Here is a 72089-nt window from a genome sequence, read left to right as displayed (position 1 = left end):
GCTAGATGGTGTAACTTCCCTTGATGAGTAGATGGTGATGGTGTAGGTTGCAGTAAATGACGAGGACACAGGGTTGCAGTCTCTTTAACTCTTTACTGAAGGCTTCGGCATCCGCAATCCAGAGCACTGCTAACAGGGCTGGCTGAGACCGGCCGGTCCGAAAGCACATCCAGAGTTCCCTTTGCAGGTGGAAATCAGTAGCCTTCCTACTAACGCCTGGGTGTTGTAGTACTTCCCTGCTGAGCACCACGGGATAGTCCTCCCAACTGTCATGTATGTTTCTGTTCTCTCTCTACATCCCCCAGATGCTATGGATAGGACGCACCCGTATGACGGGGTAGGCCTGGAGTTATTTTATAGGGACCCTAGAGACGCCCCTCTCCCACAATTGCCTCCGTTGTCTTCATTAGGTGTAAAGGTGAGACAGCCAACCTAGAGTTACCTGCCCTGCCGTAGTTCAAAGTAATGCGTAGAGCCTATTACTTCCTTGGCGTTCCGGCCGCCGGCTATGCGCCTCAAAAGGATGTTGCCGATCTTGGGGCACGACTCTTCCTGGTTCTATCTCCTTTGTGCTGTGATCTTGTTTCTCACTTCTCCACAATATACTTCGCTTCGTGTCCTTTCTTAGGATGCCGCAGCAATGAGGTGCAGGCGCGGCTCCGTAACGATCTGTCTTGTGCTAGGCCACTGTCAGGATCCCACCCCTGACAGGGACCTCCCTGAGTCTTCCCAAGCAACGCTCTCTCTCACTAGATGTTACCTGGGCAAAACCCAGTCAGCTTCTCTCTAACTTCCTATCTGACTCCCAGTTTTACCAGAGTGTGAGGAGTGGCCTAATACATAGAACCTTTTGCTCCCCCTGGTGGCCGGAGTGTGAAGTGTAGTGTGTGACTGTGATACCAGGTCAGGTGAACTCCTTTAGTGCCATCAGACGTACCATCACTCCCCTTAGCGGCGGAGTGTCAGTACTGCAACGACCAGGACTCTGGGGCGCTGCACAAACCTATTAAGTTAGTTTACTTACCTAAAAGTAAACTAAACTATAATTTAATGATACCACACGCAGTCAGTCTGCAGGTGCAGGAAAGCAACATGGTAGACATATAACTAAGATAATATGTTTACATTCATGTAGGATGAGGTAATGAAAGGGGTTGTACCACAAATTAATATTCATTTTAATCAACAATCTGGAATAATTACCACAATTGGATGTGATAAATTAAATATTCCTGTGCTGAGATAATCTTATAAATGTGCCCTTGCAGTGTACTGTTTAATGGCCGTGTCTGACGTAGAAAACCATCGTTGTCTTCTACATGAGGATTCCTGCTATATCTGTCAGCCATTCCCTGATTTCTGCAGCTGTCATGATATTTTAGACCATTATTGCAGAGTAATAAGCAGATCACATGGAGGATAGACGTGCAGAAGTTAAACAATATTGGAGCACTCGGCCATCATTCTGTTCAGGGAGCAGACACGTTCTGTCTTGGAAGATGAACTTGCTAAACACCATGGGAGTCTGGGACCACACATACTTTTTAAGACGGAGACATATTCAGATGCATAGAGATTCTAAAAATGTCCATCATTATGGAGGGAAAAGGAGGAAGTTTGCAATCCAAAGAACACCATCCCAACAGTGAGGCACTTGGGAGGCAGTCGCCTGTTATGTGGGTGGTTTACTGCAGTAGGGCAAGTGCACTTAAAAAATAGAAGGTATTATGGGGAAGGAAATTTATGTGAACATAATGAAACATCTCAAGTTATCAGTCAAGAAGTTAAAACTTGGGCATAAATGGGTCTTGCAAATGGACATTCTTCCAAAGTTGTGCTAAAATGGTTTAAGGACAACAAGAGAAGGTTATGTAGTGGCCAACACAAAGCCCTGACCTCAGTCCCATAAAAACATTTTGTGCAGAACTGAAAATCTGGTGTGAGTAAGGAGTCCAACAAAGCTAACTCAGACACACCAATTCTGTAAGAAGGAATGGATCACAATCACAGCTGATATTGAAAGAAACTTGTGGAAGGCAACCTGAAACATGTCACCCAAATTAACGTAAGGCAATGCTCCTAAATACTAACCTTGTGCTATGCTCACTTCCAAACCACAGGGAATGTGATGAAAGAAATAAAAACTGAAATAAATCATTCTCTGGTACATTATTAATGTGACAGTTCATATTCTTGAACAACAATTGTGATCTGAACTAACCTGATATGGAACATGAGCAGTAATGTCACAAACGGTGAAATATTGAGATTTAGGAGAACCTCAGAACTGCAAAGTAAGGACAGGACTGTAATGGCGATATTGATTAAATTGATACTTTTGATGAAGAAATCCTTTTGTTGTTCTTCTTTAATCGCGATTTGAGGCTTTCTGCTAATTACATTTCAGTGCACATGGGCCGTTCTGTGCACTTGGTCTTCTCCTCTTTGTCTGTGATTCCTGGCCCTCCACCTGCTTCCGGTCTGCGATTCCCTGGCCCCTCTACCTGTCTCCAGTCTATGATTTCCCAGCCCCTCTGCCTGCCTCTGGGCTGATTCCCTGGCCCCTCCGCCTGCTTCAGTTCTTTGATTCCCCATCTGCCTGCCTCCAGTCTGTGACTCACTGACCCTTCCACCTGTTCTCGTCTGTAATTCCCCGACCCCTCTCCCTGCCTCCGGTCTATAATTCCCCAGACCCTCTGCCTGCCTCCAGTCTGGGATTCCCTGGCCCTTCTGCCTGCTCTTATCTGTGATTCCCCGGCCCCTCTGCTTGCCTCCAGTCTTTGACTCCCCAGCCCCTCTGTCTGCCTCTGGTCTGTGATTCCCCGGCCCCTCTGCTTGCCTCCATTCTGTAATTCCCCAGCCCCTCCGCCTGCCTCCATTCTGTGATTCCCTGACCCCTCCCTCTCCCTGCCCCTGTTCTATAATTCCCCAGACCCTCTGCCTGCCTCCAGTCTGTGATTCCCTAGCCCTTTTGCCTGCTCTGGTCTGTGATTCCCGGCCTCTCCGCCTGCCTCCATTCTATGATTCCCCAGCCCCTCTGCCTGCCTCTGGTTTGTGATTCTCTGGCCCCTCCACCTGCCTTCGGTCTGTAATTCCCAGGCCCCCTGCCTGCCTCCAGTCTGTACTTCCCTGGCCCCACCACCAGCCTCTGGTGTGTGATTCCCCTGTCCCTTTGCTTTCTTCAGGTCTGTGATTTCCCAGCCCCTCTGCCTGCCTCGAATCTGTGAATGACAGGTCAAGCTGAGATTCAAACAGAGGAGGTCGGTCATTCACAGACCAGAGGTAGGCGGAGGGGCTTGGAATCTCAGACCAGGAAGAGAACACCCAGTGCGCAGTCCTGCCCCTGTGCACCGAAATCTAAATAGCAGGAAACATCACATAGTAATTAAAGAACCACAAAGCAGATTTCTTCTCCAAAGGTATCAATGAAATCAGTATTACAGCTCTACTGCGGCCATGTCTTTAGATTACATGAAACAATTGTGCTGACATGTTCTCTTCAATGAATATGGTTAAGGTTTATTTAAACTTATGACTTCAACTTTATGTCAAAATCTATAATATAAAGCTGGGAGCGTCACTCTGTCCGAAGCCTTTATAGACTGCGCAAGCGCAAGCGCCGGCGCAGTCTGGACCCCACAGAGTGACACTCCCAGGAGATCGCGGTATGCGTAAGCACTGGAGGGTGAGTATATTTACCTGTCCTCCGTTCCACCGCTGCACGCGAGCCTCCGTCCTCCACATCCTCTGCCTGAGACGTTCAGTTCAGAGGGCACGATGACACGCTTAATGCGCGCCGCCCTCTGACTGAACAGTCACAGCCAGAGGACAGGACCCGGAAGACAGACCGGCGCGCAGCAGGGGGACAGGTAAATATAGAAAGTGCTGGGGGCCTGAGCTAGCGGCGACTCCGGCGCCTGACCCCCACAGCGCGCCGGTGTCCCCGCCTGCTCAGGCCCCCAGCACAGCCACGCACAGCCACCTGCACTCACCAGAGCCACGCACAGCCGCCCGCACTCACCAGAGCCACGCACAGCCGCCCGCACTCACCAGAGCCACGCACAGCCGCCCGCACTCAGCACAGCCACGCACAGCCGCCCGCACTCAGCACAGCCGCCCGCACTCAGCACAGCCGCCCGCACTCAGCACAGCCGCCCGCACTCAGCACAGCCGCCCGCACTCAGCACAGCCGCCCGCACTCAGCACAGCCGCCCGCACTCAGCACAGCCGCCCGCACTCAGCACAGCCGCACTCGGGCAGTAGAGCCGGAGAGAGAAAGATGGGAGCAACATATGGCAGAATGGAAACAGGAACAGGCAGAATAGGGGTGCGGGATGGGAGCAGCACATGACAGAATGATTGCGCACGATGGGAGCAGCACATGACAGGATGGGGGTGCAGGATGGGAGCACATGACAGGATGGGGCGCAAGATGGGAGCACATGACAGGATGGGAGCAGCACATGACAGAATGGGGGCACACACATGACAGGATGGGGGTGTAGGATGGAGCAGCATATGACAGGATGGGGGCGCAGGATGGGAGCACATGACAGGATGGGGACGAAGGATTGAGCAGCACATGACAGGATGGGGGTGCAGGATGGGAGCAGCACATGACAGGATGGGGGCGCAGGATGGAGCAGCACATGACAGGATGGGGCCACAGGATGGAGCAGAACATGACAGGATGGGGACGCAGGATGGAGCAGCACATGACAGGATGGTGACCATATACCAATATAAATGCTCGCCACCCGGGCGTAGAACGGGTTCAATAGCTAGTAACTTATAATCATGTTAAGCTTAAAGAATTTAGAATAGAATGGGGAAACAATTGATGGGCTCAACAATAATAGGGAAAAATATGTGGCTTAGAGAGAGAGATTTGTGGCTGACGTTGATTGAGATGATTTGTGGTACAAGGATGGACCCAACAAATAAAAATAGTTTAAAGGTATAAGTGGTATAATTCTCAACCTTCATTGTTTAGCTAAGTGGGAGGTTCAGAGGACAGTTTTTTTATTACAATGTGTTGTATAGTGATGCTTCAAAGTTAGTGAACCCATTAGAAATGTCTTTATGTCTGCATAAATTTTATCTAAAACCACATCTGATTTTCACACAGTTCCTAAAAGTAGATAAAGAACTACATCAAAGAAATGTAAAAAAAAAAAAATAATTTCTAATTTTTAATTGAGGAAAAATAATCTAATATCACATGTCTATGAGTTGAAAAATTATGAGAACCTTTAGGACTAGTCAATAATTTGAATGTGAAATTATAGACTACCATTTTCTATCAACATCAATCAGGTGTAAGTTGGTGACATTTTTTATTGAAAGAACAAAGATTCATCAGAATCTAATCTTCTTAAGACATTTGTGAAAGTATATCATGGCAAGAAAAAATGAGAATTCTAAGGATCTAAAAAGAAATTGTCGATGCTCATCAGGCTGGAAAACCATGTCTCAAGAATTTGGACTTCACTATTCTGCATGGCAGACAGGTTGTGCACAAAATGGAGAAAATGAAGACCATTTTTATGTCCCTAGGAGTGTTCGACCAACAAACATCCCTACAAGAGCAAGGTGCGTAATAAATTGTGAGGACAGAAATGAACCATTTTTCACTTCTAAGTGACTAATGGACTATTTTGCATTAGCTTGTTAATGATCATGAATCCACCATGAAGGAGCACATTGAAGAACAATGGTGCGAATAGAAGGATTGCAAGGAGAAAGCCAATGCTCTCCTAAATGATGATTGCTGACAATCTGCAGTTTGTTAAAGCTCACATAGACTAGCCAGAAGGATCTGAAGTGAGCAGTTCATGGGAGAAAATCCACCAATATAATATTTGATGCTGTTTTCTAGGGAGAAATGGGCTACAAGTCCTCCAAACTGATATTTAGGACTAACAATTAACAGAAACGTTTAGATGCAGTTATTGATACACAATAGCTTCCAGGAACGCTGAGCGGAGATGGAAGCGATCCAGCTCTGCAGACCACTTCACTGCATACAAGCAGTCCCTCGCCAGCTTCAAGTCCACGCACACTTCCGCAAAACAAACTTACTTCTCATCTCTCATATCCTCCCGGTCTCACAACCCTAAACAGCTTTTCAACATTTTCAATTCTCTACTACATCCCCACACCTCCTCCCTCCCCTCTCATTTCTGCTGAAGACTTTGCCTATTTCTTTAAACAGAAGATCGTTACCGTCAAAGAAAGCTTCAGCCCACAACGCCCAATGCCCCTCTTAGCTGCTCAACCCTCTTCCACCAAAACCAGCTTCTCCACCATGACAGAAGATCAGCTCTCCATACTCCTGTCAAGATCACCACACCACTTACACACTTGGCCCGCTACCTTCCCACCTCATCCCTAACCTTGCCACGGTCTTCATCCCAACTCTGACACACCCCTTCAACCTCTCACTCACAACAGGTGTCTTTTCCTCACCCATCAAGCATGCCAAGATCACACCCATCCTCAAAAAGCCCTCCCTCGACCCATGCTCTGTGTCTAGCTATCGCCCGATATCTCTTCTCCCTTACGCCTCCAAATTACTGGCACAACACGTCCATCTTGAACCGTCCTCCCACCTCTCCTCCTGCTCCCTTTTTGATCGGTTACAATCTGGCTTCCGACCCCATCACTCAAGTGAAATTGCCTTAACTAAAGTCACCAATGACCTACTAACTGCCATGAGCAAGCAAAACTACTCTGTCCTCCTTCTACTAGACATTTCTTCTGCCTTTGACAATGTGGACCACACCCTTCTGCTACAGATCCTCTCATCTCTTGGCATCACAGACTTGGCCCTATCCTGGATCTCGTCATATCTGACAGACCGAACATTCAGTTTCTCCCTCCCCCACACCAACTCCTCACTTTGCCCCTGTCGTTGTTCCTCAAGGCTCTGTTCTAGGACCCCTAATCTTCTCCATCTACACCTTCGGCCTGGGACAGCTCATAGAATCCTATGGTATGCAGCATCTTCTCTACGCCGATGACACACAGATATACCTATCCGGACCTGACCTCACCTCCTTACTTACCAAAATCCCACACTGTCTGTCTGCTATTTCAGCCTTCTTTTCTGCTCGCTTTCTAAAACTGAACATGGACAAAACAGAATTCATCATCTTTCCCCCATCTCACTCTACCCCTCCACCAGACCTATCCATCAATGTCAATGGCTGCTCACTTTTCTCAGTTCCAAACGCCTGTTGCCTCAGGGTGATCCTCGACTCTGCCCTCTCTTTCAAGCCACATATCCAAGCCCTTGCCTTGTTCTGCCGTCTCAAACTCAAAAATATTTCCCGGATCCGCGCATTCCTTGACCGGGACACCACAAAAATACTAGTGCATGCCCTTATCATCTCCCGCCTTGACTACTGCAACTTCCTACCCTCTGGCCTCCCATCTAGCACTCTGGCACCACTGCAATCCATCCTACACTCTGCTGCCTGACTATTCTACCTGTCCCCCCGCTATTCCCCAGCCTCTATCCTATGCCAAGCCCTTCACTGGCTTTCTATCACCCAGAAACTCCAGTTCAAAACCTTACAATGACATACAAAGCCATCCACAACCTGTCTCCTCCATACATGTGTAACATGGTCTCCTGGTACTTGCCTACACACAACCTCCGATCCTCTCAAGATCTCCTTATCTACTCCCCTCTCATTTCTTCTTCCCATAACTGCATCCAAGACTTTCCCCGTGTTTTCCCCATACTCTGCAACTCTCTACCCCAACACATCAGACTCTCGCCTTACCATAGAAACCTTCAAAAAGAACCTGAAGACTCACCTCTTTCAAACAAGCCTACAGCCTGCAGTGAACCTCAACCTACTGAACCGCCGAACAACCAGCTCTACCCTCTCCTAGTGTATCCTCACCCATCCCCTGCAGACTGAGAGCCCTCGTGGACAGGGTCATCCCTCCAAATGTAACTGTGTGCCTTGTTTTTTGCTTAGGTTTAATGTATTTGTCTATATTTTCCCCCTTTTCACATGTGAATTTATCGGCCCATCTCTACTTTTGACTAATTTATTTTATTTGTCTGTCTTTAGCTACATTTAGGTCTTGTGTGAAAGGCTAATTTACTTTTTGGTCAAATTGATAATGAAATGTGGACAATTCTGAAGTTCATAAACATTCAAGCATCCCTCTATGTAATGCTATACTTTTAGTAGCATACTTGAGTTGTTATCTGTCATTGTATCCTTACATGCTACTAATATTGAGGTGATTATTTACCTAATCATTTTGAATTTCTAAAACCAGGAAATGGTCTGGCATTTTTTATGAAATCAAGAATTCTAGAAAGCTGGTTTTGGATTTCTTGGTTCCTAAAACAGTATATCATTGGATTCAATAAGGGTGTCCCCAAAGTATAAAGTAGAGATAATATCTTATTAATGCTATCTGATTGACCTCCAGAAGGGAATAAATATATGCTAAGCAGTGAACCATAATAGGTCCCAACTACGAGTAGGTGGGAGCTGCAGGTTGAGAAGGTCTTCTTTCTTCCTGTAGATGAATGTATCCCAATGATTGTCCAGAAGATGGAGAAGTAGCTTCCCAGGACAGTTAGAAAGGGCAGTAGGACAATGACATTGGCAAACAAAAATGTTTCTATGATGATGGGTGATACATCTGAGCAAGAAAGATCTAACATCGGAATGAAGTCACAATAGAAGTGGTTGATGGTCATACTACCACAAAAATCTAACATACAAAGCAATGAGACGGTTATCAGCACAAAAAGAAAACCAAGTAACCATGACCATATTCCAAAAAGCAGGCAAAGATTTCTGTTCATGACTGAAGGGTAACGTAGCGGGATGCAGATGGCCAAAAATCGGTCAAAGGACATGACAGTAAGAAGATAACATTCAGTGGCAGTATAAGAAGCAAAAATATAGAACTGAATAAGGCAGCCAGAAAATGAGATGGGGCTTCCACCTTCTAGGGTTATGTGCATCATGTTGGGAATGATATTGGAGGAAAATAGAAAATCACAAAGTGACAAATGGCTCAAAAAGAAGTACATGGGGGACTGCAAAAGATGACTGGTGGACACCATTGTGACAATTAGAAGGTTCCCACTAACAGTCATGATGTAAATGTTCAGTATAAATATGAAGAAAAGGGTCTTGTAGTTGCCAATATTCTGGAAACCAGTGAGAAAGAAATCTGAGGCTATTGTTGAGTTTTTTGGAAACATTATCTGTTGGTAGAAAAAGTGAAAGTGAAATTGAGATTTTTTTTACATTTTTTTACTCTAAATAGTCCAATTCCTAATATTTCTTCCTGCACTGGCATGTATTAACCATGTAATGAAATAGTGTGATACAGCGATGTAGTGTACTAGAGTGATGTAGTGGTAGTGTGGTACAGTGTAGCCATGTAATGTAGTTGTGTAACAGCATAGTGTACTGTAATAGTGTGATATATATGTCTGGCCTGACCTATACTCAAGAAGATGGAACCCAGATTTTCACTGACTACAGACCAATATATAAATGCTGTGGATCTGTAGCAACAAGTATCTCGCTGGAGACTGATGAATTTAATTGTTTGAAACACTTGATCCAAAGGTCCTGGGCATCCAAAGACCAACACTCCATGTAGTGTCCTTTTTTATCCTCTTGCTATGAAGCACTTTCCATAAGATACCATAGAAGAAGCTCATCCGTGTTTCCACCCATAACTGAGTTTTTGCTAACCCCTGTAGTCTACTGAAATAGAAAGTGTGTGTTGCTTCCCTAGGAAATGTAACGTGGATGAGTGACTGTGGATGGAAGGGCTCATCCGTTGGTCTCTCCATATCTCCAAAGTACCTTATTTGTGAAATACCAGAAATACAACATAATGGTCAGAATAATGGAAGGAACAAGATGAAAAGGAAGATCAGCAATCTGATGACTTGATATTATCAAGGTAACAGCAGAGACAACCCTGGTGGACCTATCTAGGCTTGTACAAGGTCGATCTTCCTACAGATCGTTCATCCCTCAAATCGCCATGGCTCGAAACTGAGCCGAAGGCCATTAAAAGAAAAGCAAAGAAAAAAAAGAAGCCCAGTACAGTACAGCTGGCATTATACAACGAATAAACGCTACCCTACATAGAGCTGACTGTACATGTGTTCTATCAAAAAGTACAGCCATCTGGTCTGAATAATTTTCTTTATGGTCTGAGTCCTAATGTTGTAGTCTATGATTAATTAATGAGTCTAGATTCTGAATATATTTAGTGGTAGAGTCCGGGACAGTAAATTATTAATCAATATGATCTAAGACGTTTTAGATTTATTTTGCAACATGAATAAAGTAAGGGCTGTAAAAATGTTTTATTTTACTATAAAGGACGGAGAAGGTCACAGTAGCAAGTTGTCAAGATGTTATAGTAGCAAACTGTACAGTTGTCGAAAGAAGACAACATAGTGGTCTGGGCTGGATGGAGCAAAAATAGACATCAACTCTATAGTCCCATGTAAGCCACTGCAGAACGGTCGCCTCTCCTGAATTATCTGTTATTTTATATCCCGGGATTATTAATCAAAGCAAAATCTGCCACATCGTGTGCTGCTATTAGAGGAGTGATCTTGTATATGGGCTGTGTGGTTTGTGGGTAAAGGCTAATTTATAGTCCTAGTCTAGCAGTTGTAATATAGTAGTTTAGTGCAGCAGTATAACATAGCGGTATGATATACTGTAAAAGTATCATATTGGGGTAACCTCATTCTATCATGGAAGACTTCCCAAGTTGACCATATAGCAAAAATGGCTATTGGATACTGAAAGGGCCCAATTCATTATTTGTGAGGAGAGGGAGGTGGGTGACATTTTTATGTATCGTGGTGTTCATCTTTTCCACCAAATGTTTCAAATTAAACTGATCCATGAATTTTACAAAAAAAATGTTCTTTATTTATATCTTTACCATTTTTGTGACTTTTTAGTATAAAGCTGCATATAACCAAAAAATGTTGAAAAATTTGTGCAAAAAAAATTAAAGCATACATAAAATCACTCCCGGTTTGGGGGGGAAAAGGGAGTTTGCTGAAACATTTAGTAAAATTTTTAAAAGTCAAATTGGTGAATCAGCGAATAACATTTGGAAACTCCAAAGTCCATCAAAGATGACAAACATAAAAAGGCCAACACTTATAAGACAGTCTTTAAAAACGTTTCAAATTCAAAGAATAAGGCGCAAAAGAAAAACATGCACAAAATATGAAAAAAAAACTATAGGAAAAAATGAGCAAATGTAATAATAATAACAACAATATTACTATATTGGGCCCTAATTAATAATAACAATCTTTATTTTTATATAGCACTAACGTGTTCTGCAGCACTTTACAGTTTCGCACACATTATCATTGCTGTCCCCGATGGGGTTCACAATCTAAAATCCCTATTAGTATGTCTTTGGAATGTGGGAGGAAACTGGAGAACCCGGAGGAAACCCACGCAAACACGGAGAGAACATACAAACTCCTTGCAGATGTTGTCCTTGCTTGGATTTGAACCCAGGACCCCAGTGCTGCAAGGCTGCTGTGCTAACCACTGCGCCACCGTGCTGCCCTCATTGTTCTGCCCCTGATCTCTTCTCACTTACTTGCTCTGGTAGACACGGTGGACATGGGTTCGGCACAGCCTTCAAACTCTCATCATGGATGATAGAAAACCTGATTTTATATCTTTAGTATCTAGGTAGAATTAGCACAGACCAAACACTAATCATTTGAAGAAATTCCCTGGTGGTCTAATTACATTTTCGAAATGATGCCAAAGAATTTGGCGCAAACATTCTTAGATTTCCCATTTCTAATATGAAAGTGATGTTTTAAAAGTTAGTAGAAAAATTTAAAACATTTTCAACTTTTTGAATAGGAATTTGCATAGTGTGGGACTAGGATGAGCCTTGAAACGCTAAGTCAGCCATGGTGTATCATTATGGTGCTTGGCCAACAACTTACGACGATCATGGATGATTCCTATATTTAATAACTTGGATTGCATGTCCCCAAACCATTTTACTTTTAAGAAACAACATTACAAGACCAAAAACATGGGTAAGAGTTTTAAAAGTATTTGACAATGTTATCACTTTAACCATGACTGTTAAATTTGAAGAAAAATGGATCCTCCAGCAATGAACAGGGGAGCAGGTACAAAACTTCACATTTATTGATTAAACACTAAATAGTGAATTCCACAAATCCATATGAGACCTGATAAACCAACGCAGTTTAGCGTACAGCTTTAATCATGGTATAGGTAGGCATCTCCTCCTCATCTCTGTCTATCACCCTACCGGCCCTCTCTACAGTGTTACACTGCCCTATATCTCCTCATCTCTGTCTACCACTCTACTGGTCTGCACTACAGTGCTACATTCCTCTACATTTCCTCATCTCTACCTACCAGTCCTCTCTACAGTGTTACACCCCCCTACATTTCCTCCTCATATCTACCTACATGCTAGCGTTCCTCTCTCCAGCATTCCAACCCCTACATCTTCTCCTCATCTCTACGTACCACCCTACCAGTCCTCTCTACAGTGTTACACCCCCCTACATCTCCTCCTCACATCTGTCTACCACCATACCAGTCTTCTCAACAGTGCTACACTACCCTACACCTCCTCCTCATCTCTGTCTACCACATTAGACACATTAATGTCTCGATTAAAGCTGGGAGTTTGCCACCAGACTGCAACAATTACATGGATTTGGGAATGTGTGATTAACTCAAGTTCTCTTTAAACATGTGAATAACAACTTAAACATAGCTGTCACTTGCTCAAAACAAATTGTGACCCCCCCTGATTATGCTGTCCTTTTCTATTTTGTGCTGGGACACTCCATTGCAGAGATGTTCATATTTTTTAATTTTTATGTGCAGTATGTGAACTTTCTGCTTTGCAGTCAAGGTGGGCATTTTGTCAGAGTCTTCTCTGGGGATGTTCACTTTCATTTCTCTCCCAAATGCTGCGATATCAGCTATGGTGTGAGGTTCTCACCACCATTCAAAATACCCTCAGGGGTTAACTAACAAATATAGCCTGGAGGGGTCCCCAAATATTAAATCATAACCTTTAATCAATTATTAAAAAAAAAAATATCACAAACAAAGCAAATAACGTGCTTGTGCAAACCAGTGCTCATTAAAAAATGGTTTGATCTCACCACTGTTGACGGACAAAAGATCCTGGCCTCCTTCCGGAAGTACCTCGCCGAGAAATGGATCCACACAAGAAAGCACTGGTTTGTACGAGCACTTTATTTGGTTTGTTTGTGATATTTGTCCTTTTAATAATTGATTAAAGGTTGTGTTTTAATATTGGGGACCCTGTTGTGAATTGGATTTTTTGGCTCCCTCTTGTGGTCACTAGCGACATGACACTTTGAGTTTCTTTCCTCAGCTTGGTACCTACCTGGCTCGTTAGTCCAGGGGTGTTGCTATTTAAGCTTCCTGGATTTTCAGTCTGGTGCCTGGCATCGTTGTAATCAGTTCCTTTCTGTTTGCTCCTGTCTGCTGGTCCTGGTTCTTGCAAAATAAGCTAAGTCCTGCTTCCTTATTTTTTGGTTATTTGCATTGCTCTTATTTTTGTCCAGCTTGTACTAAATGTGATTCCTGATTTTGCTGGAAGCTCTAGGGGGCTGATATTCTCCCCCCGGGCCGTTAGACGGTTCGGGGGTTCTTGAATATTCAGCGTGGAAATTTTGATAGGGTTTTTGCTGACCGTATAAGTCATCTTCCTATATTCTGCTATTAGTCAGTGGGCCTCTCTTTGCTAAAAACCTAGTTCATTCTTACGTTTGTCTTTTCTTCTTACCTCACCATTATTATTTGTTGGGGCTTGTATCCAACTTTTGGGGTCTTTTCTCTGGAGGCAAGAAAGGTCTATCTTTTCCCTTCTAGGGTTAGTTAGTTCTCCGGCTGGCGCGAGACGTCTAGAACCAACGTAGGTACGTTCCCCGGCTGCTGCTATTTGTGGTGCTAGGATCAGGTATACGGTCAGCCTAGTTACCACTGCCCTATGAGCTGGTTTTTGTGTTTGCAGACTTGGTAATAACTTCTGAGACCCTCTGCCATTGGGGTCATAACAGGACCCCTCCAGGCTGTATTTGTTAGTCTCCCAAATGCTTCCAATCACTGCTTGGCAGCTGATCCAGCAGTTTTTCATTCTCAGGCTTTGACAAGCTATAAGTGGACGTGTCTGGGAGAAAGGGGAAACAGTGCATACCCCAAGATAAGACTATGAAAGAACGTCCAAATGCACTGAAATGAAATGTCACCTAGTGTACCCCAGAATAAGCAAGAGTGAATATCTCTGCAAAGGAAAAGTGATGAGTGCTAGGAATATTAGAAGGTATTTATTTAATTTCTTTGAGCAAGTGACAGGTTCTCTTTAAGGGTGCAATTACAGCAAAGTTGAAAGTATATAGTTTGTGATATTTGAAAAACCTTTAATAGTGTTACTCGGTTGCCAGGAACAATATAGTGCAGCTCTACCCTCTCCTAGTGTATCCTCACTGGAATATCAGAGAAGCAACACCAAGACAGAGAACCCCTGTTAGATTACCTACACTTCATGGGCGTCCCCAATTATGCAGGTATGAGCACCTGTACATGTACAGGTACCCCAGTTTTTGCATCTGTCTTAGTCATGTTTCTCTGGTCTTATATAGTGATTTACACTATGTAGTAACTCAAGTGGCCAGCTTTCAAGGATGTATGAATCTAAAATATCATAGAGTCATCAGACGAGAGGCCATAAACACATAGAAAAGAAAAGCCACAAGGATTTATATCAAACCACCACAGGCAGAGTTTCAGTAAACCTTAATGTTGTACAATGACAAACAGCAAACATATGGAGGCTTAGATCTGTTTGTGAAGTGAATAAACAAACATTTCTCAAGATTGTGTCACTATGAGCATTGTCTGTAACATCTGTAGACTGTAGATGTTTTACAAGAAATGCAGCTATGTAATTGTCTGAATGCATTCGGTGTACAGTGTTTTAATCTGGATTCCAAATCGCCATTTGTATATTCACCATTTGTACATTTCATGCAGCCCAAGTTATGGCTCTCAAGGAGAGAAACTAATATAGTGGACAAAGAAATATTTGTAATGAACTACTGAGCCAAACTAACAGCATTGCTTTATCAAATTTACATGAAGTGTATTGTGTCCAATTTGAGCAACCAGGCAACACAGAAAGGAGCTTTTCAAGTGAGCTCTTTAAGGTACACAAATGTTATGAAGTGTTTGCCAACAAGGATGCGGTTTCACCAATGTGGAGCACCTTTTTTTTAAATATACTATTGCCATCACAGCCCCCCTTGCCCAAAATTCTGTGGCCTATAACAGTACAGAGCATGTTCACTCAGGTCATGTCGTTGGGGATAAGGAAGAGAAATTGCAGGAAACAGAGTTAAGAAGTAGCCCGAAGTAGGGGTGTGGGTCTCTGAGACTTGTAATAGAGTGCATGAGCTGACAAACAATTCCCCAGTGGGGAGTATCTTTTTTAATAAATAAACTAGTGCCATCACAACACCCTTGTCCAAAATTCAGTGGCCTATAACGGTACAGAGCACGTTCACCCTGGTCATCTAGTTGCAGGTAAAGAAGAGACATTGCATGAGACAGAGTTAAGAAGTAGGCCCAATGTAGGAGTGTGGGTCTCTGAGACTTGTAATGGAGTGCCTGGCCTGACAAGCATTTGCTCATAGGCGGTAAATGTTTTAAAAATATTTCATGTGCATCATAGACACCCTTTCCAAAAAATTGACTGTCTGAACACATGAACCCTGGTGATTTGGTGGTGGAAAATGATGAGAGGGGGAGGAAGGCCTCATTAAAACCTAAGCCCAATTTAAAGGAGCGTTCTCCTACATTTGTAATGCCCGTACAATGTCTATGGGCTGACAAACATTTCCCTAAGGGGGATACATTTATTAAAAACATACTATGGGCATCATAGACACCATTGCCAAAAATTTGATTGTCTGTAGCAGCACGGAACACATGAACCCTGGTGATCTAGTGGTGCAAAATGATGAGAGGTGGAGGAAGCCTCATTAAAACCTAAACCCAATTTAAAGGAGGAGCGTTTCTCCTACATTTGTAATGCCCATACAATAAGTGTCTATGGGCTGACAAACATTTCCTCAAGGGGGACACATTTATTAAAAGCATACTAGGGGACACCCTTGCCAAAAAACTGACTGCCTATGGCGGCACAGAAGCCAATAAGCCTGGTGATCTAGTGATGGAGAATGAGGAGACATAAAGGTAAATCATAATGAAATGAAACAAATAAATAAAAAGTGTGAATCCACCGATGAAAGTAAATAACAAAAGGGAGGGGCGAACACAGGTTCATAGATTTGAAGCCTGAGTGTGTCCAATGAGATATGTTTGTCCCTAGTAACAGCTCAGAGACAGGGCTACAAATAAAAATATAATATAAAAGTCTACCTCATTAGAGGACTGTCCAGAGATTGGGAAAATGGAAAATCTAAGAATAAATGGGAATAATAGACTTACATCTCTTTTTATGACATTTCCCCCTGTGTGAGTAACAGTTGTTTTGGTTTCCAACTAGTTACGGGCATAATAGTTACACCGTTGCCAAAAAAAATTTGCGACTTTGGCATCACGGAATCCATTCACTCTGGTGCTCTACTGGTTGTGGCTGATGAGGATAAGGATAAGGAGGAGGATAACAACAAACAGACCAAATCTGGAAGCGTATACCCATGTGTGGTTAAAAGGTGCATGAGAATACACCTCCCCAAAACAGAATGTATTAGAGGTTATGTTTCGCTGTTTTCACTTGGCGGTGTACAGAAGCCTTTCCCAATCCAGCCTTTGTTCATTGTTTGTTGTTAATACCTAGGAGACACGATGGCAACTTGTGGGGGTTGGGGCGTCTCTAGGGTCCCTATAAACAAGCCTCAGGCCATCAGTCATACGGCTTGTCCTATCCATACCATCTGGGGGACAGAGAGGAAGAAATAACATCTAGAACATCTACAAAGGTTTGGAGGACTATCCTGTGGTGCTCAGCAGGGAGGTACTACAACACACAGGCGCTAGAGGAAGGCTACTGATTTCCACCTGGATAAGGGGACTCTGGATTTGCCTTCAGACCGGCCGGACTCTGCCTACCCTGTGGTCTGTACTCTGCACTGTGGATGCTGAAGTCTTCAGTAAAGGTAAAGAGACTGCAACCTTGTGTCCTCATTATTCCCTGCGCCTCACATCATCCACCATCACCATCTACACTCCTGGGAAGCCCTGGGGATACACTTCACCTGTGGGAAGGTATACCATCTTGCTGCCATAACATCACCCCAGCGGACCCCTAAGCAGCGTCAGTCACCCTGACTGAATACCACAGGTGGCGTCACAAACATTTCCCCTTTAAAGACCTTTCCCAAAACCATAAAACTCTTTTATTGGACGTCCCTCAAAGGGCCACGGACCGGGTAGGGCCACCGTGACATCCCCTGAACCGAAGGACCCGGTACCGAGTGCCCCATTGCCCTACTACGTGGGGGCGATCCATATTTATTTGGAGCTAAATTATATCTGATCAGTATGCCTGCAAATCTACAATTTTTCAAACACAAACACTAGGCCTCAGCCTGACCTAACAGACTGTATTCAATTTTGTTTAAGGTTTTGTAGAATTTTTTTAAATGCAAAATAGTGCTGTATATAAGTAGACTAACAGACAGCAAAAACAGTGGGAAACCGGCCTACGATGCCCAAACTTGGATCACTCAGATATACGAGGGCTGTCATGGAAATACCACACTGCCAAATATGTGCCCTGTATTTTTTTTAATGCAAAATAATGCTGAGTATAAGTAGAGTAACAGACAGATAAAAAAGTGGGAAACCAGCCTACAATGCCCAAACTTGGAGCACGCAGATATATGACGGCTTTTTTTGTTTTTTCGTGAATTTAAAACAACAACAAAAAAAAGAGTGGCACATGGCTTCCACATAGATCTATGCAGAAGTATGGTTTTTCAAAAACAGATACACCAGGACTCAGTCTGTCATAACAGACTGTATTAACTTTTTTTTTTTTTGGCTTTTGGGTGAATTTATAAAAAAAAAATAGTAAAGCAAGGCTAGCACACGCAACTATGCTACGTATGCCTGACAAACTGATTTTTCTACAGATGCACCAGGACTCAGTCTAACATAGCAGACTGTATTTTTTTTTTGGGGGGGGTGAATTTTTGGAAAAAATAAAAAAAATAAAAAAATGACAACTGCAACTAGGTATATAGTAAATAAGCAGCATCAGACAGTTATGGAGCCCTAAAAAGGACTGTTGGTTTCTCAGGAGTTGTGGAATTAACAGTTGCAGACCTACACTAACTATAAAAACCACGATTCTGACCCTATCTCAGCAGCAGCTCTCCCTACTCTTGTTGATTCAGAAACAGAATGCGGCGAGCAGGAATGCTGGGTGGAGAAGCCAGTTACCACCGAATAATCCCGGAAATGCTCGGTGCTCGCCAAGTACACTGATACCCGGGTGAGTAACGAGTAGTGGTGAGCACGTTCGATCATCACTAGTTATGAGGTCTGTGCTGCAGACAAAATGGCAAAAAAAATGGCAAAACTGGGGTTAGTGCAGAAGTAAAAAATGGGGTGAATCTGTGCTGTTGGTGAGTGAAGGCAATTCAGATTCATATTAAAAGATTCTTTGTTTTTTACTTTGTTTACCGTTTTGAAGTATCATATATCTTTTTAAGGATAGAACCCAATATATACACTCACTGGCCACTTTATTAGGTACACCTGTCCAACTTCTTGTTAACACTTAATTTCTAATCAGCCAATCACATGGCGGCAACTCAGTGCATTTAGGCATGTAGACATGGTCAAGACAATCTCCTGCAGTTCAAACCGAGCATCAGTATGGGGAAGAAAGGTGATTTGAGTGCCTTTGAACGTGGCATGGTTGTTGGTGCCAGAAGGGCTGGTCTGAGTATTTCAGAAACTGCTGATCTACTGGGATTTTCACGCACAACCATCTCTAGGGTTTACAGAGAATGGTCCGAAAAAGAAAAAAAATCCAGTGAGCGGCAGTTCTGTGGGCGGAAATGCCTTGTTGATGCCAGAGGTCAGAGGAGAATGGGCAGACTGGTTCGAGCTGATAGAAAGGCAACAGTGACTCAAATCGCCACCCGTTACAACCAAGGTAGGCCTAAGAGCATCTCTGAACGCACAGTGCGTCGAACTTTGAGGCAGATGGGCTACAGCAGCAGAAGACCACACCGGGTACCACTCCTTTCAGCTAAGAACAGGAAACTGAGGCTACAATTTGTACAAGCTCATCAAAATTGGACAGTAGAAGATTGGAAAAACGTTGCTTGGTCTGATGAGTCTCGATTTCTGCTGCGACATTCGGATGGTAGGGTTTGGTAATTTGGCGTAAACAACATGAAAGCATGGATCCATCCTGCCTTGTATGGAGCATCTTTGGGATGTGCAGCCGACAAATCTGCAGCAACTGTGTGATGCCATCATGTCAATATGGACCATAATCTCTGAGGAATGCTTCCAGCACCTTGTTGAATCTATGCCACGAAGAATTGAGGCAGTTCTGAAGGCAAAAGGGGTCCAACCCGTTACTAGCATGGTGTACCTAATAAAGTGGCCGGTGAGTGTATATGGAAGAAGATAGGCAAAACGTGCGTCGGGGTGAGGGATGCAGCCTGCTTCTTGTCTTATGTTCCTTCATTTATGTACTCTATCATTTATGGCTTACTAATCTTGATCCGTACTTTGCATTAGCACTGTATGTGTGTAATACAGTGATCAGTGACTATTATTACATGTTATACACACGCTGGTTACTTATTATGAACAATATTTGTGTTTCATAGTAGTGTTGCTTTTGCTTTAGTTATCATATCAATTACCTGTGTACTGTGTGATCCACTGATCACCATTATATTTAAGCCTTGATTGCGTATGTTAAGACTGTATCCTCTTATATCTTGAGACACATTACTCTAATCCTTTTTTAATTATTAATATCAATAAAAAGTGTTTTTAGGCTTTATATTGTCTTTACACTTCTTGACTCTGGATTTTATTCCAATGTCAGTGTCCAGTTGTGTAATATGAAGTGTTACCTTGCAGAGTCAAAGGTTTTGGACTAATATGTATATTAACCAATAATATATATTATTCGTTGAATTGATTATTAACTGGATAAAACCCTATTGTTCTTCCAGTTACTTCCTTATTATAAAACTGAGGTCAGTGAGATCTGGAGTAGCCGGTTTTATTGTTTTTTTCCACGATGCAAGTCAACAAACTAAAAAAGTTAACGTAGAAACTCTCTCTAAGTCAGTCCTACGCTATAATGATATTGAGATGAATCTGCATGTTATGTCCCAATCTATACAGTAGAGCTGACAAGTAAATGTAGGATTGCCAGATTATTGACCGCTCACTGACATTCTTGTTAACAACATTGGATTATGTCACTCTACTGAATTTGAAGAAACCACTGGGAACGTCTTTTTAATTTAAATGGTATGGGAGCAGACATTTCAGTCAGAGGCCTATGTAGACTGTAGACCGTCAGGGCAGCTGCAGATGGCTGTAGAGTCTCTTATCCAAGAAAATCGGGCTGATCATGCAAATGACACTGTAATCAGAGTGTAATCCGATTTTCTCAAATGAGAAGTTGAAAAAAAAGTGTTCATCTCCTCCTTTCTGTGAATGCTGAGTGCAGTCTGATGGTTTCCACTGACTCACTGACTTGACAGCAGAGTACTATACAAATATTGGATCAAACTTGGGCATGTATTGATTTTTTCCTTGTATAGTCCGTGTCAGAAGAAAAATCGGACATGTGCACGCCCCAATAGAATAGCATTTGTTGCGTGTGCAATGCGATATATTGTCGATCACACTCTGACAGCAAACACGGTCGTGTGCGTGACCCTTTAGATGGTGGATTTTGTCCAGATTAGCAGAATTTGGGGGATTTGAGACCAAGTACAGTGAGTTGACTGTCAGCTCTATGGTGTTTTATTTATAAATGATTTTACTCCCTTATGTAGTGCCATTAATTCCACAGCGCTTTACAGACATCATCGTTGTCTACAATGGGACTTACAATCTAAATACCCCATTCAGTATGTCCTTGTAGCCTGGGAGTAAACTGGAGAGACCAAGAGGAAATCCACACAAACAAAGGGAACACCAAGGACTCCAACGATTCAAAACTTCAGTGCTAACCACTGAGCCATTCTGCTGCCCATGTTTTATTGTGTAGGGGAAGAGTCAGATGGCCGTATAACTCGCATGCGAATTGCGATGCTATGCTTGGAATGACTGATCATTGACTAAACCGCCCCGAGCAGGATAGCATGTTCTTCTATACAGCTGTCTGGCATTGTTTTGCGATACGCATCGGAGTTATACGGAGGTCTGACTCTTCCCTTGGGAGCAAAATGGTGGCATTATTACTACATGGGGCACTAGGAGAAGCACCATTCTGTGCCACACTAATAGTGACATTTTCTGGGTAAGGGTCACAGATCTTACATACAGTTAAAAAATACAAGAAGAGCTCCTTGTCCAAAAGCTGTAGGACGATCAAAGGTCTCAGGGGCATCCGGACCCTTATGTGTGAGGTGGCCCAAACACACCTGTGTCACATAATTTGGCACCAGTGTACATCACTGGTAATATCAGTCATAATAAGAATCAAAAAGAAAGTCCTCACAAGATCCAGCATTAATCGCAGCAGGAGAAGCGATCTCGACTGCTTGTTAATGATTTCCAAACATGTCGGGGATACTTTCCAACCTAATACACCTATAATACAATGTCCTGTGAAAATCGAGGTCTATTGTTCTCAGATTTAGGTGGAATCTGACAGAAAAGTCCCATGTATTCCTCTGTATGAGTAACACCCCGGGGACTTTCTACTACAGATCTCCGCACAGATCCATAATGCGGACATCTAGATAATGGATCAATGCACCAAGGATGTAAAAACAGCAACAAGTGGAGAACTATAAAACCTGGTTGGTTTCTACATCGGAGGAATGTCACATTTCTTCTGTAATTATTACCGGGACACAGTAACATTGTAGATATGTATATTCTTGCAGACATGTCTAAACTAAGTCTTCATGGTAAAGGAATTCATCCGATGCCCGGGGCACTTCTTACACAGACTTATTCACAACACCTCATTACACTTGGCAGCTCGCTGGCTCTTTGAGGCGGAGAATCTTGCTCACCAATGCCATTCATTTCCTGATAGTTTCACCACTTTTTACGATATGAAACATTGAAATCTCCATTATGACAAAGCTTTTCATGAAGATAGTAACTCATCAATCTCTGGAAATTTGGCCTCTCCATTTCATCCAGAAGTCTTTCACCCTGAAGAAGAGGAAGAACACAACTGGATCTGACCTGGACCATTAGTGAGTTGATGTTTCCCGGTGAAACGAGCCTCCTGAATGCTACCTAGTGTCACCGAGAGGGTTGGGACTAAGCTTGGTTTAGTGTGGAGTATTTTAGTGTTTTGGGGCTTGTGTGCTGATGCTTCTGACATCTTATAGATACATTTGACCATAAATATGCTTTGTAATCTCATAATCCTCAATTACATCGTTGTCAAATCAAGGAGTAAAGACAACTGCATTCATTCCATCTACTATGGGTCCAATGAAGGAGAAGGAGAGACAGTTTGACTTCATGGTGACCCTCTTGTTACTTTGTCTCCTCGTGAGTGGTAAGATACATCCACAATGACAACTTACATGATAACGGTATCCTGTAAGCAGAGCCTGACACCAAGCAACAAGAAATTCTATTTTCTTGTCCCTACAGGCAATTGTATCCACTTCTACCACTGTCTGAGCATTCGGTTAGTGACTAGAGGGAGCCAAACTCTGCATTCATATTCCTACAATGTTTCTGCTGGAGGTTCCCTCATGAGGTTGGATGAAGGTCAGAAGACCCACATTACTCACAAAGTTGTACCTCCCACATCCTGTGTCTATACCATAACTGACATCAGGGACCTATGGTGATAGAAATCAGACAAAAGTATCACTGCAGTCTATAGAAAAATAATTGGCATCAGGTATAATCATGGCATCATAGGCCCTATACATGATGAAAGCTATGCCATATACAGGACAGTTTCCGTGCCTCCCATTATACTAAGTGACAGATACACTACATGTATGTAGTGAGCTCACCCTAGTGGTGGTTACATAACTCTGTATATAGTGAGCTCCGGTGAAAGTGAGAAAATAATCCAGCTCAGGAAAATGTATAAAATCAAAAATTCTTTATTCCAAATTATTTTTAAAAAGAGAGGAAACACTGCATGTCAAAAATCAGCAATATCCAAAAAATGGAAGGACAACCATGATAGCGCGGAACGCGTTTCGAACACTGAGTGTTCTTAGTCCACAGCTAAGAACACTCAGTGTTCGAAACGCGTTCAGCTGTATTATGGTTGTCCTTCCATTTTTTGGATATTGCTGATTTTTGACATGCAGTGTTTCCTCTCTTTTTTAAAATAATTTGGAATAAAGAATTTTTGATTTTATACATTTTCCTGAGCTGGATTCTTTTCTCACTTTCACTGTTCCCAGAGAGCTTTGGCAGAAGCCCTTTCCATGCTCGGACTGATTAAAACTCATGGAGATCATTCAAGAAGGGTGAGCTCAAATTTTGTGTGTGTTTTTCCAATATAGTGAGCTCCCCCTAGTAGCTGTATAAATCTGTGTGTAGTGAGCTCCCCTAGTGATGGCTGCATAAATCTCTATGCAGTGAGCTCTGTCTAGTGGTGTCTGGATAAATCTGTATGTAATGAGCTCCATCTAGAGGTCGCTGGTGCTTGCATAAATCTGTCTGAAGTGAACTCCCTCTAGTGGTGTTTGGCTAAATCAGTATGTAGTGAGCTCTCCTAGTCGCGGCTGTATAAGTCGGTATATAGTGAGCACTTTCTAATGGTGTCTGGTTAAATCTGTATGCAGTGAGCTCCCCCTAGAGGTGACTGTGTAATTTGTATGTAGTGAGTTCACTCTAGTGATGGCTAAATAAATCTGTATGTAGTGAGCTCCCTCTAGTGGTGGCTGTATAATCTATATATATAAAAATTGTCTAAGGGTTTTTCCGTCTGTCTGTCTGTCTGTCTGTCTTTCTGTCTGTCTGTCTGTCTGTCCTGGAAATCCCGCCTCTCTGATTGGTCGAGGCCGCCAGGCCTCTACCAATCAGACGGGCACAGCATGGCGACAATGATGTCATAATGGAAATCCCGCGTCTCTGATTGGTCGAGGCCGCCAGGCCTCGACCAATCAGCGATGGGCACAGTATCGACGTAGATGTCATAATGGTTGCCATGGCGACGATGATGTCATAAAGGTTGCCTTGACCAATCGGCGACGGGCACAGTCTGCCGCGAATTCTGGAATCATCATTGTCCATATACTACGGGGACATGAGCTCCCCCTAGTGGTGGCTGTAAAAATCTGTATGTAGTGAGCTCCCCCCAGTGGTGTTTAGATAAATCTGTATGTATTGAGCTCCCCCTAGTGGTGTTTAGATAAATCTGTATGTAGTGAGCGCTCCCTAATGGTGTATGGATAAATTTATATGTAGTGAGTTCCCCCTAGTGGTGGCTGTATAAATCTGTGTGCATTAAGCTCCACCTAGTGTTGGCTGTATATAGCTGTATGCAGTAAGTGCTCACAAGTAACTGTATAAATCCATATGTAGTGAGCTTCCTCTAGCAGTGGTGACTTTATAGTTTTTTATGTGGCAAGCCTCCCCTAGCGGTGGCTATATAAATCTGTATGTTTGTGGGCTCTTCCTAGTGGTGGTTGTGTAATTTGTACATAGTGAGCTCCCTCTAGTGTTGGCTGAATAAATCTGTATGTAGCGAGCTCCCCATAGTGGTGGCTAAATAAATCCATATGCATTGAGCTCCCTCTAGTGGTGGTTGTATAAATCTGTATGTAGCAAGCTCCCCCTAGTGGTGGCTAAATAAATCTGTATGCATTGAGCTCCCTCTAGTGGTGGTTGTATTAATCTGTATGTAGTGGGCTCCTCCTAGTGGTGTCTGTATAATCTGTATATAGTGAGCTACCCCTAGTGGTGTCTGTATAAGGGCTTGTTTCCACATGCGAGAATCACATCCGTATCTCGCATGTGGAAACCAAGTTGTGGCGCCAGCACTCCAGAGCGGAGCGTGCGGCCGCATAGGAACACATGGAGCCGCACAGCTCCGCTCCTGAGTGCCGGCGCCACAACTTGGTTTCCACATGCAAGATACGGGCGTGATTCTCGCATGTGGAAACAAGCCCTCAATCTGTATGTAGTGGACTCCTTCTAGTGGTGGCTGAATAAATCTGTATGTAGTGAGCTCTCCCTAGTGATGGCTAAAAAAAATCTGTATGTATAGAGCTCCCCCTAGTTGTGGCTGTATGTCATGATCCAGGATGGGGTTTTGCTTCCTTCCTGGCCTGGTCAGGTCTGGGTTATTTTATTTTATCCACCTCTCTTTGGTTGTGGGGTGGCTACTTAGTGCTGTCTCTGCCTAGGCCCAGTGTCGGTGATAGTTCCGGTCCCTGGGCTAGAGCAGCTGACCTAGGTTTATCTGTGTGATTCTCCTGTCCCCTATTCTTTCTGTGCGGTGTCTGCCCCGATTCCCTGTGCCCCTGTCCTACATCTCTGTTTATGCTTGACTCCCACGTGTATGACTGCTTAGTCTTTTACTTGTCTCCCCATCTTCTGATTTGGTACTTCTCCATCCTCTCTGGCTTCTGCCTCCTCCTTGTATATTTACACTCCCGGCAAGTTCACGACCCCCAGGCTTGTCACTTACCATGCTCCCATCTCTTCCTCTCAGCCACTGCACCCCCGCAGGACTCCGGCATCTAGATTCATTTTGGGCTCCATTCTTGTCCTCAGTTCAGGTCCCGGACATTCGGCGCTCTCCTCACCGGCCGGGTCACGCCACATTCTCATTCCTTAGATCTTGCCTCCGGCACCGTCGTGCTGCCTAGTGGTTACTGCAGTATCGTACCCTGTGTGATGCGACACTGTTTAATTCTGTATGTAGTGAGCTCCTCCTAGTGGTGTCTGTATAATCTGTATATAGTGAGCTCCCCTAGTGGTTTCTGAATAAATACATATGTTGCTACTTTAGGGGTTTTTATTAGTGATGAGCGAATATACTCAGTCATTACTCGAGATTTCCCGAGCACGCTCAGGTGTCCTCCGAGTATTTTTTAGTGCTCAAGAGATTTAGTTTTTATTGCCGCAGCTGAATGATTTACATCTGTTAGCCAGCATAAGTACATGTGGGTGTTCCCTAGCAACCAGGCAACCCCTGATATGTACTTATGCTGGCTAACAGATGTAAAACATTCAGCTGCGGCAATAAAAACTAAATCTCCGAGCACTAAAAAATACTCGGAGGACCCCCGAGCGTTCTCGGAAAATCTCGAGTAATGAGTATATTCGCTCATCACTAGTTTTCACGCCTGTTTGATGTTTGAAGCAACTTCCCCAAAATGTGTGGGCGGCACAATGAATGATCTGGGGTGGCACAAAGTATGATCTTTTGAGACATGCTGCATGAACTGAGGCGGCACAGTGCATGATCTAGGCCGGCAAAAGGCAAGATCAGGGGCAGTACGGGGCACAGCATGGCTTCACCAGCCCATCAAATTCAAGAAATGTGCCTGCACTTCATGCGCCAGAAATGATGCTTCAGTTCCTGACCTGGGGAGAATTTCTGTGAAGACATATGCCACAGGGATGATGCACAGAATCCATTTATGGCGACATTATCTCATGGAGGTTCTGCAACACTTGCATGTTAGTCCTCAGGTAGCACCAGAGCTTCTCTGCTTTGCACCTTGTGTCCTAATGAGTCACCTGCACATAATCTTGGCTCCTTCCTCTCACTTCACCTTGTATCACACAGGAGGAGGCGGGTGGTCTCTTGTAGGCCCCAGCCCAACACTGACGTCTGATGACATCAAGTCTTCACTTTTTTAGTGGTGAGGATCTGCTCTTCCAATGGTTCAGTCTGGAAATGAGGTAATGGTCTCCTTTCTCCCTTCTTGCTGAAGTTCTGTCTCTTTGCGCTGTTTCCATCAATGGAGTCTCACTGTTCAAGATCACATTGGGTCATACAGGTGGTGGGAGAATGGCCACAGTCTTCATGTATTGTATCCCGGAGCTGCACAATTTCCATCGTTTACTTTTTTTTTTTTTTAAACCACTGCAAACTTAATTCCTGGAATCTTTTGATATTTTTTGTAAACTGTTAACTTCAATTGAAGAGAAAGTGGTGGAAAACATGATGTAAAGTGGTCGGATGTGCCACGGGCCACCAGTTCTGATAGTGTTGTGATACAATGTTATATGTAGGCTGTGAGACCTTCATTAAGACCATCTTAAGTCTAGTGTATGGCTGCCCGCCAACATGAACTCTGTGCCTTGACCTCTAGGGTGGAAATATACTTCGCTCTGTGAGGTTTTTCACCTACTTTTGCTCCTAATACATAAACATTTAAAAAATGCAGCTTTACTCCTCCTCCTCTAAGGGTATGTTCACATTGTTTTTTTTTGTTTCCCAGCATTTTGCTTAGAAGAAAGCTTTATAAAGCTCTGAGAAATGCTTCCAATAACTTCCCTATTCATTTTCTATAGTAAGACTATTATACTCTTCACATATTCAGACTTCTAAGTGCCAGTGAAACACTTCAGGTTTTAAAAATGCCCCAGGAAGAATATAAAGGTGTATTTCACTACTGAGAAACTGCTGATGGAAAATTCTCTAAACTGAGCAAAATTTAATCAGAAGGCTAAAAAAAATAATAATAATAAAAAAAAAAAAAATCTTCAGGAAAAATACTATGCAAAAATAATTGAAAAACTATTTAACATTTCTGCAGGGAACACATCCAATTTTTTTCTGAAGTTTTCAGACCAAAAACTGAAAACTCCGCAAATAAACTGCCTAGGAATGTTTTTTTTCTCCAAAAGCTCTGGGGAAAACAAGCTGTGGGAAGAAACCTGATGAACAAAAAAATACATCCCCAAAACACTGAAAAAATTAATCAAAAAAAAAAAAAAACCCTGAGAATATGACCAAAAACTCTGGCAAAAAAGCTCAACAAAATGCTCAGAAAGCAACCACAAAAAGAGAAATAATGGCTGCAAGGTTACAAAACTCCAGATGAAAGGGGTTTCCTGAAGTGTCTTTTGCTTGAAAGATGGATGCTTTTAAAAAAGAAACATCTGAAATGTGAACACACCCTAAGGCTACGTTCCCAGGATGAGCATCAGGGCGCAGTCAGACGGCCTTATCACTCGGACAGTGAGCACATCGCAGGGCGTGGACTGGCCGGCGACACTCCGGACCCGAGGGGGACCGCATGTATTTCTCTGTCACGGTTATGGAATGTGTCCGCCAGTCTGAGCACTGTGATGTCATCCTCGTCCGTGTGTTGCGGCCACCTGACTGCGCCCTTAGACATTGCTGGTTTTCTGCATCTATCAATTATGTTCCTAAGAGCTTTTCCTGAGTTTACTTACATTCTTTTACATTACGTTTTTATTGGGTCTTTGATGTTGTTTGATTTTTTTTTTGTTATTTCATACTTACTCCAAAAAGGTGAATAGACAGAAGAATATTAGACAAAAATGCATAATATTATTAAATTGATATGAATAAAAAGCAATGCAAGCATATGGGGGATAGATCGGTCCTATACAGGGAAATCACTGGAAAACATATAGAAGGTGGGTATAATCATTTAATAATGTTTAAACTTCCACAGTATGGCCCTGAGGCCAGAGTAAAAATAATCATAAAGTGCATGAGAGTATGTACCGCTTTACATAGAAATTCACAATAACCATTATACAGGATAGAATAATGTGGGGAAGTTTAGTTACCAATTGCTAGAAGAAATGGGCGGATCCCTGAGGGTATGTGCACACGTTCAGGAATTTTCACGTTTTTTTCACGTTTTTCCACCATAAAAAAACTATAAAAATGCATTAAAATGCATACATATGCATTCTATCATTTAGAATGCATTCCGCACTTTTTGTGCACATGATGCATTTTTTTCCACAAAAAAAACGCATTGCGGGAAAAAAAAAGCAGCATGTTCATTAATTTTGTGGATTTTATGCACATTTCCCATTATGTTATGGCATTTGGAGAGTCCGGAAAAAAACGCATAAAATCCGCAAAAAAAAAAAAAACGCGCAAAAAACGCTCAAAAACTGCAAAAAATACGCATGCAGAATTCCTGCAGAAAACCTCAGGTTTATCTCAGGAAAATCCTGCATGCATTACGGACGTGTGCACACACCCTGAATGTTCGGGTCGGGCAGGTTTGCAGTACAGTTGCAAAAAGTTACAGGTACCAGAACAGTATTCACTTAAATGGGGTCCCCAAACATTCAGAGTTTGCCACCCTGTTTTCTTGGACTTGGAGAGAAAAAAATAAATGTCTCCACTTTCTCCATTCGGTCAGTCAGTGAATACCAGACCACAATCAGATGTCCTCATAGTACATTCTGACTTTTCTCACAGACCCATAGACCTGCATTGCCCTCTCATCCAACGCTCGGATCGAAATCAGATCTGTCTCCGATATTGTGCTGTAGACCGCTTGGTCTGATGAGGAAATGAGACGTGCAGAGCACCATAGAATATCATAGGTATGAGTGCTTTCTGGGAAAACCACAGATATCACTCGTATGAGTTCTGGTCAGGAGACCGTCATGGTTCAGAAATCATGATCTGTACGCAGACTGTGAAACTCAGACGATTGAAGCCAATCTTTAGGGAGACATAGTCATAATAAAGGGAGACTTGCCTAGTAGAGAATACCGCTCAGAGTAGTCACTCGACCACAGAGGCTGGGGAATCTGGGAGATACTAGAAATGGAACCATGGACTGAGCCATCAACGACTATGAAGAAAATAAAAAAAAACACTTGACAGTTGACATCTTTCCCAGGAATTAATAAGTTCCAAGTTACAAAAATTGAGGGAGGGATGCATAGATGATTACAGCCATGAGACATGCAGCTACGGCGACTCGAACATATTAGTAGGGCACGCCGAAGATTCTCCATTAGCACTCCAGCATGCTTGGATACCACCTTATATGAGTGAGCACTCTCTCTCATCACTACAAGCCACCTTTACTTTCTAAACCATCTCCTCCCTGTAGGTAAGAATTAGGTCCAAGATTGCAGATTCTCTTCTTCTCACTTCTACCTTGTTGTTCAGCCATATCTTCAGTCTGTCCAGGTGGCCTATAGCAAACACCTACAATAGTGTCCTTTCTGTTCTTCTCTCCTTGCATTCTTAGATGATTCATGCAGGAGCCATCATCTCTCTTGGATCATTTTTAGGTCTTAATCTAAGTTTCTGCTTCTGTTTGAGAGTCTGAACCCAGTGTGGATGCAACTACCAAGTGTTGTGACTTCAGAGACCCAAACCATTAAGCATGCTACCTCTAAGCATCTGTGCCTCTCAGTGAGAAATATTTTTTTTTCATGTGCACTAAAAAAAAGTGCCTGCAACATCCCAGCATGATACACACATTCTTTTCATATGTTCACTCCTTTTCCTTTCTGTACTTATGAATGGTCACTTTTTTGTTTCTTTCTTTCTTTCTTACGTGAACTATAACCTTTTCTATTGTGACTACAATGGAAACAAGGTCATTTGTTTCTTTTAGGATCTTATTGATTACATAGAATATGAATGTTTGATTATGGGGGTCCTAATCCCACCAATCATCTAAATAAAGCGTCCCAATCAATGTTTAGAAATGTACACCACCAACTTGCCTACAGTAGAGTTTGGGATTGAGCAGTACAACAGACAGTCACAGCCTATGATAATAATGGAGGATGCACTACTACAACTTTTCCTTTATTTAGCTAGTTATTGTAGATAAAAGGTGGTAGATCGATGCAAATCTACCACAGTGAGGGTGATCAATGAGTGGAACAGGTTCCCACGAGAGGTGGTGAGTTCTCCTCCAGTAGAAGTCTTCAAACAGAGGCTGGAAAGACATCTGTCTGAGATGGTTTAGTGAATCCTGCATTGAGCAGGGGAATTAGACATGATGACTCTGGAGGTCCCATCCAAATTTAACATTCTAGGATTCTATGATTTTAAATCTGCTATTTGCACTGTATCTTATCATCATCATTACTAAAGTTCTGGGAAAACTTATCGATTCTTGCAGCTCTCTAATAAATCCTTTGGGGTTGTGCTAGTCCTCTATTATCTCTCTAAAGTGTGAATTTATTTTACAGGTAGAACGTGGTCAACGCTGACAAGCGGCCATGACGTCCAGTAAGTAGACTTCATGATGGCTTTTCTTAAAGGGGTTGCCCAGTCCAAATCATTAAGTCTGCAGGCACTCTGTGTGACTGCAGACCTTTGAATCCCCCAGTTCATGCACTGTGCACTGAGGAGATTTGCTGGTTTCTGACCTGGGACCAGAGAGTATGTATGAGTTATACGTACTACCAGCCAGTGGACATGGCCTCTCTCACCAAACGCTTGAATTGACCTGAGGCCGTGACCCAACTAGTGATGCGGCAGTCCAGTGGGAGTGTCCAACTAGAGGGCGCATCGCACAACACTTGTTTGGTTCAAGGCCCCACCCTCTGGCCGGGACTATATATAGCTCTTACAAACCATCCGGTACTGGGTCAGAAACCGGTGAATCCCCACAGCGCATAGTGCTGGGGAGATTCATAAGTCTACAGTCACATAGAGTGACTGCAGACTTATTGATTTGCATCAGACAACCCCTTTAAAGAAAATGACAACGAGTCTGGAATGTGTGGTTGTCTGAAGTTTTGCGTTAATTTTTTTAATAACAACTTTAAAGGTTCAAATAGAACAAAAGCAAATAATATATAATCTGTGAGCTGTGATTAATCATTGAGCTGTAAGAATGTACTTGGTTCCTAGATGCAGCCACAAGAGTTTTGACTTCCTACAGATTAAGGCCATGTGCACACGTTCAGGATTTTTCGTGTTTTTTTTCGTGTTTTTTCGCTATAAAAACGTGATAACGCGAAAAAAACGCTAACCTATGCCTCCTATTATTTACAGTGTATTCTGCATTTTTTGTGCAAATGTTGCGATTTTTCCGCGAAAAAATCGCATCGCAGAAAAAAAAGCAACATGTTCATTAAAAATGCGGAATTGCGGGGATTCCGCACACCTAGGAGAGCATTGATCTGCTTACTTCCTGCACGGGGCTGTGCACACCATGCGGGAAGTAAGCAGATTATGTGCGGTTGGTACCCAGGGTGGAGGAGAGGAGACTCTCCTCCACGCACTGGGCACCATATAATTGGTCGAAAAAAAAGAATTAAAATAAAAAATAGTCCTATACTCACCTTCGATGTTCCCGCCTCTCACCGCTGCATGCTGCCGCTTCTGTTCCTATAGATGGTGTGGTTCAGGACCTGCGGTGACGTCACTGTCTTGTGATTGGTCGCGTGACCGCTCATGTGACCGCTCGCGACCAATCACAAGCCGTGACGTCACCGAAGGCCCTGAACCACACCGGCATCTATAGGAACGGAGGCTGCAGAGGGTGAGTATAACCATTGTTTTATTTTTTTTATTATTTTTAAAAATTCTATCTTTTACTATAGATGCTGCATAAGCAGCATCTATAGTAAAAAGTTGGTCACACTTGTCAAACAGTGTGTTTGACAAGTGTGATCAACCTGTCAGTCAGTTTTCCAAGCGATGCTACAAATCGCTTGGAAAACTTTAGCATTCTGCAAGCTAATTACGCTTGCAAAATGCTAAAAAAAACCCGCGAAAAAAACGAAAAAAAAAACGCAAAAAAAAAATGCGGATTTCTTGCAGAAAATTTCCGGTTTTCTTCAGGAAATTTCTGCAAGAAATCCGGACGTGTGCACATACCCTAATGTTAGGCAGTTCTTCTTACACCAAATAGTCTTTATCAGATAATAAAAAGACTATCTGTGGCTTTAGATTGGGTATCTGCAGTATTTTCACTGTGCTCACTTTTGTAGCCGATGACCCTACCTTCACAAAGCTCAGCTATTTTTAATGTTCACCTCAAGATGAAGATATCTAGGTGGCATGCCATTTTTTTGTTAATTATTTAGTCGAGGAAATATATAATTTTGTTATGGACTATCCAACAACCCACAGATGTTATTACGTTTTACAGATCAGAATTCTCCTCTCATCCAAACCCAACCTTTAGGACCATGGAAATCTCGCACTCCATCCACAGACTCTGTTACGTATGGAATGGGAGACCTTACAAAGGTTAGAAATGTTTGTGCTATTAAGTTCACAATTGTTCTAGTTAAATTCTTCAGGCAAACATTTATCATTTATTTATTACAGGTAGAAGAGATTATATTTAAAGACAAAGGTAAATAATAGTAGAGTGTTGTCCTTTATGATAAGTCCTTCCACAGCTGATGGCCACTCGTTCTTGTCTTCTGTTAATCTCTCGAATGCTCAGAAGATTTTATATTGTAGCATGTAATTCAATTCTAGATTGGAAAAGTTACTGAAAATAAATTCTGAGACCAGGACATCTGAGGGGAACATTGGGCTAATACAATAAGAAATTGTCTAACAGAAAGCCTTTTATCTCTTTGGCATGTTGCATTTATAGTTTAGTTGTGCTATATATGGTTTGTCTCTGAATATATTTTGACAGTACTGTTGACCTTGTTTTAGTCTTCCAGACCCGTGATGGACAAACCCTTTATTCAGTGCATTCCGAGAAAGAGCAGCCGGGGCCAACCCTAAACCTATATCTTAAGGACTCTTTTGAGAAGGACGTAGTTCGGCTTCATTTGCTTTCTTATAATGGATGTGATGACCATGAGACGTATGTAAGTTTTGTGAAGTCTTAAGTAGGGTTGAGCGACTTTTATTTTTATAGGATCAGGTCGGGTTTCACAAAACCCGACTTTCTCAAAAGTCGGGTCGAGTGAAATCGGCCGATCCTATAAAAAAGTCAGGTCGAGTGAAATCGGCCGATCCTATAAAAAAGTCGGGGTCGGGGTCGGCCGAAACACGAAACCCAATGCAGTGCAATGGGATACTATGGTTCCCAGGGTCTGAAGGAGAGGAAACTCAGGCCCTGGGATCCATATTTAAGTGTAAAATAAAGAATTAAAATAAAAAATATTGATATACTCACACTCTGACGTGCCCTGGTAGTAATCGGCATCTTCCGTTCCTAAGAATGGCGCTTGAAAGACCTTTCGATGACGTCACGGCTTGTGATTGGTCGCGGCCGCCCACTTGACCGCTCAGCGACCAATCACAAGCCGTGACGTAATTCTCAGGTCCTAAATTCCTCATTCTAGGAATTTAGGACATGAGAATTACGTCACGGCTTGTGATTGGTCGCTGAGCGGTCACGTGGGCGGCCGCGACCAATCACAAGCCGTGACATCATCTAAGGCCCTTCACGCGCTCATTCTTAAAAAGGAAGGCTGCCGGAAAGAAGCAGAGGGTGAGTATATTCCTATTAGGTATATACTCACCCTCGGACGCGCCCTGCTTCTTTCCGGCAGCCTTCCTTCTTAAGAATGAGCGCGTGAAGGGCCTTAGATGACGTCACGGCTTGTGATTGGTCGCGGCCGCCCACGTGACCGCTCAGTGACCAATCACAAGCCGTGACGTAATTCTCATGTCCTAAATTCCTAGAATGAGGAATTAAGGACCTGAGAATTACATCACGGCTTGTGATTGGTCGCTGAGCGGTCACGTGGGCGGCCGCGACCAATCACAAGCCGTGACGTCATCTAAGGCCCTGAACGCATTCATTTTAAGCAAAGAAGGCTGCCGGTTACCAGCGGTAAGGTCCAGGCTGCGTCGGAGAGGTGAGTATATCAATATTTTTTATTTTAATTCTTTATTTTACACTTAAATGTGGATTCCGATACCGATTTCCGATATCGCAAACATATCGGAACTCGGTATCGGAATTCCGATACCAGATTCAGAAGATCACCGACCTCATGGCCGACCCCACACAGGGGTCGGGTTTCATGAAACCCGACTGCCAAAAGTCGGCGACTTCTGAAAATGGCCGACCCGTTTCGCTCAACCCTAGTCTTAAGTAATTTAACTAAAAATGAATGCTAAACCTTTACTCCATGTTAGTTTATTCTAAAATTGAGCATTTGATTCTGGCATCGAAACATCCACCGCAACAGTTTGTAACTCCTAATAAAATCCTATCACAGACTTCCTTTTCCATAATTTTGTACCATGGAGAGACGCTATAAGAGGTGTGGAGGTAGCAATTACACTTTGTAAATGCAGATAATAAAGTACTGTACACTGATGAGCAAAATGGTAACAATGTTTTCAACTTTTGACTTCCAGGCTCCATATCTCACCATCCACTACTGCTTTGATCATGAGACTACCATAATTTTATAGACAATCATTTTGGCTGTTTCCTACATAAATTTGACTTGCAACTATTTAGCATATGATTAGTTATGCAGATTCTTTTCAGGGCACTGCATTGTTACTGTTTTGCTCCTGGTGGTGGAAAAATCTTTTTCTTCCTGAGTACTACAAACTACAACCTGTTCTCACATTCACTAATAGGTCAGTGTGTTATTAAAGGGAACCTGTCACCCCAAAAATCGAAGATGAGCTAAGCCCACCAGCATCATGGGCTTATCTACAGCATTCTATAATGCTGTAGATAAGCCCCTGATGTATCCTGAAAGATGAGAAAAAGAGGTTACATTATACTCACCCAGGGGCGGTCCTGGTACGATGGGCATCGCGGTCTGGTCAGGGGCCTCCCATCTTCTTACAATGACGTCCTCTTCTTGTCTTTATGCTGCGGCTCTGGCGCAGGTGTATTTTGTCTGCCTTGTTGAAGGCAGAGTAAAGTACTGCAGTGTGCAAGCACCGGGAAAGGTCAGAGAGGCCCAGCGCCTGCACACTGCAATACTTTGCTCTGCCCTTAGCAGGGTAGACAAAGAACACCTGCCCAGGAGCCGCAGCATGAAGACAAGAAGAGGACGTCATCGTAAGAAGATGGGAGGTCCCGGACTGGACCAGAACGCCCATCGGACCGGACCGCAGCGGGAACGACCTTGGGTGAGTGGCTGGGAGGTGGCTCATATGATTTGTAATAGTGTGATCACAGATGTCCATGAAAAGAATGTGCGATACACATAGCCTGTCTGGAATAGTGGACCGAAGAAAGATCATAACAGCCTTCAATATCATTAATGTCGGCTCAAATATTAAAAAAAGTATGAAAAGTGGTCAGTTGAAGATTGGAAACGGGTGTCTTGGAGCGATGGCGTAAAAGTCAATAGACAAGGCTGTAATGGGTTCAAATGGGTCTAGAAGAAACAAGGGAAGAATGGGCTAGAGGATCAAGAAATTGAATCAAGTTTGGCAGAGGAAGCCTGATGATATAGGTTTGTTTCACAGCCAAAGGCTGTGAGTATTCTAAAAGACGAGTTACTTTGTACTCTCGAGTACGATCTATGAGTATGAAAAGAACGACAGTGTTCCAGCAGGACAACGATCCAAAGCATACGTCAAGATTGGTGAAGAAATGGTTCAATAACAATGAAGTAGAAGTGCTGGATTGGCCCCCACCGTCCCCAGACCTCAACCCAATTGAACAGTTCAAGTTACAGTTGAAGAAAAAGCTGCATACATACCCAAGTGAGTTGACCAGTATACATCAACTTTGGGAACATGTAAAAGAGACCTGAGATCAGATTTTAGTTGAGACATGCTGGAATATGATTTAACATGCCTGGAAGGATTCAGGCAGTGATAAAGCCAAAGGTGGATTTACAAAATACTAACAAAATAATGAAAATTCAAATTTAGATTTTTGCAAGCAAAACTTTACTCTCAAGTTCAAAGCCGTAGCGGATGGTGAGATATGGAGCCTGAAAGTCAAAATTTGAAACATTGTTATCCTTTTGCTCATCAGTGTAAATGAATAGTGGGCCCACAGAGTCAATGTTACTGGTGGGCCTTTAGCACCCCAGTCCAACACTGTATGAGCCATCTACCCAGACACATGCTCTTTTTTTTCTCTCTCTAGTTGCAGATTGTTGCCCTTTCGAATTATCCGGTGGGCCATGTAAAAATTGATTCTATATCTGGAAACCTGAATATTAGCATTCAGGTATCTGAGGACACGTCTACATATATTGCTAGCCTTCCAATGTTTCTACACACGCAGAAGAGCACTTCCGTAGAGGTGAGTGAATTCATCAATGAAAGAACATTGATAGGATAAAGATACATTGGTTGTACGAGCAGATTAAATGATTTCATCTCACCTCCTGACAAAGGTTTAACTGCAATGTGCTCCAGGGCTGGCGCCATCCCGAAAGGTTCATCTTTGGGCTTCCAATGAGCCTGTGTAGGGTGTCCATCGAGATTGTTATTTTACTTTGTATATGTATCTTTACTCTATTATGAAATGACATAGAGATATGGTTGGTTTTATTTCTCAGGGAACATTTAATTCCCATCAATGTTTGGCTCTGTGATTCCAGATTATATTGTAGATATTTGAATTCGGAGCCTTTAGTATTCAGCCATACTCTTAGAAGTCTACTGTAAGGTGTCTAGTGCCTTCTCATGATTGCCTCTTTTGCATAGTGGTTGGAAGGGCAGATGAAACATTTTTCATCTTTACACTTTATATAGCTGATATATCTTCCAGCATCATTATAGCCGAAATTCTATCTACATCATATCATTCTAAGAACAATTTTCTTCTTTCATCCCCAAGATACTAAACATGAATGGGTCTCATCAAGTAGCCAAAATAACAAGAGAGAGAGAATTGAATTCGGCACACGTTGTCTTCCAGTTCACTACAGACATGAATTCCTGCACAAAAACTGTATTCCTCGGGGCTTTTCTCTACTTGGTGAGTGTCTACAGCATTCAGCTATGATACAGAGTAAGAAAAGAGCCAAAGGTATAAAATATTATTCAATGTGATTTATGGACCTTTTCTCTTACTCTCTGTTCAGTTGACCACCGGCCATGTACCTTTCTCATGTGCAAATCTGGCCAAACACTCAATGGGATTTAGTAATTATGATGATTAATCCCTGTTAAACTCATGTAATTATGCTTTTCACAAAAAATTGACAGATTGTAGTTACTCTAAAATGCTGTTGATCGAATTGGGTCCTAGTAGATAAGAATTTGTCAAATTGTAGATATTTTCCCTGAAAGTTTGATTCAAATGTATTCTCCACAAAATTAATGTTCCTTATGTTCTGGGTTTTCTCCAAACCTCAGAGCATAATAAACATAAGATGCTAAAAACAATTCCTTCCTGATCACTTTTTCGGCTGCTTGCTACCTGCCATTCGATTCTCATGACCTCCATATGCGACCAAGCCTCAGATTGTAAGGTTGAGATGTCATGATGTCTCAATGCATAATGTCCTCCAAGGTTTGGTTACATCAGAAATCTTGTTCTAAAAAGGTGACACTGTAGATGATGTACTTGACCAATTTATTGACACTATAGATGAGCAGTGAGGTGACGCTGTATAGATGTAGGTGAGCAGCAGTGAGGTTGTGAAGGGTTAAACTAAGATCAAAATTAAAGTGGGCTTCATTTTGTGCTTTGCGACTCCATTTTGCTGTTTTGAGATAAATTCTGTTACTAGGCTAAAGTTTATAGCTGTTATGAGACCTTGATTGTTTCAACCTGAACAAGATGAGACTGAGGGTGTATTGTGCTACGAGATCTTGACGTACAGGCTGCTGTGTTTTTTTCTATGCCACGTAGACACGGTCATATAGGTAGTTTCCAGTTTTTCTGCACTCTTATAGGTTAAGTGCTGCAAGCGTGATTTTATACTATTGGTTGAAGTGTAACTTGCTAAGATTAAGAAAAGTGCGACAAAATAATTTTACATAGTTACATAGTTACATAGTTATTAAGGTTGAAGGAAGACTGTAAGTCCATCTAGTTCAACCCATAGCCTAACCTAACATGCCCTAACATGTTGATCCAGGGGAAGGCAAAAAAAACCCATGTGGCAAAGAGTAACTCCACCATGGGGAAAAAAATTCCTTCCCGACTCCACATACGGCAATCAGACTAGTTCCCTGGATCAACGCCTTATCAAGGAATCTAGTGTATATACCCTGTAACATAATACTTTTCCAGAAAGGTATCCAGTCCCCTCTTAAATTTAATTAATGAATCACTCATTACAACATCATACGGCAGAGAGTTCCATAGTCTCACTGCTCTTACAGTAAAGAATCCGCGTCTGTTATTATGCTTAAACCTTCTTTCCTCCAGACGTAGAGGATGCCCCCTTGTCCCTGTCTCAGGTCTATGATTAAAAAGATCATCAGAAAGGTCTTTGTACTGTCCCCTCATATATTTATACATTAACATAAGATCACCCCTTAGTCTTCGTTTTTCCAAACTAAATAGCCCCAAGTGTAATAACCTATCTTGGTATTGCAGACCCCTCAGTCCTCTAATAACCTTGGTCGCTCTTCTCTGCACCCGCTCCAGTTCAGCTATGTCTTTCTTATACACCGGAGACCAGAACTGTGCACAGTATTCTAAGTGTGGTCGAACTAGTGACTTGTATAGAGGTAAAATTATGTTCTCCTCATGAGCATCTATGCCTCTTTTAATACATCCCATTATTTTATTTGCCTTTGTAGCAGCTGCCTGACACTGGCCACTGAATATGAGTTTGTCATCCACCCATACACCCAGGTCTTTTTCATTGACGGTTTTGCCCAGAGTTTTAGAATTAAGCACATAGTTATACATCTTATTACTTCTACCCAAGTGCATGACCTTACATTTATCCCCATTAAAGCTCATTTGCCATTTTTCAGCCCAAGCTTCTAGTTTACATAAATCATCCTGTAATATAAAATTGTCCTCCCCTGTATTGATTACCCTGCAGAGTTTAGTGTCATCTGCAAATATTGAAATTCTACTCTGAATGCCCCCTACAAGGTCATTAATAAATATGTTAAAAAGAAGAGGGCCCAATACTGACCCCTGTGGTACCCCACTGCTAACCGTGACCCTGTCCGAGTGTGCTCCATTAATAACCACCCTTTGTTTCCTATCCCTGAGCCAGCTCTCAACCCACTTACACATATTTTCCCCTATCCCCATTACTCTCATTTTATGTAACAACTAGTGTTGAGCGATACTTTCCGATATCGGAAAGTATCGGTATCGGAAAGTATCGGCCGATACCGTCACAGTATCGGAATCCAATCCGATACCGATACCCGATCCCAATGCAAGTCAATGGGACGAAAATATCGGAATTAAAATAAACCCTTTATACACTTGTAGGTTCATTCTACATGAAGGAAAACAACTAAGAATATTGTAGGATGTATTGGGGGACGTGGCGGAGATATTAAAGGGACAGAGGTTTAGCCCAATGTAATAGAATAGCAGGATTTTTTATTTTTTTTTATGAAGTTCGGCGTTAGAAAGAATTTGACTATGTTTTTTTTTTTTTTTTTATGTCAGATATTGATGTTTCACTACTTCCACGCCCTTCACCTTCTTTTTTACTTCTCCCACGCTTTCTTCTTAATTATCCTCATCATCAGCTTCTTTGACATCAACTTCTTCACCTTATTCATCTTCTTCTTCATCTTCTACCTATTATTTTTTGGGTTACATTGTTCATATTCTTTTTATTTTACTATTATCTTCATCATATTCAACTTCTTCATCATATTCTTATTTGTGACAGGCATTCCCGTAGTTGTTATCTATAAAAGTTTGAAGATTACACCTTCCGTTCTGCCTGTCACAAAACAGTTACATTTGTCCGCGTTCAGTTTGGCCTGCAGCATCAGGCTTTATCCAGGGGCACCACGAGGAGGAACGGACTCACCCCCATACACTGCTTAGTCTTCTTCTGCTTATAATTTAGATAATATTTTTTGCTCTGATATTTAGTGTTATGCTTAATGTTCTTCTGCTCTTTGTTCTGCAGCCTCTTGTTCTTCTGCTTCTCGGTCTTCCAGGTCGTCGTCGTCTCCAGGGTCGTCGTCTCCGGGGTCGTCGTCATCGGGGTGGTCTTCAGGGTCGTCGTCTCCGGGGTCGTCGTCATCGGGGTGGTCTTCGGGGTCATCGTCTCCAGGGTCGTCGTCATCACGGTGGTTGTCGTCTCTGGTGTCGTCGTCATCTTAGGGGTGGTCTTCTGGGTCATTGTGTTTAGTCTCTTGAACTTGGAAATGTAGCAGAAGGTACAAGAAGGCTGAGAAAATGCCGAGAACCAGCTGATGGAACTGGAACTCGGATGGCTACCCGAAGGTCCAAGAGCCAATGGAACTACCGAGGACCAGCTGACGTTACTGGAACCCGGTTACTAAGCAGGAGGTACCTGTGCTGAAAGCACTACCAAGGACCACCTGACGTTGGTGGAACTCGGATACCCAGAGGGAGGCACCTAAGCCAAAGGCTCTGCCCGGAATCAGCTGACGGTACTGGAACCAGGATGGGGAGCAGAAGGTACAAGAGCAAAAGACACTGCCGAGAACCAGCTGACGGTGCTGGAACCCGGATGGGTAGCCGAAGGTCCAAGAGCCAATGGAACTACCGAGGACCAGCTGACGTTACTGGAACCCGGTTACTAAGCAGGAGGTACCCGTGCCTGAAAGCACTACCAAGGACCACCTGACGTTGGTGGAACTCGGATACCAAAGGGAGGCACCTAAGCCAAAGGCTCTGCCCGGAACCAGCTGACGGTACTGGAACCAGGATGGGGAGCAGAAGGTACAAGAGCAAGTGTCTGCGTGGCTTTTGCAGGACACGATGCCGGCTGCACAGCAGGGGAACAGCTGGCGGTGCTGGACCCCACTGACACATTGGCGAGGTGTTTTTCTCTGTGCAGCTAGCACATCTGGGCCCCAACTGGCGGTTTGTTAGAGCCCAGGGTCAGCAGGAGGAGGAGCAGGAGGAGGAGGAGCAGGGGGAGGGGAGTGTAGGCCGAAGCCTGCACTGGCGGCAGCTTTGGGTCTGTTGTGTCTGCGTGGCTTTTGCAGGACACGTTGCCGGCTACACAGCAGGGGAACAGCTGGCGGTGCTGGACCCCACTGACACATTGGCGAGGTGTTTGGCTCTGTGCAGCCAGCACTTCCGGACAGCAACTAGCGTTGTTGGAGCCCGGGCTCTGCAGGTGGAGCAGAGTGTAGGCCGAAGCCTAATTGAACCGATTTCAAAAGTCACCTTTAACCCCCCCTCAGGGGTTACAAAGTAGAAGAGCCACAGCTTATGCAGCAGCAGTGCTGCGCAAGTCAAAGGTTGCTCTTGTAATTTTTCTCCTTGCACACGCTGAATGGAACACGTATAACATTCAGCCCTTTATACAGTCAAACTGTGTAATGGAGGCGCGAGTTCCCTTTGTAATGAGACGCAGCACAGGTGTCAAGAATCCCACCTTGGTGCTGGGTGCAGCCTCCCGAGCGTTGTTATTTGCTGTACAGGAGTCTGCGCTGTCGTGTTATCCCCTGGCCTAGCGCCGTTAGCGCTGCCCATCTTCTGGCATCATGTAATGTCGGCCGGTGCGGTTCGCGATGACCATGAATCCCAGCCCCGCAGTGTCTTAACATTGTTAAAACACTGCGGGGCTGGGATTCAGGGCCTGGCGCAGCACATATGTTGGCCTCTCACACTCGGGTCCTTACACCCGCTTCAGACTGTGCGGCGTCATCTGATCCCTTATCGCATGCCACGGCCATGAAGCCGCACAGTCCGAAGAAGGCGGAAGGAGAGGAGGGACAGGCGAACTGATGCACTGATCCTGCCCATGAATCACACCCTCGCAGTCCCAATAAATAAGACACCGAGGGGCGTTGTGTGGGTCAGGGCGGCCGCAGAGGCGCAGCCAGCCAAACAATGATGCCAGAAGACGGGCAGCGCTACCAAGGGGGTTGCAGCGTGTCATTACAAAGGAAAGTCACACCACCGGGACGGTTAAATGGTCACACAGAGGACACATTTCAGACGTGTTTTCAGTTCCACATGTGCGAGGAGAATACGTTTCTGAGCCACCTTGCACACATGCAGCATTACCGCTGTACAAGGTGGCTGGATAACGTAAAAACGCCTGGGGGAGGGGGGACAGGTTCCCTTCAATTTCAGTTCTTGTGTCTGCGTGGCTTTTGCAGGACACGTTGCCGGCTGCACAGCAGGGGAACAGCTGGCGGTGCTGGACCCCACTGACACATTGGCTGGTGTTTTTCTCTGTGCAGCTAGCACATCTGGGCCCCAACTGGCGGTGTGTTAGAGCCCAGGGACAGCAGGAGGAGGAGCAGGAGGAGGAGGAGCAGGGGGAGGGGAGTGTAGGCCGAAGCCTGCACTGGCGGCAGCTTTGGGTCTGTTGTGTCTGCGTGGCTTTTGCAGGACACGTTGCCGGCTACACAGCAGGGGAACAGCTGGCGGTGCTGGACCCCACTGACACATTGGCGAGGTGTTTGGCTCTGTGCAGCCAGCACTTCCGGACAGCAACTAGCGTTGTTGGAGCCCGGGCTCTGCAGGTGGAGCAGAGTGTAGGCCGAAGCCTAATTGAACCGATTTCAAAAGTCACCTTTAACCCCCCCTCAGGGGTTACAAAGTAGAAGAGCCACAGCTTATGCAGCAGCAGTGCTGCGCAAGTCAAAGGTTGCTCTTGTAATTTTTCTCCTTGCACACGCTGAATGGAACACGTATAACATTCAGCCCTTTATACAGTCAAACTGTGTAATGGAGGCGCGAGTTCCCTTTGTAATGAGACGCAGCACAGGTGTCAAGAATCCCACCTTGGTGCTGGGTGCAGCCTCCCGAGCGTTGTTATTTGCTGTACAGGAGTCTGCGCTGTCGTGTTATCCCCTGGCCTAGCGCCGTTAGCGCTGCCCATCTTCTGGCATCATGTAATGTCGGCCGGTGCGGTTCGCGATGACCATGAATCCCAGCCCCGCAGTGTCTTAACATTGTTAAAACACTGCGGGGCTGGGATTCAGGGCCTGGCGCAGCACATATGTTGGCCTCTCACACTCGGGTCCTTACACCCGCTTCAGACTGTGCGGCGTCATCTGATCCCTTATCGCATGCCACGGCCATGAAGCCGCACAGTCCGAAGAAGGCGGAAGGAGAGGAGGGACAGGCGAACTGATGCACTGATCCTGCCCATGAATCACACCCTCGCAGTCCCAATAAATAAGACACCGAGGGGCGTTGTGTGGGTCAGGGCGGCCGCAGAGGCGCAGCCAGCCAAACAATGATGCCAGAAGACGGGCAGCGCTACCAAGGGGGTTGCAGCGTGTCATTACAAAGGAAAGTCACACCACCGGGACGGTTAAATGGTCACACAGAGGACACATTTCAGACGTGTTTTCAGTTCCACATGTGCGAGGAGAATACGTTTCTGAGCCACCTTGCACACATGCAGCATTACCGCTGTACAAGGTGGCTGGATAACGTAAAAACGCCTGGGGGAGGGGGGACAGGTTCCCTTCAATTTCAGTTCTTGTGTCTGCGTGGCTTTTGCAGGACACGTTGCCGGCTGCACAGCAGGGGAACAGCTGGCGGTGCTGGACCCCACTGACACATTGGCTGGTGTTTTTCTCTGTGCAGCTAGCACATCTGGGCCCCAACTGGCGGTGTGTTAGAGCCCAGGGACAGCAGGAGGAGGAGCAGGAGGAGGAGGAGCAGGGGGAGGGGAGTGTAGGCCGAAGCCTGCACTGGCGGCAGCTTTGGGTCTGTTGTGTCTGCGTGGCTTTTGCAGGACACGTTGCCGGCTACACAGCAGGGGAACAGCTGGCGGTGCTGGACCCCACTGACACATTGGCGAGGTGTTTGGCTCTGTGCAGCCAGCACTTCCGGACAGCAACTAGCGTTGTTGGAGCCCGGGCTCTGCAGGTGGAGCAGAGTGTAGGCCGAAGCCTAATTGAACCGATTTCAAAAGTCACCTTTAACCCCCCCTCAGGGGTTACAAAGTAGAAGAGCCACAGCTTATGCAGCAGCAGTGCTGCGCAAGTCAAAGGTTGCTCTTGTAATTTTTCTCCTTGCACACGCTGAATGGAACACGTATAACATTCAGCCCTTTATACAGTCAAACTGTGTAATGGAGGCGCGAGTTCCCTTTGTAATGAGACGCAGCACAGGTGTCAAGAATCCCACCTTGGTGCTGGGTGCAGCCTCCCGAGCGTTGTTATTTGCTGTACAGGAGTCTGCGCTGTCGTGTTATCCCCTGGCCTAGCGCCGTTAGCGCTGCCCATCTTCTGGCATCATGTAATGTCGGCCGGTGCGGTTCGCGATGACCATGAATCCCAGCCCCGCAGTGTCTTAACATTGTTAAAACACTGCGGGGCTGGGATTCAGGGCCTGGCGCAGCACATATGTTGGCCTCTCACACTCGGGTCCTTACACCCGCTTCAGACTGTGCGGCGTCATCTGATCCCTTATCGCATGCCACGGCCATGAAGCCGCACAGTCCGAAGAAGGCGGAAGGAGAGGAGGGACAGGCGAACTGATGCACTGATCCTGCCCATGAATCACACCCTCGCAGTCCCAATAAATAAGACACCGAGGGGCGTTGTGTGGGTCAGGGCGGCCGCAGAGGCGCAGCCAGCCAAACAATGATGCCAGAAGACGGGCAGCGCTACCAAGGGGGTTGCAGCGTGTCATTACAAAGGAAAGTCACACCACCGGGACGGTTAAATGGTCACACAGAGGACACATTTCAGACGTGTTTTCAGTTCCACATGTGCGAGGAGAATACGTTTCTGAGCCACCTTGCACACATGCAGCATTACCGCTGTACAAGGTGGCTGGATAACGTAAAAACGCCTGGGGGAGGGGGGACAGGTTCCCTTCAATTTCAGTTCTTGTGTCTGCGTGGCTTTTGCAGGACACGTTGCCGGCTGCACAGCAGGGGAACAGCTGGCGGTGCTGGACCCCACTGACACATTGGCTGGTGTTTTTCTCTGTGCAGCTAGCACATCTGGGCCCCAACTGGCGGTGTGTTAGAGCCCAGGGACAGCAGGAGGAGGAGCAGGAGGAGAAGGAGCAGGGGGAGGGGAGTGTAGGCCGAAGCCTGCACTGGCGGCAGCTTTGGGTCTGTTGTGTCTGCGTGGCTTTTGCAGGACACGTTGCCGGCTACACAGCAGGGGAACAGCTGGCGGTGCTGGACCCCACTGACACATTGGCGAGGTGTTTTTCTCTGTGCAGCTAGCACATCTGGGCCCCAACTGGCGGTGTTAGAGCCCAGGGTCAGCAGGAGGAGCTGGGGGAGCGGAGTGTAGGCCGAAGCCTGCACTGGAGCAAGTTGAAAGGAAACCTTTAACCCCCCCCCCCAGGCGTTTGTAGCTGGAAGAGCCATCGTGTACAGCACTAATGCTGGAAAAGGTAAACTTAGCTCTTTTAATTATGGTCCTTGCAGATGCTGAACCTAACACTTATGAAATGTGTCCCCTCACAGCGTTCAACCGTCCGGTCGGTGGAACTTTCCTTTGTCATGTGACGCAGCACAGCCGTCATTTTTACCCCCTTGTCGCCGTGCGCCGCCTCCTCAGCGTTGTTTGAATCTGTCCCGGAGCCTGCGCTGTTAGGTTACCCCTTGGCCATGCACACATTTTGCGCTGCCCGTCTTCTGACATCATTTGCTGTCAGGCTGGCTGCGCCTGTGCGGGTGCGCTGTCCGAGATTCAGCCTCGCGGTGTCGTCTAATGTAATCCCACCGCGGGCCTGGGATCCGTGTCCATGCGCAGTGCATATCCTCGCCTCTCACTCCCCTCCCTACGGCTTCTAAAGACTGTGCGGTGTCACGGCCGTGGCATGCTATTAGGGACCAGCTGACACCGAACAGTCTTTAGAAGCCGTAGGGAGGGGAGTGAGAGGCGAGGATATGCACTGCGCATGGACACGGATCCCAGGCCCGCGGTGGGATTACATTAGACGACACCGCGAGGCTGAATCTCGGACAGCGCACCCGCACAGGCGCAGCCAGCCTGACAGCAAATGATGTCAGAAGACGGGCAGCGCAAAATGTGTGCATGGCCAAGGGGTAACCTAACAGCGCAGGCTCCGGGACAGATTCAAACAACGCTGAGGAGGCGGCGCACGGCGACAAGGGGGTAAAAATGACGGCTGTGCTGCGTCACATGACAAAGGAAAGTTACACCTACCGGACGGTTGAACGCTGTGAGGGGACACATTTCATAAGTGTTAGGTTCAGCATATGCAAGGAGCACCACGAAAAGAGGCACTTTTTCCCTTTGCATCATTACTGCTGCACAAGGTGGCTCCTTCAGTAACAAACGCATGGGGGGGGGGGGGACAGGTTCCCTTAAATTTAACTTGTTGTGCCTGCGTGGTGGTCGCAGTACACGTTGCCGTATACACAGCAGGGGAACAGCTGGCGGTGCTGAACCCCACTAACACATAGGCGAGGTGTTTGGCTCTGTGCGTACAGCACTTCTGGACGGCAACTGGCGGTGTTGGAGCCCAGGGACAGGTGGAGGAGGAGGAGGTTGGAGGAGGTAGGAGGGATTGCCACACACACAGCAGGGGAACAGCTGACGTTACTGAACCCCAATAACAGAGGAGGGACTGTTGACTGTGCGTACAGCACTTCTGGACGGCAACTGGCGGTGTTGGAGCCCAGGGACAGGTGGAGGAGGAGGAGGTTGGAGGAGGTTGGAGGAGGTAGGAGGGATTGCCACACACACAGCAGGGGAACAGCTGACGTTACTGAACCCCAATAACAGAGGAGGGACTGTTGACTGTGCGTACAGCACTTCTGGACGGCAACTGGCGGTGTTGGAGCCCAGGGACAGGTGGAGGAGGAGGAGGTTGGAGGAGGTTGGAGGAGGTAGGAGGGATTGCCACACACACAGCAGGGGAACAGCTGACGTTACTGAACCCCAATAACAGAGGAGGGACTGTTGACTGTGCGTACAGCACTTCTGGACGGCAACTGGCGGTGTTGGAGCCCAGGGACAGGTGGAGGAGGAGGAGGTTGGAGGAGGTAGGAGGGATTGCCACACACACAGCAGGGGAACAGCTGACGTTACTGAACCCCAATAACAGAGGAGGGACTGTTGACTGTGCGTACAGCACTTCTGGACGGCAACTGGCGGTGTTGGAGCCCAGGGACAGGTGGAGGAGGAGGAGGTTGGAGGAGGTAGGAGGGATTGCCACACACACAGCAGGGGAACAGCTGACGTTACTGAACCCCAATAACAGAGGAGGGACTGTTGACTGTGCGTACAGCACTTCTGGACGGCAACTGGCGGTGTTGGAGCCCAGGGACAGGTGGAGGAGGAGGAGGTTGGAGGAGGTAGGAGGGATTGCCACACACACAGCAGGGGAACAGCTGACGTTACTGACCCCCAATAACAGAGGAGGGACTGTTGACTGTGCGTACAGCACTTCTGGACGGCAACTGGCGGTGTTGGAGCCCAGGGACAGGTGGAGGAGGAGGAGGTTGGAGGAGGTAGGAGGGATTGCCACACACACAGCAGGGGAACAGCTGACGTTACTGAACCCCAATAACAGAGGAGGGACTGTTGACTGTGCGTACAGCACTTCTGGACGGCAACTGGCGGTGTTGGAGCCCAGGGACAGGTGGAGGAGGAGGAGGTTGGAGGAGGTAGGAGGGATTGCCACACACACACAGCAGGGGAACAGCTGACGTTACTGAACCCCAATAACAGAGGAGGGACTGTTGACTGTGCGTACAGCACTTCTGGACGGCAACTGGCGGTGTTGGAGCCCAGGGACAGGTGGAGGAGGAGGAGGTTGGAGGAGGTTGGAGGAGGTAGGAGGGATTGCCACACACACAGCAGGGGAACAGCTGACGTTACTGAACCCCAATAACAGAGGAGGGACTGTTGACTGTGCGTACAGCACTTCTGGACGGCAACTGGCGGTGTTGGAGCCCAGGGACAGGTGGAGGAGGAGGAGGTTGGAGGAGGTAGGAGGAATTGCCACACACACAGCAGGGGAACAGCTGACGTTACTGAACCCCAATAACAGAGGAGGGACTGTTGACTGTGCGTACAGCACTTCTGGACGGCAACTGGCGGTGTTGGAGCCCAGGGACAGGTGGAGGAGGAGGAGGTTGGAGGAGGTTGGAGGAGGTAGGAGGGATTGCCACACACACAGCAGGGGAACAGCTGACGTTACTGAACCCCAATAACAGAGGAGGGACTGTTGACTGTGCGTACAGCACTTCTGGACGGCAACTGGCGGTGTTGGAGCCCAGGGACAGGTGGAGGAGGAGGAGGTTGGAGGAGGTAGGAGGGATTGCCACACACACAGCAGGGGAACAGCTGACGTTACTGAACCCCAATAACAGAGGAGGGACTGTTGACTGTGCGTACAGCACTTCTGGACGGCAACTGGCGGTGTTGGAGCCCAGGGACAGGTGGAGGAGGAGGAGGTTGGAGGAGGTTGGAGGAGGTAGGAGGGATTGCCACACACACAGCAGGGGAACAGCTGACGTTACTGAACCCCAATAACAGAGGAGGGACTGTTGACTGTGCGTACAGCACTTCTGGACGGCAACTGGCGGTGTTGGAGCCCAGGGACAGGTGGAGGAGGAGGAGGTTGGAGGAGGTAGGAGGGATTGCCACACACACAGCAGGGGAACAGCTGACGTTACTGACCCCCAATAACAGAGGAGGGACTGTTGACTGTGCGTACAGCACTTCTGGACGGCAACTGGCGGTGTTGGAGCCCAGGGACAGGTGGAGGAGGAGGAGGTTGGAGGAGGTAGGAGGGATTGCCACACACACAGCAGGGGAACAGCTGACGTTACTGAACCCCAATAACAGAGGAGGGACTGTTGACTGTGCGTACAGCACTTCTGGACGGCAACTGGCGGTGTTGGAGCCCAGGGACAGGTGGAGGAGGAGGAGGTTGGAGGAGGTAGGAGGGATTGCCACACACACACAGCAGGGGAACAGCTGACGTTACTGAACCCCAATAACAGAGGAGGGACTGTTGACTGTGCGTACAGCACTTCTGGACGGCAACTGGCGGTGTTGGAGCCCAGGGACAGGTGGAGGAGGAGGAGGTTGGAGGAGGTTGGAGGAGGTAGGAGGGATTGCCACACACACAGCAGGGGAACAGCTGACGTTACTGAACCCCAATAACAGAGGAGGGACTGTTGACTGTGCGTACAGCACTTCTGGACGGCAACTGGCGGTGTTGGAGCCCAGGGACAGGTGGAGGAGGAGGAGGTTGGAGGAGGTTGGAGGAGGTAGGAGGGATTGCCACACACACAGCAGGGGAACAGCTGACGTTACTGAACCCCAATAACAGAGGAGGGACTGTTGACTGTGCGTACAGCACTTCTGGACGGCAACTGGCGGTGTTGGAGCCCAGGGACAGGTGGAGGAGGAGGAGGTTGGAGGAGGTAGGAGGGATTGCCACACACACAGCAGGGGAACAGCTGACGTTACTGAACCCCAATAACAGAGGAGCGACTGTTGACTGTGCGTACAGCACTTCTGGACGGCAACTAGCGGTGTTGGAGCCCAGGGGCAGGTGGAAAAGCAGAGGAACACAATGTAGGCCGAAGCCTGAGAAAGTCGAAAGGGAACCTTTAACCCCCCCCCCCCAAGGCGTTTGTAGCTGAAAGAGCCAGCTTGTGCAGCACAAAAGATGCAAAAGGAAAAGGTGGCTCTTTTCATCATGCTCCTTGCAAACACAGAACTAAACACTTATAAAATGTGTCCCCTGAAGCCGTGAAACCGTCCCGGAGGTGGGACTTTCCTTCGTAATATGACGCAGCACAGCCATCATTACTACCCCCCCGCTGCCGTGCCCCGGCTCCTCAGCGTTGTTTGATTCCGTCCCGGAGCCTGCGCTGTTATGTTATCCCGTGGCCAGGCACACTTAGCGCTGCCCATCTTCTGACATCATTTGGTGTCAGGCTGGCTGCGCCTGTGCGGCCGCGCTGGCCGAGAGCCCGCCTCGCAGTGTCTTCTGATGTAATCCCACTGGGGGCCTGGGATCCATGGCCATGCGCAGTGCATATCCTCGCCTCTCACTCCCCTCCCTACGGCTTCTTTTTCAGACTGTGCGGTGTCACGGCCGTGGCATGCTATTAGGGACCAGCTGACACCGAACAGTCTGAAGAAGCCATAGGGAGATGAGTGAGAGGTGGAGGTTCAGATATGCACTGCGCATGTCCATAGATCCCAGGCCCCCAGTGGGATTAAATCAGAAGACACTGCGAGGCGGGCTCTCGGCCAGCGTGGCCGCACAGGCGCAGCCAGCCTGACACCAAATGATGCCAGAAGACGGGCAGCGCTAAGTGTGCCTGGCCACGGGATAACATAACAGCGCAGGCTCCGGGACGGAATCAAACAACGCTGAGGAGCCGGGGCACGGCGCCGGGGGGGTAGGAATGACGGCTGTGCTGCGTCCTATTACGAAGGAAAGTCCCACCTCCGGGACGGTTTTACGGTATCAGTGGACACATTTTATAAGTGTTAAGTTTTGCGTGTGCAAGGAGCAAAACCAAAATAGCTACCTTTTTCCTTGTGCAGCATTACTGCTGCACAAGGTGGCTCTTTCAGTAACAAACGCCTTGGGGGGGGGGGGGACAGATTCCCTTACATTTCAGTTGTTGTGTCAGCGTGGCGGTCGCATGACACATTGCCGGCTACACAGCTGGGGATCAGCTGACGTTACTGAAACCCAATAACACTGGGTCGTATGTTTTGACTGTGCAGACGGCACGTCTGAGCCTCAACTGGCGGTGTTGGAGCCCAGGAATTTAAGTTCAGGTGGTAGAAAGATGAACACAACAGGAGACCTGGATAACGTATACAGTGACCTAATTATTTAATCAGGAGGAGGAGTGGCAAATTCCTGCGAGATCCAGGCCTTGTTCATTTTCAGAAAAGTAAGCCGGTCAACGTTATCGGAGGATAGTCGCATGCGACGGTCAGTTAGTACACCACCTGCAGCACTAAAGACACGTTCCGATAATACACTGGCCGCAGGGCAAGACAGCACCTCCAATGCATACTGGCTTAGCTCTGGCCATGTATCCAGCTTTGAGACCCAAAACTTGAAAGGGGAAGAGCCGTCTGGGAGTACAGCAAGAGGGCAAGACATGTAGTCTGTCACCATCTGACGGAACCGTTGCCTCCTGCTGACTGGAGCCGTCTGTGATGGTGTAGACTTTTGTGGGGGGCACACAAAACTGTGCCACAGTTGGGCCATACTGGTCTTGCCTTGGGCAGAGGCACTGCTTCTGCTCCCTCTTTGTGCAGAGCCTCCACCACTGCCTGGACGCACTGAGCTGCTTTGGAATGCAGTAGCAGCACTTCTCTCAGTTGGAATGGAGAAGATGATGGAACTGACCAGTGTGTCTTGGTACTCCCGCATTTTTCGCTCCCGGTTCAACGGTGTGATGAGGCTTTCTACGTTGTCCCGGTAGCGAGGATCGAGGAGGGTGAACACCCAATAATCAGACATGTTGAGAATGTGGTCGATGCGGCGGTCGTTTCTCAGGCACTGCAGCATGTAATCCACCATGTGCTGCAGACTGCCAACTGCCCAAGAAACGCTGTCCCCAGCTGGAGGCGTGATCTCTGCCCGCTCGTCATCACCCCACCCTCGCTGTACACACTGAGTACTGGACAATTGTGTAACTCCCTCCTCTGGACGGATGTCTTCCTCCTCCATTGACTCCTCCTCATCCTCCTCACAAACTGTCCCCTGCCTACGCGTTTGTGAGGAACCACGTGGCGCTGACTGTCCAGAAGATGATGGAAGTGGTGAATCCTCATCCTCCACCTCTTCCACAACATCATCCCTTAGCGCTTGCAGTGATTTTTCAAGCAGGCAGATAAGGGGGACAGTCATGCTGACTAGTGCATCATCTGCACTCGCCATCCGCGTGGAATAATCAAAGGGACGCAAAACCTGGCAGACATCCTTCATAGTGGCCCACTCTGTGGTTGTGAAGTCTGTACGGCGCTGACTGCGACTTTTTTGCGCCTGATACAGCTGGTACTCCATTACAGCTTGCTGCTGCTCACACAACCGCTCCAACATATGTAACGTGGAATTCCACCTGGTAGGTAGGTCACATATGATGCGATGTTCCGGCAGGCGGTGTCGGCGCTGCAGAGCCGCAATGCGCGCTTTTGCCGTGCTGGAACGCCGCAAGTGAGCACACTCTAGGCGGACCTTGTGCAGCAGTGCATCAAGATCCGGATAGTCCCTCAAAAAACTCTGCACGACCAAATTGAGCACATGTGCCAGACATGGGATGTGAGTGAGGTTGCCGAGGCCCAGGGCTGCCACCAGATTTCGGCCATTATCACACACTACCATGCCTGGCTGGAGATTCGCTGGCTCAAACCACACATCGCTCTCCTGCTTGATGGCATTCCAGAGCTCCTGCGCTGTGTGGCTACGATTCCCCAAAAAAATTAATTTCAAGACGGCCTGTTGACGTTTGGCCACGGCTGTGCTCATGTCGGTCGTAACAGGTACACGTTCATCACGGGTCCATGTGGAGGTGGACTGTGACGGCTCCTGCAGCGATGATTCTGAGGAACTGGTGTAAGAGGAGGAGTCAATGCGTACAGAATAGATTCCTGCAATCCTTGGAGTGGGCAGGACACGTCCTGCGCCACTCGCACGGTCTGTACCCGGCTCAACTACATTAACCCAATGGGCAGTGAGGGAAAGGTATCGCCCCTGTCCATGTTGACTGGTCCACGCATCGGTGGTGAGGTGGACCTTGCTACTGACGGCGTTCAGTAGCGCGTGTTTTATGTGTCCCTCAACATGCTTGTGCAGGGCAGGGACGGCTTGCCTGCTGAAGTAAAAGCGGCTAGGCACATTGTACTGTGGGACTGCCAATGACATCAAGTCACGGAAGCTGTCAGTCTCCACCAGCCTGAATGACAGCATTTCCAGTGACAGAAGTTTGGCAATGCCTGCAGTCAGAGCCTGTGCTCGTGGGTGGTTTGACGAGAAAGGCCGCCTTTTCTCCCATGCCTGTACTACCGATGGCTGTAGACTGGGCTGGGAGTGTGTGGATGACTGGGAAAGTGGTGCTGCGGGTGGAATGACAGCGGGTCTCTGGACAACAGGGCCAGAGGTTCTTCCACGGCGATCCTGGGAGGAAGCCGAACCAGCTGCGTGTGAGCTAGAGGAAGAGGCAACACGAGCTGAAGAGGTGGTAGCTGCCGCTGTTGGTTGGCCTAGCTCTTCAGTGTGTTTGTCTAACTCCGCCGGGTGCCTGTTGCGCACATGTTTCCACATGTTGGAGGTATTGAGGTTGGCGACTTTTTGACCTCTTTTGATTTTTTGATGACACACCTTGCATCTGACATAGCAAATGTCATCTGCAACTGGGTCAAAAAAGGACCAGGCACTGCAAGTCTTGGGAGCCCCCCTTTTGACTTTTGGAAGAGACATGCTCCTTACGGGTGCCAAAGCGGAGGCTGCAGGATCCGCAGTCTTCCCCCTCCCTCTCCCTCTTTGGGCCGTACGGGGAATCTCTTCCTCAGAGCTGCTCCCACCACCTTCCTGTCTGACGCCAAGATGGGTCAAGGACCTCATCATCTACACTACCCTCTGCCCCCAACTGCTCCTCCTGGGTAGTCTCAGCAGCAGAGCACGCACCAGTAAGTGGCACCTGAGTGTCATCATCAGCTGATGCGGCCTGCGAGGTGGTGACCGGAGCCACTGGCCCACCCGCCTCTTCAGAGGAAGACAGAAAAAGCGGTTGGGCATCACTGCACCCTGCCTCTTCTTCCATTTCTCCAATGCTGCTTGGCTGGCCCCCTGTTTCCAAGCCAAGAGATGATTCAGAGAACAGAAGTAGAGACTGCTCCTGTCCTGGGATCTCTGTCTGCCTGGGCAATTTTGCAGGTGGTGAAGAGACAGATGGCTGCTCTCCAGTGCTCTGTGTCTGAGAGGATGTGGCACTAATGGAAGTTGATGCATTAGCTGCCATCCATCCCACAACGGCTTCAATTTGGTCTTCACGCAGCAGCGGTGTACGGCGCTCGGCGACAAAGCTGCGCATGAACGACTGTTCCCTTGTGAAAGTGGGTGCTGATGACTCACCGGTGCCCGCAGCAGGCACAGAATCCCCACGTCCCCTCCCTGCTCCGCGCCCACGCCCACGCCCACGTGCCTTACTCACTGCCTTCTTCATCTTGGTTGACTGATAAAGATAAGCAGAAAAGTACTAACGGCTTTGTGTGCTTATTCCTGAGCAACTCCTCCTAACAGGTATAAGACACACTAATTTTCTAAAGTGTGGACTAGACTTGAATATGAGCTAATGTGGCCTACACAAATGTAAAGTGGTGTGTAACTGGTGTGTTTGGTGAACTTTATTATTTATTTATTTTTTTGGGGCTGAACTGACAACGGATAGAGCTGCAGTCACACGGAGACCGTGCAGACAGACGTAAACGGCGCTGCAAGGCCCAAAAACCCTCCTCTACGTTATCCTATGTAGTGTTTTTCCACAAGTTAGCTGGAGACGGGTGGAAAGACACTAATAGGATTTTTTAAAATAAATTAGCAGCAGACTACACTACTTTGAAAAAAAAGAAAATTGATTTGGCGGTATGACGCAGTGAAAAACCCTGAGCTGCAGACAACCAGGCTACGGCTGCTCACAGACTACAGGGCGAGCTGCAGTCACACGGAGACCGTGCAGACAGACGTAAACGGCGCTGCAAGGCCCAAAAACCCTCCTCTACTTTATCCTATGTAGTGTTTTTCCACAAATTAGCTGGAGACGGGTGGAAAGACACTAATAGGATTTTTTAAAATAAATTAGCAGCAGACTACACTACTTTGAAAAAAAAGAAAATTGATTTGGCGGTATGACGCAGTGAAAAACCCTGAGCTGGAGACAACCAGGCTATAGCTGCTCACAGATTACAGGGCGAGCTGCAGTCACACGGAGACCGTGCAGACAGCCGTAAACGGCGCTGCAAGGCCCAAAAACCCTCCTCTACTTTATCCTATGTAGTGTTTTTCCACAAATTAGCTGGAGACGGGTGGAAAGACACTAATAGGAATTTTTGGAAAAAATGTGCAGCAGCCTGCACTACTTCAAAAAAAAAAAAAAAAAGGACAGTATGAGGCAATGAACCACCCTCCCTGAACTGAATACAACCAGCTATGGATGGCCTATGTGGCTGCACTCAGACTAGAGAGTGGGCTGCACTCACACACACACACACACAGACCTTGCAGATCGCTGTGAAAACAGCGCTACAAGGCAAAAGCAAGGTGAATAGAAGGTGAACACAGCGGTTGCTAAATTAGCCTTTGGAAAGCACAAAGAAGCAAATCGCTATCTCTAAACTGTCCCTCAGTCAGCAAACAGCGTCCTGTCACTAACTGAATTCACAGCAGAGTGATCGCAAAATGGCGCCAGCGACTTTTAAACTGCATCATGACATCATTTCAGCAGCCAATCACAGCCATGCCAGTAGTTTCATGCCCTCCATGCTGAACAGGATGTGCCCACACTTGAAATCATTCTCATTGGCTGAATTTCTGCATTTTGAATCTGGGAACTTCCGATTCCGGTATCCGATACGCGGCAAGTATCGGAATCCCGGTATCGGAATTCCGATACCGCTAGTATCGGCCGATACCCGATACTTGCGGTATCGGAATGCTCAACACTAGTAACAACCTTTTGTGTGGCACCGTATCAAAAGCTTTGGAAAAGTCCATATATACTACGTCCACTGGGTTCCCTTGGTCCAGTCCGGAACTTACCTCTTCATAGAAGCTGATCAGATTAGTCTTGACAGGATCGGTCCCTAGTAAACCCGTGCTGATACTGGGTCATGAGGTTATTCCTCTTCAGATACTCCAGCATAGCATCCCTTAGAATGCCCTCCAGGATTTTACCCACAGTAGAGGTTAAACTTACTGGCCTATAATTACCGAGTTCAGTTTTTGCCCCTTTTTTGAATATTGGCACCACATTTGCTATACGCCAGTCCTGTGGTACAGACCCTGTTATTATGGAGTCTTTAAAGATTAAAAATAATGGTCTATCAATGACTGTACTTAGTTCCTGCAGTACTCGGGGGTGTATCCCATCCGGGCCCGGAGATTTGTCAATTTTAGTTATTTTTAGACGCCGCTGTACTTCCTGCTGGGTTAAGCAGGTGACATTTAATGGGGAATTATTATCACTAGTCATATTGGCTGCCATGGGATTTTCTTTTGTAAATACTGATGAAAAAAAGTCATTTAGCATATTGGCTTTTTCCTCATCCTCATCCACCATTTCACCCAGACTATTTTTAAGGGGGCCAACACTGTCATTTTTTAGTTTCTTACTATTTATATAGTTAAAGAATATTTTGGGATTATTTTTACTCTCTCTGGCAATGAGTCTCTCTGTCTCAATCTTTGCTGCCTTGATTTGCTTTTTACAGAATGTATTTAATTTTCTGTATTTATTTAATGCCTCCTCACTACCTACTTCCTTTAATTCTCTAAATGCTTTCTTTTTGTCCCTTATTGCGCCCCTTACAGCTCTATTTAGCCATATTGGTTTCCTCCTATTTCTAGTATGTTTATTCCCATACGGTATATACTGTGCACAGGTCCTATCCAGGATGCTAATAAATGTCTCCCATTTTCTTTGTGTATTTTTGTGTCTCAGGATATCGTCCCAGTTAATTGCACCAAGATCCTCTCTCATCCGTTGGAAATTTGCCCTCCTGAAGTTTAGTGTCCTTGTCACCCCTCTACTACACATCTTATTAAAGGTTACATGAAAACTTATTATTTTGTGATCACTATTCCCCAAGTGACCCCCAACCCTTATATTTGATATGCGGTCTGGCCTGTTGGTTAATATTAGGTCTATTAGGGGTTTGCTTTTGATCCCCCCCAAACTGAGCTACGTCTCCATCTGGTCATTCTCAGTTGCCGGCAACGCCCTGTGGATCAATTTGGAAATCAGCAAATCAAGGCAGCAAAGATTGAGACAGAGAGACTCATTGCAAGAGAGAGCAAAAATAACCCCAAAATATTTTTTAACTACATAAATAGTAAGAAACTAAAAAATGATAGTGTTGGCCCCCTTAAAAATAGTCTGGGTGAAATGGTGGATGAGGATGAGGAAAAAGCCAATATGCTAAATGACTTTTTTTCATCAGTATTTACAAAAGAAAATCCCATGGCAGCCAATATGACTAGTGATAAAAATTCCCAATTTAATGTTACCTGCTTAACCCAGCAGGAAGTACGGCGGCGTCTAAAAATCACAAAAATTGACAAATCTCCGGGCCCGGATGGGATACACCCCCGAGTACTGCAGGAACTAAGTACAGTCATTGATAGACAATTATTTTTAATCTTTAAAGACTCTATAATAACAGGGTCTGTACCACAGGACTGGCATATAGCAAATGTGGTGCCAATATTCAAAAAGGGGCCAAAAACTGAACTCGGTAATTATAGGCCGGTAAGTTTAACCTCTACTGTGGGTAAAATCCTGGAGGGCATTCTAAGGGATGCTATACTGGAGTATCTGAAGAGGAATAACCTTATGACCCAGTATCAGCACGGGTTTACTAGGGACCGATCATGTCAGACTAATTTGATCAGCTTCTATGAAGAGGTAAGTTCCGGTCTGGACCAAGGGAACCCAGTGGACGTAGTGTATATGGACTTTTCAAAAGCTTTTGATACGGTGCCACACAAAAGGTTGATACATAAAATGAGAATAATGGGGATAGGGGAAAATATGTGCAAGTGGGTTGAGAGTTGGCTCAGGGATAGGAAACAAAGGGTGGTTATTAATGGAGCACACTCGGACTGGGTCACGGTTAGTAGTGGGGTACCACAGGGGTCAGTATTGGGCCCTCTTCTTTTTAACATATTTATTAATGACCTTGTAGGGGGCATTCAGAGTAGAATTTCAATATTTGCAGATGACACTAAACTCTGCAGGGTAATCAATACAGGGGAGGACAATTTTATATTACAGGCTGATTTATGTAAACTAGAAGCTTGGGCTGATAAATGGCAAATGAGCGTTAATGGGGATTAATGTAAGGTCATGCACTTGGGTAGAAATAATAAGATGTATAACTATGTGCTTAATTCTAAAACTCTGGGCAAAACCGTCAATGAAAAAGACCTGGGTGTATGGGTGGATGACAAACTCATATTCAGTGGCCAGTGTCAGGCAGCTGCTACAAAGGCAAATAAAATAATGGGATGCCTTAAAAGAGGCATAGATGCTCATGAGGAGAACATAGTTTTACCTCTATACAAGTCACTAGTGCGACCACACTTAGAATACTGTGTACAGTTCTGGCTCTCCGGTGTATAAGAAAGACATAGCTGAACTAGAGCGGGTGCAGAGAAGAGCGACCAAGGTTATTAGAGGACTGGGGGGTCTGCAATACCAAGATAGGTTATTACACTTGGGGCTATTTAGTTTGGAAAAACGAAGACTAAGGGGTGATCTTATGTTAATGTATAAATATATGAGGGGACAGTACAAAGACCTTTCTGCTGATCTTTTTAATCATAGACCGGTGACAGGGACAAGGGGGCATCCTCTACGTCTGGAGGAAAGAAGGTTTAAGCATAATAACAGATGCGGATTCTTTACTGTAAGAGCAGTGAGACTATGGAACTCTCTGCCGTATGATGTTGTAATGAGTGACTCATTGCTTCAATTTAAGAGGGGACTGGATACCTTTCTGGAAAAGTATAATATTACAGGGTATATACACTAGATTCTTGATATGGCGTTGATCCAGGGAACTAGTCTGATTGCCGTATGTGGGGTCGGGAAGGAATTTTTTCCCCCATGATGGAGCTAACTCTTACCACATGGGTTTTTTTTGCCTTCCCCTGGATCAACATGTTAGGGCATGTTAGGCTATGGGTTGAACTGGATGGACTTAAAGTCTTCCTTCAACCTTAATAACTATGTAACCATGTAACTAGGTCAACCGCGAAGGATCACGTGGGCAGCACGATGGCGCAGTGGTTAGCACAGCAGCCTTGCAGCGCTGGAGTCCTGGGTTCTAATCCCACCTTGGACAACATCTGCAAAGAGTTTGTATGTTCTCTCCGTGTTTGCGTGGGTTTCCTCCGGGCACTCCGGTTTCCTCCCACATTCCAAAGACATACTGATAGGGAATTTAGATTGTGAGCCCCATCGGGGACAGTGATGATAATGTGTACAAACTGTAAAGCGCTGCGTAATATGTTAGCGCTATATAAAAATAAAGATTATTATTATTATCCTCCCTCAACAGCGTGACACTGTAGATGTAGGTGAGCAGTTAGTTGACACTGTAGATGATGTAGGTGAGCAGTTAGTTGACACTGTAGATGATGTAGGTGAGCAGTGAGTTGAACCTGTAGATGGACTTGAGCAGTGAGATGATACTGCAGATTTGAGTATAATTCAATTCTACTCTAATTTGCTGATTCCATGGCCCCAGTCATGAGACCCTCTCTTACAGCACAAATTACAGGACCGAGAAGCACAAGTTATGCACTGGAGAGCACACAGTGGAGGACAGGCTTATTAGAAATCATTGCTGTAAGGTCATTTGGATACAACCTGAGTGCTTCTGACCCCGGTGGAACTTGGGTAGAAATAAATTCATTTTTTCCCTGTAGCTGCCATTTCCATGAGGGCAGCATTGTGACACTATTAATGTCAGATGAAATCTCTATCTGCAGGTAAGTGGTGTTTTCTGAGGTGACCAGTTCCCTGTGTCTTATTTCTAATTTCATGGCTTCTTTCTATCTGTATTTTAGAGCTTTCACCTACATGAGATTTCAAGATTGGAAAAGTCCTCTACAACTTTTAAAGATGTATGGATCATTGACAGCGTGGACTGGGAGAATCGATTTGATTTTAGCAGCCAATCTTGTGAAAAACGGAGGGATGTAGATGTGGACATTTCCAGTGACAGAAGTGGCTGCTGCAGTAGTTGTGGCGCTGAATGCAGGGATTGTCTGTGCTGTATTGGGGAAGTTTTTCTCCGTTGTGCTGAATGCTGCAATTGCTGTTTAGGTTGTCTTCTGCTCGTGCTGTGTTGTAGTGACTGATTGTATTTATATAAAAAAAAATGTGCATTTGGTTATCAAGCTGTTGTTTCTTTGTCCATGAGGCATTGAGGTGAGCAATCATTCAGCTATTTTCCATGACATCGGTAACACAAGTTTCCAGCTTGAAGGTTGACATAACTCCGTTGTGCTCATCCTATAACCTAACATATTGGTCCAGAGGAAGGTGACTCCCATAGGGAAGATGCAAATATCTCTATTTAAGGGAAAAAAAATACTTCCAGACTACAAGTACAACAATCAGGCTAGTTCCAAGGATAATTGTCCCATCGCATATTCTAGTGCCCATAACATTATATTTATTAGGAAAGGTATCAATGTCTCCTTGTAGTTTTTTTTAATTCTTTTAGTGAATTAATCATTATAACATCATGTTGAAGAGAGATCTCATCTCGCTGCTCTTACAGTAAAGAATCTGCATCTGTAATTATGATTAAACCTTCTTTACTCTAGACATAGAAGATGGCACTTGTCCCCATCGCAGGCCTGGTTGTAGAAAGATCCTGTTACAGATCTCTGTTCTGTTCTGAAAGGCATTTCACCACAGAGACCTGCCGGACCTCTTTGTTGAAATAAAAGCTGCTGGCCAATCAGAGACTGACGTAGCTGTGCTCTTGAGTGGGGAGCATGGTAGTGACATCATAAGCTGCCCGTTGCTTGCAGCTGCCAGCTTCAAAAGAGGACATCGCCTGTCATTGGAGGGGGATCAAGGTCAGTAGAATTGTTTCATTTTTTATGTTAAAGAACAACAAGGGATATGTATACTAGGACGGGCTCAAGATGTGGAACACATATAGTGGGTATGGAAGGTATTCAGACCCCTTTAAATTTTTCACGCTTTGTTTTGTTGCAGCCATTTGGTAAATTCGAAAAAGTTCATTTTTTCACATTAATGTACACCCTGCAACCCATCGTGACTAAAAAAAAAACCCAGAAATGTAGATTTTTTTGTTTTTTACAAATTTAATAAAAAAGAAAACCTGAAATATCACATGGTCATAAGTATTCAGACCCTTTGCTCAGACACTGATATTTAAGTCACATACTGTTCATTTCCTTGTGATCCTCTTTGAGATGGTTCTACTCCTTCATTGAAGTCCAGCTGTGTTTAATTAAACTGATAGGGCTTGATTAGGAAAGGCGCACACCTGTCTATATAAGACCTCACAGCTCACAGTGCATGTCAGACCAAATGAGAATCATGAGGTCAAAGGAACTGGCTAAGGAGCTCAGAGACAGAATTGTGGCAAGGCACAGATCTGGCCAAGGTTACAAAAGAATGTCTGCAGTACTCAAGGTTACTAAGAGCCCAGTGGCCTCCATAATCCTTAAATGGAAGAAGTTTGGGACCATCAGAAGTCTTGTTAGACCTGGCCATCCAGCCAAACTGAGCAATTATGGGAGAAGAGCCTTGGTGAGAGGGGTAAAGAAGAACCCCAAGATCACTGTGGCTGAGCTCCAGAGTTGCAGTAGGGAGATGGGAGAAAGTTCCACAAAGTCAACTATCACTGCAGCCCTCCACCAGTCAGGTCTTTATGGCAGAGTGGCCCGACAGAAGCCTCTCCTCAATGCAGGAAACATGAAAGCCGCATAGAGTTTGCTAAAAAAAACAGATGGACTCCCAGACTATGAGAAATAAGATTCTCTGGTCTGATGAGACGAAGATAGACATTTTTGGTGATAATTCTAAGCAGTGTGTGTGGAGAAAACCAGGCACTGCTCATCACCTGCCGAATACAATCCCAACAGTGAAACATGGTGGTGGCAGCGTCATGCTATGCGGTGTTTTTCAGCTGCAGGGACAGGATGACTGGTTGTCATTGAGCGAAACATGAATGCGGCCAAGTACAGAGATATCCTGGATGAAAACCTCTTCCAGAGTGCTCTAGACCTCAGACTTGGCCAAAGGTTCACCTTCCAACAAGACAATAACCCAAAGCTCACAGTGAAAATAACAACGGAGTGGCTTCAGAACAACTCTGTAACCATTCTTGACTGGCCCAGCCAGAGCCCTGACCTAAACCCAAGTGAGAATCTCTGGAGAGACCTGAAAATGGCCGTCCACCAACATTCACCATCCAACCTGATGGAACTGGAGAGGATCTGCAAGGAAGAATGGCAGAGGATCCCCAAATCCAGGGGTGAAAAACTTGACTAATGTCTATACTAGCTCAAAATGTGCTTCTACTGAATACTGAGCAAAGAGGCTGAAGACTTATGACCATGTGATATTTCAGTTATTCTTTTTTAATATATTTGCAACAATTACTACATTTATTTTTTTTCAGCCAAGATGGGGTGCAGAGTGTACATTAATGAGAAAAAAATTAACTTTTTTGAATTTATCAAATGGCTGCAATGAAACAGAGTGAAAAATGTAAAGGGGTCTGAATACTTTCCATACTCGCTGTATATACCAGAAGGGGGAACAAACAGTATATACAAGGAATATACAGCATATACCAGGATGAAGGACATGTATAAGACACCAAAAAAGAAAACCTACCCCTATATAGATACTCTTTATTAAATATCAAAAACGTCAAGAATAAATATTAGCAAAAATATGTAAAAACACCCTGAAAAGAGGGGTCCCAGCCAGGGAATCAGGGTAGCGGTCCTTGGAAAAATGTTGAAAATAAATGTTCAAAAATGTTCAAAAAAGTGTAAAGGTGCTGAGCGTTCCACTGGCCGGATATGACATCTTTAATTACGTGCCTGCACTTCCTGTGTCCCCTGAACATATTGTGGCATGCATTATGCGTTCCACAAGCCGGATATTATGGCGGCCACAACACATAGTAAGTTCGGGTTTCTACACTTACGGTCCATAAACCTGATGGTACATCACGAAGAGCGCTGTGACATTTCTTGATCTAAGGAACACATGTTCTTTGAGCGTGATGGGAGGACAACACATGGAGATAATGGATCACTAACAAGGTGGGTGTAAACTGATTGATACCCTGCTACTAATAGAGACTGGGAACGGACATCTGCAGCACCAATCATGTGGACAGGCTGACTGCTACCTGGCCATAGCTCACCTGTCCATTGAGGCTTTTTTGAAGTCCCCTGATGAACCCCCACAGAATTGATTGATGAGGGAGAAACGCCTTGGGAGTTAATCAAACCCTATAGCTGACACAAGGGATTGGCCTTCGTTATACACCTAAGTTTGACTCATTTATGCATATGAGCTGTGCTTTTTGGCACTTTATCAGCACTTTTAGCACTTTACCCCTGCCGGTGGATGTGCCATTGCATATATCTTTCTTTGCTGAGCTCATAAGGAACATACTGCATGGGATTGCTTTTCTAACTGATTATATTGAGCCCATATATAATTTGTGATCGATTTTCATATGTGCCCTGTCACAAGGAACGCTCAGCTCAGGGGCGGATACAGACTGGAGAGGGCCCCTGTGCAAGAAATCTTCCTGCCCCCCCCCATACCGCAACAAAGTTATGTAAACATATACACTCACTGGCCACTTTATTAGGTACACCTGTCCAACTTCTTGTTAACACTTAATTTCTAATCAGCCAATCACATGGCGGCAACTCAGTGCATTTAGGCATGTAGACATGGTCAAGACAATCTCCTGCAGTTCAAACCGAGCATCAGTATGGGGAAGAAAGGTGATTTGAGTGCCTTTGAACGTGGCATGGTTGTTGGTGCCAGAAGGGCTGGTCTGAGTATTTCAGAAACTGCTGATCTACTGGGATTTTCACGCACAACCATCTCTAGGGTTTACAGAGAATTGTCCGAAAAAGAAAAAAAATCCAGTGAGCGGCAGTTCTGTGGGCAGAAATGCCTTGTTGATGCCAGAGGTCAGAGGAGAATGGGCAGACTGGTTCGAGCTGATAGAAAGGCAACAGTGACTCAAATCGCCACCCGTTACAACCAAGGTAGGCCTAAGAGCATCTCTGAATGCACAGTGCGTCAAACTTTGAGGCAGATGGGCTACAGCAGCAGAAGACCACACCGGGTACCACTCCTTTCAGCTAAGAACAGGAAACTGAGGCTACAATTTGTACAAGCTCATCGAAATTGGACAGTAGAAGATTGGAAAAACGTTGCTTGGTCTGATGAGTCTCGATTTCTGCTGCGACATTCGGATGGTAGGGTCAGAATTTGGCGTAAACAACATGAAAGCATGGATCCATCCTGCCTTGTATGTAGCATCTTTGGGATGTGCAGCCGACAAATCTGCGGCAACTGTGTGATGCCATCATGTCAATATGGACCAAAATCTCTGAGGAATGCTTCCAGCACCTTGTTGAATCTATGCCACGAAGAATTGAGGCAGTTCTGAAGGCAAAAGGGGGTCCAACCCGTTACTAGCATGGTGTACCTAATAAAGTGGCCGGTGAGTGTAGGTTGTAATATTTATTATCTGTTTAGAACACAACTATCAACTCTAAATAATACATTTAAGTTCAATATTTAACAACTGAATATAACACAAAGCAGTCATGCAATTGATGTCATATCTGGCAAATCTGGGTGTGCTTATTGTGGCCTATGACTTATCAAGCAGCACAGACTGTTATTACTTTATAAACTGGAGGAAATAATACTGTAGTGAGGAGGATTTGATTTTTTTCAAAACGTAAATGGGTTGTCCAGGACTGTTTTATTATTTAACTATGAACCTATGAAGTGATAGGCAGGTAGTTGCTAACTACCCACCTGTTCTGTGCTGGCCTAGAGCGGTCAAGGACTGCACCTGCCACCGGTCCTGCTGCTTCATGTCAGTAGAGCAGCTTTTCATGTTCTGGGCTGCTCTGTTTATGGGGCATGACTGCCGACCTCATGCTGTCCAATAGCCGGCTCCCTGTAGTTATGCAATGGGGAGATGGCTGTCAATCAGCATAACGCTGGCAGTCACAGCTAGGGTTGAGCGACTTTGACTTTTTTAGGGTCGAGTCATGTTTCGCGAAACCCGACTTTTTTTTTTTAATTCTTATTCTTATTCTCTCTCTCTCTCTCTCTCTCTCTCCCCCTCTCTGTCCCAGCACAGAAAATTTTGTTTAACACATTACAAATCCCTACTGCGCACAAGCGATAACATGATGATAGGTGTGCACGCCCCTAACCCCTATGTCATCACTCTGCCCACGCTCCTTCATTGGCTGAAAAAAATGGCGCTAAACGCGTCATACGAAACGCGACTTTGGCGCCAAGATCGCGTACCGCATGGCCGACCCCACACAGGGATCGGGTCGGGTTTCATGAGACGCCGACTTTACCAAAAGTCGGCGACTTATGAAAATGACCGATCCGTTTCGCTCAACCCTAGTCACAGCCCTTCATCAGACTCGAAGAGAAGCTGCTGTTCTGTTGGTGTGATGTCAGAGGAGGCAGCAGTAGTGGTCTGTGACTACCCTGAGCTAGCACAGGTCTGCACTGGGCAGGACAGGCAGTTAGTTAGGAACTACCTGCCTGTTAGAGCTTAGGCCTAGAGTAAAAAAATAGAATGGTTTTAGACAACCCATTTAATAATAATTAGTAAACAACTGTACCCTTTATTGCTAAATACTAAAAACCATGTTACTAAATTTACTAAATCAAATTAAGATAACTAGGCTTTAGTCAGCCATTGAATTTAGAAATGTTCACTGAAAAATGTATTTCAAACAGTAAAACTGTGTGGAGGTGTGAACAATTTACTTAGAACTCATTCCCCTGGCCTTCTTTTCAGCGAATTCATCAATAATTGTATTTAAGTGAATCTTTCTAGCACGGTCATTTCCAATTGACAGCATAGCTAGTCCACTGAGCCTTTCTTGTCCCATTGTACACCTCAGGTCGTTTTTTATTAGCTTTAGTTTTGAGAAGGAGCGTTCAGCGCTAGCCACTGTTACTGGCAAGGATAAGACCAAAATATGTGCTGTACACACTTCTGGAAAACTTGGAACTAGCACACTGTTGTCAACAATCAATAGCTTGGCAATTTCTTCCACAGTGGTCATGTGTGCAATCTGTGATGTGAAGCAAGCTTGGAATGAAATGAGCTGTGTACGAAGAGTTGGTGAAAAGTCTTTTTTGAAATGGTTCACAAGGTTCTCTCCATCCTTATGCAGTTCTTCCTCAGACGCAGATTGCAGTGAGCTCGGAAGGATTGCCTTACATGTATTCACAGTTGAATGAAGACTGTGAAATCTTTGCTTTAATTGCATGATAATTGTGTCCAAGCAGGAGTTACAGATGTTGACCTGGAAGTCCTTCTCAGCATCGCAGAGCCGTTCATCTTCGCACAATTCGTCATACTGTCTTTTTACACGTTTATTTCTTTTTCTTTCAAATGCAACACCTATTCCCCACTTCTCTGACCATTGTATGGCACTGGTTTTTGCTCCCTGGTAGTTTTCTCTGAAGTCTTGAAGAACTTCAACAGCATTTTTAAGTAAGAGTGTTGCTTTTTCAAAATTTGCATCTTTCGCTTACAGACACTTTGAAACTGGTCCAACAACATCTAGAACCGTAGCCTGCATGACGACTGTGATCACAAACTCAAAGGTGCTGATGTTTTTCTTTAAGCTAGCGGCATCATTGCTGTCACTGGAATTGTTGTCAGACTTCAGGATCATTTTTGTCAGTGCCTTCAGGATATCAGTGTAGCGATACCTCAGTGCCCTGATCGAATCATTCCTGGAAGACCATCTAGTTGGTCACAATCTCTTCAGAGTAATGTTATCAGTTTTAGACTCTGATGATATCTCTGATAATAAAGCCCATCGTTTGATGCTGTTGGCAAAAAACTGGTACAATTTTTCAATGATATCATAACATTTTCCTAGTTCCGGGATGAATCTTACGGAATCACTTACAGCAAGGTTTAAGTTGTGAGCTGCACAATGTATATACTGTGCACTAGGTTCCCTTTTTGAAATTCTTGCTTGAACCCCAGTATATATGCCACTCATATTTGCGGCCCCATCATACCCTTGTCCACGACATCTACTTATGTCAAGACCCTTATTTTCAATACTTTGAACAATTTCTTTCTCAAGGTTTGCAGCTGTTTGATCTGTTATGGCATGAAATCCCAGGAAAACGTCATTTACCTTTACGTCACTAACAGTATTCTGTTCATTAGTTTCATGGTTACATGACGAAAAATCTGACTAAGTTGGTCAGTTTTAGAGATGTCTTGTGTTGTATCTATGATCACTGAAAAAAATGTAGCGTTCTTGATCTCATTAACAATTTCTTGCTCTATCTTCTTTGACAATAACGGACAGAACCCCTTGGCATTTCCATTAATTGCTGCAGAGTAGAGTCATACTTTGCTAGCAACTGAATCATGGACAAAAAAACTCCACTGTTTGCTTGGCCTATTACTTCTGTGTGACCTCTAAAAGGAAGATTACACATTGCCAGTGTTAAGGTGACCTTAATCACTCTGCCAAGAACTTGCCTCCAGAAGTTTTTTTGTTTTCTAATTTCCCTCTCATTTTCTTCATCTAGAGTACTATGACTGCGCCAATGCTGCATCAACATGCACGCATTAATGTGCTGGATGGAGGTTTCATGATAATGCACTGCCTGTGATAGGTGAGACCAATTTCTCACACCATTCACCCATGCTGAATTATAAGCACCAAAAAGCCAGCAGGGTTCACAGTAGGCACAGTCTAGGATTGGAGAATAACACAACCATGATCGTGGGATCAATACTCCAGCTTGTGTTTTCTTGGTGTAAAATACCTGCAAAAAACAACATCCTCCCTGTTTTTCATCTCGTGGAAATGTTATAAATGGCCTACAAGACCCCCGAGAAATTATGAATCTTTGTTTGACTGTCCTTAATATCTGGTGGGAAGTTAGCACGGTCTGTTGGAAATGTATTTGCATCTGTAGCAAGGCCTTCATCATCTGCAATTATCTCATCCAGATATTCACTGGAATGTTCTTCGCTCTGTATAGTAACTGATGCTGCACAGAATTCTTTATTTACACGTGACTGTGCTCTCTGGATTCTCTGAAGGAATGTGAGACGTGTCCGCATATGTAACTTCAGCATTTACACTTGCCAAGTTTTCCGTCTCCTCACCATGGGCACTGGCCCAGGCAGTAATATGGCCACTGCCACCTGAAGTACTGCTACAGGGGATTGTTATCTCACCATGTTCTTTCTCAGATTGTTTAAGAAATGAAATAATTTTGGGTAATTTAGCTGTCTGTGCTAACTCTTCTTTTCTTAGGCTGCGCTTTTGAGCTCCGCTTTTAGGTTTTTGGCCAGATGCCATTCTAAAAAAAAAAATGAACATAAATGTATGTTCAGTTGTTCACTATGTGTTCAGTTAACATTACAGACTATTTAACAGATATATTATTGTATTATAATAAAAATAGGCATAAACACCACAACATATCAACAGGTATGTCAGATGCATGTAGGTGCTTAAAAGGGTTGTCCTCTACTACACAACCCCTTCTTAAACTACCGTATATACTCGAGTATAAGCCGACCCCAGTATAAGCCGACCCCCCTAATTTTGCAACAAAAAACTGGGAAAACTTATTGACTCGAGTATAAGCCTGGGGTGGGAAATGCAGCAGCTACCGGTAAATGTCAAAAATAAAAATAGATACAAATAAAAGTAAAATTAATTGAGACATCAGTAGGTTAAGTGTTTTTGAATATCCATATTGAATCAGGAGCCCCATATAATGCTCCATACAGTTCTTTATGGCCCCAATAAGATGCTCCATATAACAATGTGCCCCATATAATGCTCCATGCAGTTCTTTATGGCCCCATAGATGCCCCATATAATGCTCCATGCAGTTCTTTATGGCCCCATAGATGCCCCATATAATGCTCCATGCAGTTATGGCCCCATAGATGCCCCATATAATGCTCCATGCAGTTATGGCCCCATAGATGCCCCATATAATGCTCCATGCAGTTATGGCCCCATAGATGCCTCATATAATGCTCCATGCAGATATGGCCCCATAGATGCCTCATATAATGCTCCATGCAGTTCTTTATGGCCCCATATATGCCCCATATAATGCTCCATGCACTTATGGCCCCATAGATGCCCCATATAATGCTCCATGCAGTTATGGCCCCATAGATGCCCCATATAATGCTCCATGCAGTTATGGCCCCATAGATGCCCCATATAATGTCCATGCAGTTATGGCCCCATAGATGCCCCATATAATGCTCTATGCAGTTATGGCCCCATAGATGCCTCATATAATGCTCCATGCAGTTCTTTATGGCCCCATAGATGCCCCATATAATGTCCATGCAGTTATGGCCCCATAGATGCCCCATATATTGCTCCATGCAGTTATGGCCCCATAGATGCCCCATATAATGCTCCATACTGTTCATTATGGCCCCATAGATGCTCCATATAAAGCTGTGCCGCCACACATAATGCTCCATACAATTCATTATTGAATATTGCCCCATAGATGCTCTATATAAAGCTGTGCCACCACATATAATGCTCCATACAATTCATTATTACCCCATAGATGCTCCATAATATGGAGCAAGGAGCATCTATGGGGTAATAATGAATTGTATGGAGCATTATATGTGGCGGCACAGCTTTATATGGAGTCCATATAAAGCTGTGCCGCCACATATAATGCTCCATACAATTCATTATGGCCCATAGATGCTCCATATAACGCAGTGCCACATATAAATGCTGCTGCTGCAATAAAAATAAAAAAATTGACATACTCACCTCTCTTGCTGCCCGCTGGTCCTCACCGTCCCGGTCTCTCTGCACTGACTGTTCAGGCAGAGGGCGGCGCGCACTCTAGTACGTCATCACGCCCTCTGACCTGCACAGTCACAGCAGAGGACGGGAAGACTGAGCGGCGCCCTGCGTGTGGAACATGGACAGGTAAATATGAGATACTCACCTGGTCCCGGCGTCCCTGGCTCCTTCTCCCGGACTGTGGACAGATGGTCTCCGCAGACTCCGGGCACGGCAGCTTCTTCACCAGTGGTCACTGGGTACCGCAGAACCGCTCATTACAGGATCCTCACAACAATGCTGCGCCTGCCGTGTATGTACGTCGCGTCGCCGTCGGGGGCCCCCTCCCGCTCTGGGCCCCCCTCCCGCTCCGGGCCCTGGTGCGGTTGCACCAGTTGAACCGGTGGTATGTCCGCCCCTGGCTCAGCTCCCTTACAGTTTTTTGGACTATTTGAACTGTATATAGCTTTTTCTTTTCTGAGCTCGTACTGAACAGATGGGATTTCACTGCTTTTTTGATATAGTGAGCCTGTATGCAATCTGTGATAGTTTTTTCATATGTACCCTATCATAAGTAATGCTTTGCTATATACATAGCGTTAATTAAATTTTTCACCAACTGTTCAGACTATACCATACTGTATATGTTCTTTTGCTGGACATTTTTGAATCGTCTTTACCGCTATTATTAACATTTGGTGTTTCGCTGGGTGCATTATCTATGGTGCCAACAAGAGGTGTAGGTCCACCTTGATCTGTAGTCTATTGTTGTTTTGTCTGTGATTTAATTATAGATTAAAGGGAAGGCCTAGGGATTGAAGGGACAGCTGTCGTGGAGCGGGGGTGCCACATCGCAAATTTAGGGTGCCGACCTCCGCTGTCAGGTAGGCCATCAGATTCCAGGGACCACTAGGGATAATGTTAGGCATATTGCTATTTTCAACATTTTTCCAAGGACCGCTACCCTGATTCCCTGGCTGGGGCCCCTCTTTTTTAGGGTGTGTTTGCATACTTTTGCTAATATTTTTTCTTGTCATTGTTGTTTTTGATA

At 45.4% G+C, this 72089-nt stretch overlaps 2 protein-coding genes across 2 annotated transcripts; one reads left to right on the top strand and one right to left on the bottom strand.

Annotated features, from left to right (window-relative positions):
- Positions 1 to 8278: 8278 nt before the first annotated feature.
- LOC143774761 (olfactory receptor 11L1-like) lies at positions 8279 to 9244 on the bottom strand. The gene has a single exon (XM_077262524.1). The coding sequence runs from the start codon at positions 9242 to 9244 to the stop codon at positions 8279 to 8281; it is 966 nt and encodes a 321-aa protein (XP_077118639.1).
- Positions 9245 to 22367: 13123 nt separating this feature from the next.
- On the top strand, positions 22368 to 61312 carry LOC143774210 (uncharacterized). The gene is made up of 8 exons (XM_077261591.1): positions 22368 to 22531; positions 31434 to 31473; positions 33347 to 33447; positions 33529 to 33556; positions 33871 to 34028; positions 37244 to 37402; positions 37943 to 38083; positions 60986 to 61312. Exons 2-8 carry the CDS (start codon positions 31464 to 31466, stop codon positions 61277 to 61279), a joined length of 891 nt encoding a protein of 296 aa, XP_077117706.1. The 5' UTR covers positions 22368 to 22531; positions 31434 to 31463; the 3' UTR covers positions 61280 to 61312.
- Positions 61313 to 72089: the final 10777 nt, after the last annotated feature.

The sequence above is a fragment of the Ranitomeya variabilis genome, chromosome 5, assembly GCF_051348905.1.
Source record: "Ranitomeya variabilis isolate aRanVar5 chromosome 5, aRanVar5.hap1, whole genome shotgun sequence".
Taxonomy (NCBI): domain Eukaryota; kingdom Metazoa; phylum Chordata; class Amphibia; order Anura; family Dendrobatidae; genus Ranitomeya; species Ranitomeya variabilis.
This window is presented reverse-complemented; position numbering and strand designations above follow the sequence as displayed.

Coding starts and splice junctions, on each gene's coding strand:
- LOC143774761 (XM_077262524.1), bottom strand. CDS start 9,244: ATGTTTCCAAAAAACTCAACAATAGCCTCAGATTTCTTTCTCACTGGT.
- LOC143774210 (XM_077261591.1), top strand. Junction 33,448..33,528: donor GAATGGGAGACCTTACAAAG/GTTAGAAATGTT, acceptor TATTTATTACAG/GTAGAAGAGATTATATTTAA. Junction 37,403..37,942: donor AGAAGAGCACTTCCGTAGAG/GTGAGTGAATTC, acceptor TTCATCCCCAAG/ATACTAAACATGAATGGGTC.